General features: G+C 34.8%; 3 protein-coding genes and 1 pseudogene across 4 annotated transcripts; 2 read left to right on the forward strand and 2 right to left on the reverse strand.

Annotated features, from left to right (window-relative positions):
• Positions 1-1,188: 1,188 nt before the first annotated feature.
• Positions 1,189-9,623, reverse strand: LOC18443912 (uncharacterized protein At1g51745). The gene is made up of 4 exons (XM_006854092.4): positions 8,674-9,623; positions 4,218-4,414; positions 3,415-4,017; positions 1,189-2,790 (listed from the first exon to the last, which is right to left on the reverse strand). Exons 1-4 carry the CDS (start codon positions 8,985-8,987, stop codon positions 1,622-1,624), a joined length of 2,283 nt encoding a protein of 760 aa, XP_006854154.3. The 5' UTR covers positions 8,988-9,623; the 3' UTR covers positions 1,189-1,621.
• A 16,881-nt stretch (positions 9,624-26,504) lies between these two features.
• Positions 26,505-27,074, reverse strand: LOC148782902 (pentatricopeptide repeat-containing protein At4g21065-like). The gene has a single exon (XM_088860403.1). It carries the CDS (start codon positions 27,072-27,074, stop codon positions 26,505-26,507), a length of 570 nt encoding a protein of 189 aa, XP_088716529.1.
• Positions 27,075-57,001: 29,927 nt separating this feature from the next.
• On the forward strand, positions 57,002-61,908 carry LOC148782903 (histone acetyltransferase HAC1-like; annotated as a pseudogene). Its single transcript, XR_016051322.1, has 7 exons — positions 57,002-57,562; positions 58,808-59,100; positions 59,187-59,462; positions 60,197-60,325; positions 60,478-60,678; positions 61,366-61,507; positions 61,702-61,908. The product of XR_016051322.1 is annotated as a histone acetyltransferase HAC1-like (transcript).
• On the forward strand, positions 61,872-65,247 carry LOC18443911 (histone acetyltransferase HAC12). Its single transcript, XM_088860919.1, has 5 exons — positions 61,872-62,005; positions 62,292-62,431; positions 62,761-62,839; positions 63,242-63,472; positions 64,916-65,247. Exons 2-5 carry the CDS (start codon positions 62,340-62,342, stop codon positions 64,943-64,945), a joined length of 432 nt encoding a protein of 143 aa, XP_088717045.1. The 5' UTR covers positions 61,872-62,005; positions 62,292-62,339; the 3' UTR covers positions 64,946-65,247.
• Positions 65,248-72,089: the final 6,842 nt, after the last annotated feature.

Here is a 72,089-nt window from a genome sequence, read left to right on the forward strand (position 1 = left end):
ACAATATTTTTTTATTTACAAAAGATGGCCCCACATCTCTACAAGAAAGGCTGACACCCACTTGGTACAATGGGTGAAGATACATATGGTCTTTTATAGTTTCTTAGCTACTGGCTTTTATCTCATATCCTCGATATGGGGACAAATCTTTTAAAAGATTGCATACAACGAGAGCATTTATCTTTAATATAAGATGGTCACAATTACTTTTAGCCATCTGATGTGAAATCTGATAGTTTGAGTGTGTCACGAAGTTTGAAAAAAATTCATTTGAAATTTGAGCTTAGTCAATGGAATAAATGCAGCAACCTAATTTTACATCCAATGGTCAAGACTAATTGTGACCACCTTGTACTAAAAGTAAATGACCTTATTGTCTATTTTTCCATTATCAAGGTCGTAAAACTCTTTGTCCCACATCCTAGATCCACTTGCAATGGGGAAATACATTGATGATATAAATCATTTCAACCCTTCTTAGGTTCTCAACTTTGGTCCACTTTCTGTGTTAGTTTGAAAAAGAAGCCCTCGCCAGACCAAGACCTACCTCTATTAGGGCCAGATGCTTTGGCCCGGCCGTGATGCAGCCCTTGGGCTACATTTTGTAACCCAGGCGCTATGTTTTCATGGCCAGGCTGATCAGTCGGGCCAGGCCACCTAGCCCATTGCCACCCCCTATGCACATTACTATGGGGAGAGAGTGAGAGAATCAAGTACACGTAAATTCACAAGATAAAGGGCAATGCCTTTTCGTTGGGAACTCTATGGCAAAAATCATGAGTTCACCAATAACCTTTATTTTTTAAATCATTTATTTCTTCCCTCATGACATAAACCCCTTTTCCAAAGATTTAAATCAACTAAAAAAATCTCTCTCTCTCTCAGTATTTTTCATTTATTAAATCTAATATAAGATAATCCACTCGAGATAAATAAAAGTATCATCCAACAAGCATTAAGGTTGACGACAAAGTTTGGGGCTGATGTTTGTGCAGGATTCCCATGCTCCATATTTCTTCATATTACAATTGAAAACTGGTGAGCATCCTTTAAATTGTCTTGTAGACATTTCTTCATATTTTGTTTTTGTCATTCTTGCTCCATTTTGTCCTGTACTCTCAGCTATCGTTCCTTCTGATTTACGGAGATTCCCCAATCCCAACTAAAAAGAAAAAAAAAAAAAAAACATAAAAGGAAATACTATTATTTCATTCATGTTCAATTTGCTGTTACAATCAATATTCAGTGTCTTCTTTTAGGCGACAACTTGAACAACTGCAAACCATCTAAGATAAAATTACAAATTTATGCGAAAGTAGAATGGAACATCAGTTTTTATCAACTAAGAAGGGAAGGGAACATCAGTATACGGCCCATTCTCTCTTGAAGCAAAAAAATTAAGTTACATGATTTTCCTATTTGAAAATACAATTACATTGGATAGATGAGAGCATGAAACAAGCAAGTAGTACAATGGAGCCCTGTTTCCTGTCCACACCCAAAAACTCCTTATAGTGGGTGTGTGAGCAAATGGTCCCCCTCCAACTCGAAATTTAAAAGTGAGAAACAAGCTGACCAGGACCAATGGAGATTGAGACTATTATGTATACTCTTTTCTTCTCTATGATGGGTCCCGGTCAATAACCTTGGCGGGACCCCCCAGGGCTTCTTTTATCCTACTGAAAACAACTCTTACAGGAATACAACTAAGAGAAGGAGAGGCTCCAATATCTTTGATCAAGCCACTAGAATCACCATTCTCAATCTTGGGTTTCTTCTCAGTGCTAATAGAAGACAGGGTCCTTGTCTTTTGGCTAGCAAACCCTACTTTCTTTAATAACCTCTTTTGCGACTTCTTACCCATTGATGACCGGCACATATTAGAGAGGCTTCTTTTCATGAACCTCATCTTAAATTGGCTCGACGAAGCCTTCTTCAATGGAGATAGGGCTCGCACTTGAGGCCGTGGGACCCTGTGCATGGCTGTTCTCCTTCCTGTCCGCCAAACTGGGGGGAGAGCCCTACCTTCGTTTCTATCATGTTCAGAGGACCCATCTTCTAAAATCTCAATTTGAACTGGGTGCCCAACTATTGCCTTTCCATTTAATCTACTCATCAATGAAACGAGGGGGACTCTCTCGCCTTGGTAGCTTGCTTGAACCTTTATATCCACCTCGACAAGCATGGGCTCCAACATATCGGTTGTTTCATAAAGCTGGTCCGGTTTAAAACCAGGTAAATTGTAATTTTCAATGCCAATATCCTCAGTGGCCTCCTCCCAAGAACGTCTGTCTGATGATGCCCTAGAAGCCCAGTCAACGCTAAATCGGGAGCCCTTGTGAATAGGTGAGGAAATCGCTTGGGAGTCCTCATCAGAAAGGCTTTCCAGTGAGGTGGAAAGGTCCCTGAATTGCTCCTCATTCTCAAATGTATCACCTCGGTCATAAGAGTAGTTTGGCTCCTTTTCATCATTAGGGGGAAACCCATGTCCCGAAGGTACAGTACCATATAATCCATCTATAGATGGCCTTAAACCATTGCAATTATCGGTTGTTTCTATAGTGGCCCTTTCATCTGGCGCATCCATGTGCTTCTTTGGTAAGTTGCGCAGGTTTCGTTTCCCTTTCCATTGCCATTTGTACTCAGTTACATCAGGAGCAACATTTGCACCATTATCAAATGGGTGGGGCATGTAAATTCCAGTGTCGTCCAGTCCCCCATCCCTCCCAGGTTGACTGACACATTTATCTTTATTACGGGATCTTGGCAAGGCATATGTGTCATGATGATCTGAGAGAAGAAGAAAAGAAAACACAAGGAATCAGTTAGTAGCAAAATCAACAGTTCTTTTTTTCTTCTACGATTCAAAAAGAAATCAGGATCCTAGTATTGTTTCTGCTCAAGTATTACCATCTAAACAAAGATTCTATAATACAGAATCAGAAGAACTCATAAACGAACCAGTACGTATAAAAGTGGGAGCATTGATATACAGCAATAGGCCTACAAGGAGGTAAAATCTTAAGATAAAAAGAGAAAAACCAAAAACACAACAAATCCACCAAGGAGAATCCCACGACCACAATTTTCATAGTCCTATATACAACATATGGTCAAACAATGCTGAATTCAAGCATTCCAGATGGAGAAATATGACTGGCTTGAACAAAAAAATGAGTAAGAGAAAATGTTACAAAAACTTGCAAGCACGAGCACACTCAAACATGAAGCCCATAACCAGAGTCAAGTGAGAAGCATGGATACATGTATATTTAGGAACAGAAATATCCACAGTTGAATATGATCTTATCAAAGCATCCATGGATTACAGGCATTATTTCCTTTTTACTTCCGAATATAAAATTCTATTCACCCAAACAATGTTATATCTATCCAAGATGGTTAAAGAGCAACCTGAAAGTACGGCGGCATCTTCATCCATGTCAGGATTCAAGTAATCTCTTACACAAGAATCAGAGTCCTGCTCATCAATCAGTCTAGAGCATGCAAGATCATCTTCCAAGGATCTCGACTGCAAATAAGTGGGCTCTACCTGCCCTTTCACCCCCCTCAATGAAATTGGCCTATCATCTCCAGCACCTTCCAAATCTTCCCCCATTTGTAGCTTTGCACTACTCTGTAATACCTGAACAAGAGGCCGCCGTCTATCCCTTCGCTTGACAAGAGATTCTTCTGCCTGAGCTCCTGATATTCTCCTTCTTTTGGAGGTGGGAGAAGATTTACTGCTGCTAACATGATTCTCGGCCAAATTGGCGTTTCGGGTTCCCCCTAGACTTGGGGAAAGAGCAGGTTTCCTCTTTTTCGAAGCAATCTTAAGTCCAAAGTCTTGTAAACCTCTCATTCGAGGCATGGCTTCAGCATTGTCATCTTCCCAGTTACGCAGATCATCCTGTTTAAACTTGTTAACAGGCAAAGAACCTTTTTCCCCCTTCCCCAAGTTATATGCTTGACGAGAATTGCCCGCTGACTCTCTTTTCGACACACCAGGAATTCTCTCTGTAAGGATTCAGACAAGGGAATTCAATCATGAGTTCTTGAGCTTTTTGTAGTCTACCAAAAAGTTAAAATATCGATCTTAACAATAACCACAATATAAACTAAAGAACTGTATTAGGCATTATGGGATTCATGGCAGGTATATATGCTACAAGTATATGTGCCCTTTAAAATAACAACCACATAGTTTGCAATTATACCAGCACTCTGCTGATTCCTTTCAAGTAGCTGCTTCTCGAGCTCAAGAGCATGAAGAATAGCATCTTCTCTTCGTGCATATTTTTCTCGTTTCTTAGCAGGCATTCCCTGAGACGATTCAGCTCTTCCAATACAATCATCAAACTCCCCACACCTAAATGCCTTGACCCTCTTAGATTTCTCCAAATTGTACCAGTCCCTGAATAGTAAAGCACTCCTCAGTTTCAATACACAAAAACCACAAAAATTGCAAAAGAACAAAGAAAGAAAAGAAACCCAAAAACCAACACTTCCAGCTCATTAGGAAAACATAGTAGCGCATTTTGTATTTGAGAAATCATACTAGCACATGTTATTCTAATACAAATCAACATTTCTATAAACGGTTTAATGCATTCTGAAAAATTGCTAAAGAACATCACATGATCTTTAAACTACCAAAAAGAGAAATTTCGGCTGAATTTGGGTAGACTAGGTATAAGGACAAATCTGTAGGTACAAGTAACAATTGGTTGATACACGGCTGAAGATAGATAGATCAGGTATAGGGATAAATCTGTCAGTTCAACTAACAAGCGATTAAAACACACATGCACATGCGCGAGCACGCACAATCTATGCAAAATGATGACATATCAGGCTATCACAATGGAAAATCCGGACAACTGGACCACCTCACAGGATCACAGGACTCAGAGTAATTAATTCCTTGAGAGAGAAGCCAGGTAAAAGTGATAGGCAGAGAACTATTGCCAGAATTGGTAGTACCAGCTGTCTAAATGCAGGGTGTGTCCCTATAGTGCAGGATCGGAAATTTCTACATGAAATTGTTTCACATATCCTGGGCCATCGCTGGAACAATGGATTGTTGATGGCTCAATGTTCTCATGCTTGGTTTCCTGAAGATGAATGTTTTTGTTGGAACTTGTGTCTCTTTGCCAACTTTTTGGGCATTTGGAAGGAATAAAAAACTACAGGATATTAATAGGTCCATGGTACTGTAGGCCCTCAATAGCAAAGACTTGAATCCAGGGAGAAGAATTAATTTGTGAATGAGAATTACCCACCAGTGCTGCAGTAATAAGCCAAAAGTTAAGAAAGCCCTGCAGGTAAAATCTGCAGTAAGAGTTTCTTTAATTTCATGGGAGCTCTAGTGAAAATCCTAAGCCATTAGAATGATTCTGGCAGGAGCTAAGGGCTCCCAAGACCTTTGTCAGGCTTATTGGTTATTGTGATTGTTCAAATGGCCCCGGTGAAAGCCCTTCAGACAGAGTCAAGAAAGGGGACGCAGATCTCAGTAGTCTTATTCCATTCTTTCTTGGGACCCTCGATGGAGGAAGGATCACTAACTTAATGTCCTAAGTTGGGCTTGCAAAGAGATAGAAAGCCCTCGAGAGTCACAATTATAGAGGAGGCCTTCAAGGGGGGAAATGGCAGACTATGTTCTATTCCATCTCAACAAAAAAAAGAAACAAGAGATCCACTGATGCATCCTCTGACTTCAGAGGGACTTCAAGGGAGTAGCTTGTAATCATATAACTCCTTCCCAAAAGCCATCCTTGTTTGTCTCAAGCCCAATAGACTAATAGAGCAAAGAAAAGAATGGGTTACTGACATTAAAACTATTGTGCTGATGATTTCTCTTATTGCGTGTGTTGCTGACTTCTAAGTTTAGTGCTTTCTTACCCTGTTCCGCCTAATGATAACAAAATAGTATGATATAAATAACATAAAAAAAATGTAAACAACAATTATTAGGATAAGTAATCCCAGATATTCATGCCACTTTCTTAATTTTTGGGTAATGTCCTCTTTATTGCATTTATGTTATCTGACATAAACTATCAATTTGTCGAATAATCACAAAGGAATAAAGGAAAGGAAAAACTACAAATTGTAAGGCCATTCTTCTATGCCACAATAGACAGCATGCAGACCCAAGAATAACGTGTATCATCATTAACTAGATTCTGCATGGAAGGACTGCCCAGTGGCACTACCCCGACAGCTCTATAACTTTCATATGTATCTTGTCAACTATGGACACATAAGGACACTTGGACATGGGCCTATACATGAAGGCACTCTGGCACTTAAGTTCATGGCATTATATTCTATGGTGTTCTTGAAGAACTATAGTTTTGACATGCAACTCAAATACAGTAGTAATAAATAATACACATACCTTCTTTGAAATCAAAACTCAAAAACAGTGGTTCAGACTTAGAAAACTTATTGGATGATGGGATCATTGAGCCTCATAAATGCATTCTCAAAGAATCAGCATATCAGTAGATGGTGAGTCCATGTTGTTTCTTAGTTATTGTATGTGTGGATATAGTCCATTGACGAAAAAGAAATAACATCATTATATGTTGCCATCAATTTAAAGTATGTGGGGAGTGCAATGGGCCACTTATAATATGCGGTAAAGACACCGAGAAATGCCAGGCCAGGTTAGATGGCAGATGCAAGCAAGTTTAAGGTAACCTAAAGAATCAGGCCACAAGTGAGCAGCAACAAGGTCCAAGCACATGCTGAAAACTATACATCTCGAAAAAGACGGAAGTTATAACTTCAATGATTAAAAAATTCTAACAGCCCAGAATGCATATTTGGACAGAACTTCAGTTAATATAGGTGCTATTAAGACTAAAGAATGGAGCCTAGGGCATGCAACAAGTGAATCCTCCAGGGAAGAGGCCACAAAATAGATGAGAGTATAAGTGAATATATTTAAATAGCAACAATAAACTCCCAATTTTAAGGGATTTGCCTTATGGAAGGGGGAACACAAGTTAGATGCAGGAAGGCAACCTGCCAAAAGTACAACCATTGTGCTGCAGAGAAATTGGCAGAGAGGGAAAATTTTCAAATTTTTTAACTCAATGAGCTCCTCAAGGAGATTTAAGGATCTTTATCCACTCTTGAACTGAAAAGAGGATAGAGGATGTGAAGGGTAACAACAATGGGCAAAACTGGAAAAGGATGAGGGGAAGAGGAAGTAATTAGCCACACATAATTTGTGGCTAAGAGGACAAGGATGCCCAGATATGATGGGGAAAGGATGCAAGGTCCCACCTATCCTAGTTTGATATAAGTACCTTTTGTGGGACATAATCCAATCCACCAGTATGCTTGTCGAAAGAAGTACTCAATCAGAAATTGCTCCTTTTGGAAAGAATTTTCCTTGCAGAAGTCTCAGATGGTCACTTTATCTTGTACCACTTACATATAGCTTGCTGACAGATCAACGAATAACTATTATAAAGAAGATCAACTTAATTATGCTTTGAACATAGACTTGCATAAAAAACTCTATTTACTTCATTTTTCACATACGTACTTTGGAATAGGGTTCTTTTCATGTATGGCAACTGTTAAGAAAACATAACATCCTATGTTTTAACTGTTCATGTGACTAAGTTATGGAAAAACCATAACACATTGCAATAGATTGGTTGAAACACATTATAACCCATTTGAATTATTAAAATGGCGACAATGATATAAATTCCAATCAGGTAAATACATTAGCAAGTCTAAACTAGAATATTCTCTGCAAATGTGAAGAGATGACAGGAACATTTGTGTCAAAATCTAATCCTAATTGAATAAGTATTAGAAAAGTCAGTCAATTCAGTTTTAAAATCCCCAGTCCCAAGATGTAGAGGATCATGGCCCCTTTACTTCATGGTTAGGCTTTACGCACAGCATCTCTAATGCCAAGGTTCATCATCAATAAGATATTCAAAATTACTTATAAAAGATATGCAATTTAGAGAAACAGAATTTCTACCCTCTATATTGAGAATAACAGAAGCCCTCTATTAACATCGATATATAAATGTACTCTAACCAAACCAAATGTGAAAGGAAAAAGTATCCACAAAGTTGACCAGGACCCATCTGCCTGAATCACATTGGAGCCATAATAACTCACTTGAAGAAACGAAAAACAAAGATAATTATGTATAAACCTAGTTAGTTAAGTAAAAACACAATGCTAAACTAACAACATCATCCACACCCATACTAATCCCGATAAAAATTATCATGTTCAAAATTAAATGATCGCCACATCAACAAAATGATTATCCATAGAAAAACAAAGATTTCTTCTTCTGATACACGATCGCACCCAAACAAATTATCTAACTGCTATCAAATTAAGTCAACCAAAACATTGTTATAAACAAACAATATTTCAATGCGAACAAGAACAACAAACCCATGGAACGAAACATATTCCAATAAAAACTAGAAGCCAAAAAAGGCAGGAAATAAAGAAGAGGACCATAACTCAACAAGGAAAATAAATTTTATACTACCAAAAGTATAGAAACTACAAAAGAAATAGAAGAATTATAGTGATCATAAATCAATAATTGAGAAAATTCTAGAAATAAGTACAACTTAAAGCTAGAAATGGACATGCAAAATAGGATAAGTACTAACACGCTTGCATCTTCTCGGCCTAAAAGTTTTACAGGGGTTCCTGATCTCGGGGACATAAGATGAGTTGCAGATAACTCATTAAGGCCGAGAATTCGGCCAGGCCACCACGACCCATTTCTCCTTCTTACCCAAACTATTGAACCAACACTCGAATTTACAGGCTTCCCGTTCGAACCATCTGCAAGACCCATTTCTCCAAAAACCCTAAAATACCTAGTTTTCCATCTCCCCAAACAGCTCAAAAACCCTAAAAACCATTGAAAGTTCCAGAACCAATCTATGATCATGCCAGCCAAGTGCTCATCCTCCACCATAGACTAGCAAAAACACGCTTTTCCGCCATAATGTGAAAAAACCACCATTTTTTTGGAACCCTGTACTAGTTTTGCAGGTATATGAGACCTCTGAAAGATTTTTCATTAGGGTTTCCATGAAAGCATGAGATCATTCCATTTCTAGGGTTTCCGACTCATGAGTGATTCATTTATGAGAAGGGAATCCTTGGAGGGAGGAGTGCACATGGCAGCGAAGGTGCTTTTATGGTTTTTAGGGTTTTTTGAGAGAGCAACAGATGAGAGAGAGAGAGAGAGAGGACGAGGCGAGGATAGAGAAAGAGGTGAAAGAGAAGGAGATGGGATTTGCAGATGGTGATGGATCCGCGAGAGAGGAGAGCCCGGTTCCCCCCCGCTGCCTTTGCTCGGGTTAAGTTAACCAAGGGTTCGTACCTAGGGTTGGGTTAAAACACACATGCTCTACAGAGTTTTGCCTTTGCCCAAAGGGTTTCTCTCTAAAGAGTTTCTTGCCAGACCTATTCTCTCTCTACAGTTTTATTGCCTAATCCATGCCCAAACTATTCTCTCTCTAGGCTTCTATTGCTTAATTTATTCTTCCCGTCTTCTTTTAAGATTGGGCTCAAGTGTATATAGCTTAAGGATCCATCCCCTGGCAATGGGCTCGGCAAGCCGGATCGGCCCAAAAATAGGGCTTGGGCCGAACCTAGCTCAGTCAGGCTACCCTTCGACAAGGCCGGCCTTGTTCGGCCCAGCCCGGCCCTCAAAAGGTCAGGATATAAAGCCCCTTTGACCTAATTAGTGGTGGGCTTGGGCCGGCCTTTTGGGACTAGGGCCAAGCGGCTCAACCCATGCTCGGCTCTCTCTCTCTTATATCTATTCTCCCTCTCTCTCCTCTTCCTCCTCAACAGTTTGGGCTTGAGAAAGTGGGCCTCTCTCTCTCCCTACAGTTTTTGCTTCTTTCTTTTTTGGTGTAGTTTATATAAGGTTGCCATCTTAAACAATCCATTTAAAGCGTGTCTTCAAATTTTACCATAACATATAATTTTGATGCAAAATATTTTTAAAATTATCTCAAAATCTATTTTCAAATCTAATTATATAATTTTGAACTCCAAAAATTATTAAAATCAAGTAGATCTATAAACATATGAAAATCTTGAAAATTGACGGTTTAGATAATGTGTTGTAAGATGTATCATTTTTAGGACTCAAAATCTTTTTTTGTTTTATTTATAGTCATACATTTCAATGTCAAGATGATCAATTAGAGGGTTTTTCAGCATTAAAACAACCTTTACCGATGGTTTTTTTAGGTACATCGGTAGTTCTACAACCCTATATAAACATTTTCTTCTTTTTTTTTTTTTTCGTGTTTTTGCTTTATTCGCTCTTGCTCCCCATTTCAGTTCTTTGGCCACATTTTCTTTTTTGAGTAATTTAATGGGGAAACCAAGTTCCTATTCGCTTTTTCAATGTAGATTAGGAGTTGGCTTTTTTAAAGTATCATTGGACTAGCCAATTTTTCTTGTTTTGGCCAATTTCTCCTATTAGATAGTTTTGTGTATCCGTCTTTGTATCGTCAATATAAGTTTTAGCACTTAGTCCTTATAATAGGCACATCTCTGCCAAGTTTAGGAACGAAATTAAAATTAATCTAGAAGATATGTATCATTGACTAATGTTTACGTGTATAGCAACTTGATTTAGTCTTATATTACTAAAATAAGTACAGATGATTATGATGATGCATTAATAATGACAATATTATTGTCTTAATAATTGATGTCTACTGCTGCTCTTCCTTAAACTCCCCTATAGTTGTTACAAATGACTTTTTAGAAATATAAATATTGTGAAAATAAAAGTGGGGACTCCAAATAGTTCCAATAAGACTTGAATGATGATGATGATAATGATACCATGGGATCATCCTTTGTGGCCTGCAAATGGCACAAACATGGCAAGTTGCAAGATTTAAAATTGTGTGGCTAGTGTCTTCTTTATTCTCTCACACAATTTGAAGAAAATTTTCAAAATCGTCTGTGTAGTCGGATAAAGCCCGGTACCCGATTTTATATCTGATGGCTTGATGTAATTGTGACTTTTGTGGACAAAGAATAAACGTCTTTAGTAGCATATTTTCCCTTAAAATTATATGCTTGGCAATTTTTCTTTTACCAATCCATATATTTGTTTTTTACCGATGATTATTTTAAAATGTAACATTATACATTTGGCTAGTTGCTTGACTTTTTAATTCTCAAGAACATAGGTGACACTACTGAGTTCAATTAGTTCCACCACCCAAAAGCATTGGATAAGAAAATCACTTTTTTTTTTCCCTCAAAAGTATTCGATAAGAAAATTACAGTTTCTTTTTCTCACCTAGCAAAAATAAAGGAAGCTTACTCTAGGTCGGCTCCACTGCTACAATGTGGTCTAGATTTTCATTCCAACCAAGACTCAGGAAACTAAGCTTATGAAAACTTGAATAATAATAAGTGCTTCATTCCCACTCCATATGGTATTCAAAGACCTTAAGTTCTACCCTCCTTGATAGTAGTCTCAAATGTTCTTACAATTGGAGCTATTCTAGTTGAACCTAAGTCCATCAAGTCTGCTCTCTATATACTAATTTCACTTAAGAGCCAATTCTACATCTTCCAAATATGAATGTTGTTAGATGTTGTTGGGTCTATAAAACTAAACTAAAGTCTAATGGCAGTCAAGAGAGACTTAAAGTTTGCTAAAGATACAATCAAGTTATTAGAGTTGACATTTTTGAAACATTAAGTCATATTATTAAGTCTTTTATTATTTGAAATGTACGTACAATAACTATTATACGTTGTTGGCCTCTCGATCAACTTGATGTGAAAATTATAGCTTTAAGCAAACTCTTCGGGTCTGGTTTGATAGTTTAAAGACCATTTGTTTTCCTTGGATTTTTATTGCAATAGAATTGATCTATCCCTATTTATTTGTAGCTTTCCTTAAGGATATGTTCTAACTCTCTATGGCGATGATAGTATTAGGATAGGTAATAACCTAGATCTTTTGGATTATTTACTTAACTCCAAATAGAATTTACAATGAGCATGTTCATATGCACGAATAAGTAAGTAAATTTACATGCAAAACACTGCAATTGCCCATATTCAATGAACTAATTAGGAAACTTCAACTAAAATGTAAGATCGTATGGCCTATCCAGGCATCAAATCAGGCATCCTATGCCCAAAAATAGAAATAAAAGGAACATTTATTGTTCCAAATTGTTTTGAAATATCTTGGATTCACATGACAAATAACAAACAAAAGTATAAGTAAAGAAAAAGATATGCTTTCAATCTCTTAAACCCTAGATAAATCTTTCCTCAAATGGAGGGCCTCAAGCTCTAAAAACTCTATATATATCTTCCCCCAATAAGGGAAATCGATTTTGGAGTACTTTTTTAATGAATTGCTAGTGGTGTATAGATAGAGCTTTCATCCATGCGAACAAAGTGCTATTAGTAATCTTAAATTTCAATAGCTAGAATCTTCTTATCCCAAGGTCTCATATATGCATTGGTCTAAACAGCCCTTGGATTTTTTTCAAGCTAAACATTGATGGTGCTTGTTTGGGTTATCCAGTAAGGGGTGGCAGTAGAGGTATAATTCGGCTTTTGTTTCTCCAATCGGTAATGATACCTATAATCCAGTGGAATTTAAAGCTTTGGAAAGAGAAATGCAATAAATTAGAGTTAAATTGCGTTAACATCGACATTGAAAGTGATTCTATGGTGTTGGTGGGTTCTATGTTTGGAATAATGCTTTGTCGATGATTTCACACACTTATTATACATAATTGTCGATCAGTTGCTTCGGGATTATGGCTGGTCCTTAAAATTCGTGCTTTGAGAAGCTAATCAAGTTGCAGACTTACTAGCCAAACATGGGGCAAGGACTTCAGAGGCTACATTATGGGGCACTCAACGTCGGGCTTTATTGCTTTAGCTTTAATTTCTGATGCAACCAACATCCCTCGTCATAGGGAGTCTCTTTGTATCGAATGTAACAATTTTTTAATTATTAATGAAAATGGGAAAGGGACCTTTTCTCCTCCCCTCCAAAAAAAGGTATACAATAAGATTATTTACCTTTGGCATAAACATGTCATATCAAACACAACCGTTGGATGTGAAATCAAGTGGCTGGAGGTGTCTCAAACATTGTTTTAATGATTGTGAGGGGTATGCTCCAGTCAGAACATGTTAAATCATTGGTTAAGTAATAGTTTAAATGTATGAAGACATCTAGAAAGGTTGCTCCACTTTGTTCGGCCTATATAATTGGTCGAAACCAGCCAAAATTAGTCAAATAATGGTTTGACCTTTTCTTTCTTTTTTTTCTTTTACTAAATTCTATTTTTACTTTGGATCACAGACCAGCCAAACCATCAATAGGTAGTCCAACCGATTAGACCACTGGTTTGATATGGTCTTGATAACTCTAGTCTCAATTTCCAAAAGGAAAATTCTTGAGGATTGTGAAACACCCCAAGATACATTTTATGAATACTAAATTTGGATAACCTTTGTGCTTAAGTATTTGACCAAGAACACCTTTTTACATAGGTAGAAAGACAAATACTCCCTCCTATGTTTGAGTTGGTAATACCAAAAACATTGATGCGGCTACCAAAATGTAGATGGGAATGCCAATTCTTCACATTTTCATCGATAAGAAATGCATGATTTTAAGCAATAGGAATGACATACTAGTATACAATATTGACTTGTATAGGGAGTGCTTGTTATTTTGAGATTTAAGGGGTTTATTTTATATGGGATGGTTTATAAAGAGACCATTTACTTTTCATACAAGGAGGTCACAACTATTCCCATTCATTAGATATCAAATTGGATGGCATGGGGTGAGTCACGAAGTCCGAGATTTTTTTTTGAACTTTATGTCTAAGCAATGACACTCTTACAACCACCTATTTTAAAATCTAAGGGACAAGAATCATCGTGACCTCCTTATACAAAAAGTAAATGGTCTCTTTATAGAAAATCCTTTTTTATAATATGCAAATGTTTTGGACACTGCATATAGCTTATTCTAGCCACTTCTATGTTTTTGTAGCCACTGCTATGAAGGAAAAGTTTATAAAGGTGGTAACCTTGCTTGTATAATCTTATATAAGGTTGTATTGATTTATACTATTTATTTTAGATAAATGGTGTAGACTTGAAAATTATCATATCTTGTTAGTATAAGTTTATATAAGGTTGCGCCCATGTCTACCTTTTGATTTATTTGAATGGTGTAGATTTAGAGTTATCATTAAAGATAGGCCAAATTTTGACATTGACTTAAAAGACACATAAAGTCCATACTTTATAAGATTACTAAAGAAATATGGGCTAGCGGGAATGGGGTTGAGGTCGTGGTGATAGCGCCACGTAAATCTCAGCTACGGGTCTAGGTTTCCATTTCCAATGACGCATTCGAAAACCACTAACTATTTTTAAAAATGGATAGTGGCCTATAGTCCCCAAGGATCTACCAAAAAAAAAAAAAAAGGGGCAGAGAATATTCTGATCGAGAGGCATACATAAACTCTATGGTTGTGAGTGCAAACTGCCCAATAAATTACATGACGAATGGAGATGGATGGATGGTTCAATAAGAGACGACTCTTGTACACCCTCACTATCATTGTCCATCCACGGAGTAGATTATGACAAGCCTTATATTACCATGTGGTTTGATGGTACACTTTCCTGCAAAGGGCGTGGTTTGTATAAGGCCGTGGTCCTAAACAATCAAAGTAAGGCACACTTTCAAATAATGTTCGAAGATATTGTTTCAATACTGAAAATCTTTGTGATGGACTGAAATTTTATTTTCATATTTGATTATAAAATTTAAAGTTTAAATAGTGTAGATCGAGCATATCTATGAACACTTGGAAATCTTGAGAATTGACGTCCGAAAATACATTACAAGATACACTATTTTTAAGACTTGAAATCCATTTTTTCGCATGTCCATGCATCTTGAGATCGAGATGATTAATTTAAAGATTTTTGGGCATTAAAACAACCTCTTTTAGTGAAATTTTCGATATGCGCTTTAATTTGATTGTTTAAGAGCTCGCCCTTATATAAACCTTTCCCTCCTGTAAAATATATAAGATGAATCGTAGATTATGAGTTAAAGTCTTTGATATCTATGTTTCCTAGGGAAATTGATCAAAATGCACCTAGGTGATGAACTATTTAATGCTTTATTATATATTTGGATTTAATTTCAAAGATCCAACCAAAATACATGATCTATATGTTCGGTGTATTTTGATGATTTTTTTTTATTTTATTTATGCGAAATTATTATCTTATGTTTGCATCCAATGGGTTTTGAATGCAAAATGAACCATGTGCGGGCTTAATTTATGGGTTCGAGAATGATTTATATCTAAATAATATTATCGTAATTATGTTTGATGAGCCAATATGTGTGTTAAATGTATAACGAATCAAATCGTATGCGGTATTACTCATGGTAAAATCTAGTGTACTTTCTACTATTTAAATTCTTTTTGATAATATGTTTTATATGGTTATGGATTCCCTAGTATATTTCACAGGGTCCATTTTTCTGGACCACCCAAAAAAGAAAATGTAATATGATAATGGTATTATTTTATTGAGTGATTTACGTACGGTCCCCAAAATTTTAGGTCAAATATGAAATGCTCCATTTATATGAGTAAATTGCAAAGAAGGTCACTTAACCCTTTTTTTTTTTCCAAAACTACCCCTCGGTCAACCCAAAATTTGATTTTTTTTTTTTTAAATGTTTTTTTAGTTTTTTCATTAGTAGGGCAGTGCTTTGAAGCTTGAGCCACTGCCCTACTAATGAAAAAAATAAAAACTAAAAAAATTCCAAATTCAGGTGACCAAGGGACAATTTTGAAAAAAATAAAAAAAGACGGGTTGGCCAACTTTGTTTGTTATTTCCACATATAAGTGGAACATTTTGTATTTTACCTAAAATTTTAGGGTCCGTACATAAATCACTTAAAATAATATGCAGACGATTAATAGTTAAGTATGGCACATATGATCTTGAGAGATCAAATTGTACATTTGATCCCACAGATAAGTCATTTGGAGTGTTTGGGGTGGGATTTGGGAGGGGAGAGGAGGTTTAGTGGTTTATGACATAAAATTTTTCAAATAATAGGAAAAGAGCACGGGCTTAATTGGTTAGCACTTAACGAATTGCAATGCTACATCCTAAGCTCAATTCTTACCTAAGGTAGAGGCTTCTCCCCACTGATTCACCATAAAAAAAAAAAACTCTCCAATAATGTTGTGACTCATCATGTGTTCAATTTCGATGTGTGAATCCTGTGACCATAGAAATTAGCATAGCAGAGGATCGATGGGATCTCTATGTTGGTCCATGTCTCTTTGCTGCACTGCTCTCTATCTTTGACTAGTACCCAACTTGTGGGTGTGGGCTCGATATCTCTAATCCAGTTGGTGATGCTTAAATGCACAACTCAGTGTACCGAGACTAGGCCAAGTACTCTCGAGTTGTGTGACAACTCGGGTTATTTAAAACAATATAAAATATAAAGTTATGATATACGATATTTTTTTAGATTGATTTCGATGTATCTGGCAAAGTTTAATGAGTGTTTTTTGTCAATCATATTTTATATATATATTTTTAAGGCTTTTAAAATAGAGAAAAGTTTATATAGAGCCGAAGCTCTAAACAATCAAATTTGAGCCTACATAAAAAATTTCACTAGAAGAGGTTGTTTTGATACCCAAATATCCTCAAATTGATCATCTCGGCATCAAGATGCATAGACATGTAAACAAAATGGATTTCAAGTTTTGGAAACAGTGTATTTTGTAATGTATTTTTGGACCGTCAATTTTCAAGATTTTCAAGTTTTCATAGATCTATCGATCAACACTATTTTTGAAACTTTAAAATTTATAAATAAAGATGGAAATATATTTTAAAGTTATCACAAAGATTTTTAGTATTGAAACCACATTTCTCGACACTACTTGAAGGTAGGCTCTAATTTGATTGTTAGAGCCTAGGCTCTATGCAAACCGCACCCTTTAAAATATCTCAAAATATATATTGGTTTTTTTAAAATCCAAGTTTTCTCTACCCTTTTAACCTTTTTTTTTATTTTTTATTCTTTTTAACTTTTTTAAAGGTGTTTTAAGTTTGAATTTATTTTTAATACATGATTTTTATTTTTAAAATTTTTTTACAATTTTTTTATATTTTTTAGGGCCTTTTGGCTATGTAACTCGTCTCGACGGTTAGCAAACATGGGAAAGGAGATGGCCGGACCATGCCCTATAGAGAGAGAGAGAGAGAACGAGCTTGTACCATGAGAAGGTTAGGTAAACCCATTGTGATTTGGCCCAATGGCCAAAAATTGATTTGTTCATGCTTGACCATCATAATTATGCCTTGTTTTTTATGCCAAAAAAGAAAGATACGAATGATACGCTGACATGTACTTTGTCATCATCTACGTAATTAGTTGTAAGGTAATGGTAAAAATGTAGGAACGTACCATGAGTCGGTGAAATTCCATGTTGGGTTCCATTGCCCTCTAACGCCATTCAATCTACTTATGGGTATAGTGATTGTTGGATGTGTGGTTATGTGCGAATTTTTGATATAATAGAACATGAATTCAGTAGAAGTATGATTATATGTGGATCATATTAAGTAAACAATATTTGTTAATACCGGAGCGAATTTGACGTGTCAGGTCAGTTGGTTGGAGCTTGACTTGCTAGGTCAGTTGGTTCGAAAAAACACATGTTACATGGGCATACAGATTAAACTATAATAGGTCATCTATTGATGAGGTCGGAATATGCCTGGATGTATGAGTGAGGGACTATATGACTCTTGTATGATGAAAGGAGTTCTTGTTCCATTAGAGGGTTTGACATATTTGCTTTCCCATGTTTGAGATTTAAAGTTGACCATTGATCTCGCACCATTGCTAGGTGGTGACTCGGTGTGGGTATAATAAGCCCGGTTGAGATAACCTCCGGTACTCTCTTTCTTGTTTGTTGCCATATTTATTTATTATGTCATTTGTTATTTTCAAGCATATTATTGAGGTTTTCTTTTATTGATAAACGAGCGGTTTTAGTGGCATCAAGTTTTAGATCCTAGATTTGATTTTTTTTATTTCTTTTCAAGTCAAATTATTGTAATAGATTACTTGTGAGTGTTCTAAGCTGGAAAAAAAAAAAAAAAAAAAGAAGAAAAAAAGAAATATATACACCGACTAGATTACATAAGTCCAACTTTCAGTGATAGCCTCATGGTCATGGGATTATCATAAGTCCAACTTTCAGTGATAACGTCACATTCAAGCATAATAATCTACTGGGAAAGAGTTATGACCATATTTTTTTTTAAAAAAAAAGAAGAAGAAAGAAGTAGATCTCAAGACGGTCATGCTAGTCCAAGCCCGGATAAAGGACGAGGGTTGTGTTAGGTAGGACAACTAGCGTAAAACTTTGCCACATCTTTTCAAGAATTCTAAATTGATGGCAGAACATGATTCGTGTATATATATATATATATATATATATATATATATATATAAGAGAACCTACAATATCTGAATTGAAGAAAGAAGTAAATGAAATAAAGACAGAAATAGGACAACTAAAAACAAGAATCAAAATATTAGAATTACAAAATGACATATCCGGCACCATAACTGATACAGATGAAATTGAATTTGATCAACTAGCAGATCTTAATCATATAGAACTAGAAACTTCAGGAACAAAAGAAGTTGAAGAAAATATATCTATAAATCTAGTAGATAAAATTATTTCACAAAAATGGTTTATATTAGTAAAAATTGTTATCCAAGAATAATATAGTTTTCAAACATTAGCTTTAGTAGATTCTGGTGCAAATTTAAATTGTATTAATAAAGGTTTAGTCCCATCCAAATATTTTGATAAAACCACTCAAATACTTAATACTGCTGATGGTAGTAGATTATTTATTTAATACAAATTATCAAATGCCATGGTATGCAATAATGGACACTGTTTTCAAACACCTTTTATTATGGTAAAAAATTTAAGTCAGGCAGTCATACTTGGAATCTCATTTCTAACATTACTTTATCCTATCACAATTAATACTACAGGGATTGAAACATCTAGAGTAGGACAAACAATTAAGTTTGAATTTTTAGAAAAACCAAAACTCAAAGAAATAAATAGAGTTAAAGATAAAATAGACAATAAGGAAAAGTTTTTATGTTCCCTTAAAATAGAAATAAAATATAAACAAGTAGAAACAGATTTGGAAAAACCCGAAAAAATAACTAAAATAAATAATCTTCGAACCCAGATAGAAACCGAAATATGCAGTGATCTTCCCAATGCATTCTGTAAAAGAAAGAAACATATAGTAGGATTACCTTATGAAAAAGGATTTAAAGAAACTAAAATTCCTACAAAGGCTAGACTGGTCCAGATGAATTCAACCTTATTAGAATTTTGTAAAAAAGAAATTGATGAATTACAAAGAAAAACCTAATCAGGACAAGTGCATCTCCTTGGAGTTGTGCTGCTTTTTATGTAAATAAAAATGCTGAAAAAGAAAGAGGAGTACCAAGGTTAATAATAAATTATAAACTCTGAATAAAGTCTTACAATGGATTAGATATCCAATACCTAATAAAAAAGACTTACTAGATAGACTTGCTACTGCTACAATCTTTTCTAAAATTGATTTAAAATCTAGTTATTGGCAAATACAAATTAAAGAAGAGGATATATATAAAACTGCATTCAATGTTCCATTTGGACAATATGAATGGAACGTAATGCCATTTGGACTAAACAATGCTCCATCAGAATTTCAAAAAAATAATGAATGAAGTATTTAATCCATATTATAAATTTATGATAGTTTACATTGATCATGTTTTAGTCTTTTCTGATACTATAGATGAACATTTTAAACATATTCATACATTTGTACATGCAATAAAAAATGCAAGCTTAATAAGATCTGCTAAAAAGATAAATCTTTTTCAAACAAAAGTAAGATTTTTAGGTCATCATATTCATTATGGAACAATCACACCAATTGAAAGATCTATTCAATTTGCTCATAAATTTCCTGATATTATTTTAGACAAAACAGAACTACAAAGATTTTTAGGATGTTTAAATTACATAGTAGACTTTTATGAGAATTTAGCAATAGATGCTAAACCTTTATATGAAAGACTAAAAAAGAATCTTCCCAAGTGGACAGATGAACATACTCAGGCTGTAAAGAAAATAAAAATTAAAGCGAAAGAATTACCTTGTTTGAATTTAGCTAATCCTTGTGCTTTCAAAATTATAGAATGTGATGCTTCTGAATTAGGCTTAGGAGGTATTTTAAAACAACGAATCCATTCTAATGAACAATTAGTACGATATACTTCGAAAGCTTGAAACTCTACTCAACAAAATTATTCGACTGTGAACAAAGAAATACTTACCATTGTTCATTGTGTTACTAAATTCCAGAGTGATATTCTTAATACTCATTTTCTTATTAGAACATATTGCAAAGCCGCCACTGATATTCTCACTAAGGATGTGCAAAACCTTGTCTCTAAGCAAATCTTTGCTCGATGGCAGGCGATCTTATCATCTTTTGATTTTTCCATTGAACACCTGAAAGGTGCGACTAATCATCTCCCTGATTTTCTTACTCATGAATTTTTGTAGGGGGCACTACTGATCAATTTGATCCACCAGCTCTGTCTTTTCCACTAACCCTATTTTATACAAATATAAATAAGAATAATAATACTTCTGCTTCTGAACAAAGGGGAAAAGCCCCTATGGAAACTTCACTGGATATCATTCCAGCAAATATTACCCAATCACCAATAAGAATGGAACCTGCTTTATCACCCAGTAATAGTCTTATTTCCTATTCCCCAAATATCAACTACCCAGTCTATTCAAGCCAAGCTCCAGCTCCAGTTTTTTAGACATCTACACCAAAGAAACCAACTTTACCAGGCAAATCTCAATATCTTGAAACCTATTTTATTGCTGATGCAATCATTGAATCTAAACATGTGACTGACAACCCAAATATTGTTGCCAAGTACCACCTGTGCAATAACCTTTGCCCATCTGTTGGTACCAAAACAAAAGAATGGTATAAAATGATTCTGTTAGAAACGGAATCCATTTCCTTAGTACATTATAATCAAAAAAATTCCAAAATAATAGCTTATTCGAAATTGCAAATAAGAAAGGTATTATCTTTTGAAGATTAGGGATCAGACCCTTCCAAAGCCAAGAGATTATATTCCCCAAATTTCTCAAATAAATATTACAGACATGCTGATTATATTGATGCCTGGCATAAAATACTGACACTCCAAAACCCATATAATTCTCACACCTGGTTCTTACAGTTTAAAATGCATACTCTATTTCCAAACTGGTTTCGTAACTGGTTTGCAACATGGGGTTCTTTAACCCAAATACTATTTGAACCTCTGCAACTCTCTCAAAACCGTTTTATTGAATTCAATGGGAGTGATCTCAATATAGATTACTATTTATATTTTATTGCTATGTATCAGATATCATGGATCGTCAAATGGAATTTTGTGATATCCCCAAATAATGCGAATAATTTTGAATATATGACATGTTTAGGCAAACAAATTGCCATCAAATGGTGGGACGTCTTTGTCTACCATAATATTGAACCAGATAATATACAGTTCAAACAAATCCCTTTAGCATATGGCTCACATTCATACTCCAACCCAAATAGTCTGGCAGAATATATTACCATGATGAAAAAGCAAAATCTCAGAGCCACCAAGGAGGAATTAGAAAAACAATTACTGAAAATATTTGAAGAAGAGGCAGAAACTGCCCAAATTCATGACGCATATGGCACATCCAACACCCCCGAAGTAGAAGTACCACTCGACACACCAGACCAATCAGGACATGGAATGTCCTAAAAACATACCCTGTATTAACTTACCAAATCCCAGATGTACATACCAAAGATTCTCCTTCATCCTTTTCGATAGCATTTCAAAAAGCAGATGAGACAAAAAGTAGATGTGACAAAAAGAAGATGTGATGTGACAAAAAGCAGATGTGACAAAAAGAAGATGTGACAAAAGGCAAGACAGATGTGACTAAAGCAAAGCAGACGTGACTAAAGCAAAGCAGACATGACTAAAGCAAGGCAGACATGACTAAAGTAAATTGATGCGATCAAAGCAAATTGATGTGACAAACGAATACCACCTGTGTCTACTGAAGCTAAAAGACAAATGGCACCTGTAAAAGATTCCATAGACACCGACGAAGTTGAGTCCACCTGTCTCAGACATCTCATCAAGTCATCTTTCAGCTATAAAGAAAGATTCCCAAATAATCCAGACCAACCACTTGGCATCCATCCATGCCCTTCTTCCTCTATAAATAGAAGGCACCACTTCATTCGAAGGCATCGGGAGAAAAACTAGAGAGCAATTCCTTCATCTCTTGAGCAAATTCTTTTCTCATCTTTCTTTCTTCTCTTCTTCTTTGTAAAATTTTCTCTCTATGTGTGATTGTAACCACTCTCTATTACCAAGTCACTGTCCACCAGAGTGGAAAGATTTCTGCAGTTATTGTTTGTGTGTTCTGTAAGTACTCTCTCTTTTCTTTCATTTGTTAGTTAGTCCAGTTTGATTTTGAGTGCTTAGAAGTTTGTTTGTAACAGTTTGCTTGTAACGGTTTGCTTCAATATGCTTATAAGTTTGAAGTTTGCTGATGTAAACAGTTGGTTAGCTTGTGTGTAACAGTTTGTTCAAATTTGTAACAGTTTGAAGCTTATAGTAACAGAGTATTTGTTATGATAATACGTGCAGTAGTTAGCATAAAGGTATATAAGACTATTTATAATCCTTGGATTACGATTGATATTACTCCTGTATCCTTCTTAATCATTTTAATTCTAGGTCTATATTTTGGCTATTTACACATGTCATATCAGGTAGATTTAGATTTGGTAGATCTTGCGGTAAGTTGGTATCAGAGCCAAACCACATAGTCTTCTTTATATAGTATCCAAAAGAGTACTACTACTAAGAGTAACACTTTAGGAGATAGAAACCTAATTAAATTCCTTCATTAGAGACAGTTGGTCCAAGAGTTGAGGCCAGAAAGCATCCATTCGAGAGACCATTAAGGCCAGGAGAGCCGCTGAGGTCAAGAAGACGTAAGAGATAGCTCAGAGCACTCATCCGCAACCTAATAATGGAGAATTTCATTAGGAATCTGTCAAATAAAGCATTACCCCAAACTAGTAATACTCTTAGGATCAAAAATAAAGAAGAGATAGTGATTGATAATATCGAAAACAAATACAAAACTGGAATATACCTAGAGTCCATATGAGTGATATTTATAAGTAAGGATAGTTTAATTTCAAAGTAGGTTATGGTATAAAAATGTAGAACAAACTTTGTCTGTAACAAGTACCCAGGAAGACTTCTAGTTATTAACTAGTAAAATTATACAGTCTCATAACAATAAAAGTTACAATTATCTTCATATAGGTTTAATACAGGTAGCCATTAAACCATTAACCAGGTTAGGACTTAATAATTCAATACTAGTATGTTTAAGAGATACTAGACATAATAAGTTTAATGATTCCCTTTTAGGCATGGTAGAATCTAGTCTATGTAGTGGTCCAGTATACTTTAATTGTTTCCCTAATTATTCTATATCATTAAAAGATCCAAATATTATTAAGGTATTAACCTCAAACCTAAAAACCCAAGGTTTTGATATGATCCCAGGATCCCAAAATATAGCTATCGTTTATAGAATCTATTACAAAGTCATGACCACATTATGTTCCAATGTTTTACAACATGACACAAGAGGAAAGACAGTATTCTTCCAAACCAATATCGAGAAATCCAATACTATCATACCAAAAACTATAGAATGGCCAGAAATTACCCTACCTGAATCATGGTCAATTTATAATGAAAACCATCAATACCAAGCCCCAATAATAAATAATATTCCCAAAAGGATTATAGAAAATCCTAATGGTAAAATAGAAATTCAATTTACCAACAATAGAGGATATAATAGTAAAGATGATTATGAAATAAAACCATCTACTAAACCTATAATAAAATTACCAAGAAGTTCTACTTCCTCTATAAACCCAAAATTAGAAAGCTTATATAGAACAAGAGAAAATATTGTCATCCCACAATATAAGTCAGTACAAAAATCTGAACCAGATTTAACTGACTCATAAATGGATTTTCAAGTCTTAACTCTTCAAGAAGAAAAAAGACTTAGTAAACAATTTATTGAACAAGATTATTTGTCTGAAGAAAATAAGGTAATAAGAACGTGGTATAGAAAACATTTTCAACCCACATTAGTAGAATTATTCCATATAAAATATAATAAGGCACGAAAAGAGAACGATATAATAAAGGATTTTTTGTATGGTTAAGAGAAATATGTACGGAAAGCAAAATTCATATTCCTAATTTTGAAGTAAATACAATACAAAGTCAATATACTATATATATATATATATATATATATAAACACCTATAGACGAAGTGGTACAATGTTTCGCCTCCATCATGGACTTGCTATGTTCATGGCGATTCATTGAAAGGACCCGCAACGGATGACACATCGCCCATTACGGGTTCGCGTGAATTTTTTATCGTCACAGACCTAACATGTCCATAGCGGTTGAAAAATACACGTTGTCTGATCTTTTCAGATGGTGATAAGCATATGGGCGAAAACAATATTCATTTTCACCCTTAGGCCTTGTGTAGTGTCCTCCTATTTTGAAAGGTCTTCACAACGCCACCATCTGTTTCAATTTAATGAAATGCACGGGTGTGATCGAACAAAACCCACGTGCTCGCTAAGCCCAAAAGCTTTAAGCCCAAATTTATTTCAGCCCATACCCCTCTCTTTCGTTGGTTCTCCTATCTACTTCAAATTTATTTCAACCGATACCCCTCTCTTTAGTTGGTTCTCTTCTCTGCCACAGATGAACCTATACTCCTTTCTTCCTCTCGCTTTCTTCTCTGTCGCAAATGCCCCTTTTCTCTAATGTTGCCAAAGGTGGCCCCAAAACCCTCTTGATCTTCTTGGCTATCAAAGACGGCACCAAAGCCCTCTTAATTTTCTTGGTTGCCACAGAAGTTGGAGCTCCGGCACAAAAAGTTCTTCGGCATCAATTCAGGTGAGTGCACTGCAAATCTTATCCTCATTTGTGTGTTTCTTTTTTTTGCTTGAATCCAACTAACAATTTATGAAGAAACTCCAACCCTAAATTAAGAATAAAACCCAATTTGTTTTCCAAAAACCAACCCAATTTTTTTGCGTAGATCCCAAAATGATATATTCCGATACCAAGTCTGAATGACTGCAAGCCCTCAGAACACTGATGAAAGTGCTTTCATTTGGCTTCACTCCTAAAGAAAGCATCTCTGAGAAGAGAGAGAGTGCTTTTCCTCCATAACCATGAAGCCCGTAAGCCCCAATCATTGCATTCCAACACACGATGCTTCTCTCTCTAACATCTTTGAATATCTGAATTGCTTCTTCTAACTTTCCACATTTGTTGTACATATCTATGAGGGCAGTGCATATGAAAGCATTTTGTTCAAACCCATTTTGAGTAATATAATCATGTATGTGCTACCCTAGTTTCAAGTCTCCTAGTTGTGCACATGCGGATAAAATGGCCAAGGTATCTTATTTGGCTCGAAATTCATTTGATAAAAGAGTTCTCTGGCTTTATGAGGTTGTTTGTTATGTGAATAACTAGATATCATTGAATTCCATGAGTATAGATTTCTTTGATTAGGGATACTGCCAAATATAAGATTTGCACTTTTGACATCCTTGCATTTGTAGTACATAGATAGTAATGCATTGATTAGATGGAGATTGAATTCCAGTCCAGTTTTGAGTACATATACATGAACCCATATGCCTCAGTTTAGAAGTTTGAGCTCACCACAAGCACTAGAAACACTCATAAGGGTAATAGGGACAGGATTTACAGGTATAAAAAGCATTTGGTCAGAGGACTCCAAGGCTTCTTTGCAAATCCATTTTGCGCACATCCAACTATAACTGTGCTCGATGAAACCACATCTCGCACAGATATGTCCTCGAACACTGACAACCCAGATTCTAAATTTCCACAGTTTATGTAAATAAAGACGGTGCCATTTTGGGCAGCTACATTTTGTGGAAAACCCGATTTGATTTCCCAGGAGTGGATTAATCTCCCAAATGCAAGTGACTCTAAACAATCACAAGAGGCAAAAGCAGCTATTAGAGTAGAGTAGCTAGGTTACATCTCTGACTAGAATTCAGCAAATCTCGAAAAAGAATCACGACAACTCTTGAAAAGCCTTTATCTGAATACCCCGCAATTATGGTGTTCCATGTGATCAAATCTCTCATCCATCTTTTCAAGAAGCAACCTTACTGATCTTATATTAGAGCATTTTGTGTACATGTCTATCAAACTGTTAATCACATTCAAATCCAAACCCAATTCTCTTCGAATCACAAATTCGTGTATAAACTGACCATGCTCCAACAATTTTGATTTTGAGCAAGCTGAAATTAGGGTCACCACAGTAACCGAATCAAGCTTGAAACCATCTGTTTCCATCTCTTCTAAAAAGCCAAACACTACTAAAACTCTTTCATTCTCTACAAAAGCATTGATCATTGAATTCCAAGAGACCAAGTCCCTAGAAACCAGTCCTTCAAAGACCTTACAAGCATATTCAATATCATTGATTTTTGAGTAAAATGAAATGAGCGAATTATAGATAGAAATATGAGCATCCCCAAACCCTCTTTTGAATCTCCAACAATAAACAGACTTTCCAATGTTTGGGTTCCCTACATCATGCCAGGCTGAAATTATGACTGATAGAGTTATTGAATCTGGCATGGCATTGGATAATACCATTTTTCTGAAATACCCAATAGAATTTTCAGACTTTTGGCAATGCAAACACCCTCAAATCATCGTATTCCAAGCTACAGTTTCTCTAAAATGCATTGATGTTGAACATTTTTATTCTAAGTTGATGTTGTTATTACTATCATTAGTACTCTATCATTAGTACTATTTTGTTCCTCTCTCTCTCTCTCTCTCTCTCTCTCTCTCTCTCTCTCTCTCTCTCAAATAGTACTCCCTTTGTTGGTTCTTCAAAAAAAAAAAACACCCTTTGTTGGACTGCATATAATACTTTTTTGTCTCCCTAAATTTAGAAATTTTGACTTCAAGAAATAGTTTCTAGGTTTTCATTGTCATAATTAGTTTCATTTGTAAGATTTTAGCTACTCTTTGTTGCTATGTATATGGTACTTTAGTATTCATTGTTGTGTTATTTTTTGCCAATTAACATTCGGTTTTATAATGTAGTGGCACAGAGCTATTGAGAGATGGTATCAGATCCAAGGACTGGGATTCTTGGCTACCTATCAAAGTATTGTCCAATCCCATTAGAGGAGCCCCAGGATGCCAATGCGAATGATGATGTACTTGGGGACATTGGAGAGAGTAGCTCCCGATCGGAGGATTAGATCCCGACACAACCCATTCTTATGCCAGTGCTAACGGAGGAGATTGGATGGGTGTTGCGCCATCGAAGATGCCTAGATCGTGGAGTTGAGAGCAGTGATCCTGATGGTGGCCGGAGCAATGTAGACAGTCCCCTTGGGAAAGGCAAGGGGATATTATGAAGCAAGGTGCAAAAACTTAAGCCAATACATAAGGGCCACAATTAGGGGAGCATTGTACATGTCGAGCAGTGTTATTGATCTTTTGAAGTCGTCTTTGTGTAAATTTGAAACTAGTAGTAAATTTGGCAAGTTTTTATGAACTAGTAACTGTATTTTTACAGCAATCTGATGTATATATAGTGTTTGCTGGTTCTTTTGATAATGAAAAAGTGGCCATGTTTGTATTACTTTTGACCTTTTATTTGTTTGCGAAGGCAATGAATACTAGATCTTTAGGTTCGACATTTGCTTATTTCTGGTGGTTACATTGATACTGCATTATATTTTGGTGTTGCTCACGTTCATGTCTTGATATGGATATGGCCCTAGGAAGGTAGAGAGTTCTCGATGAGGCTTTTTTTTTTGCTTTATTGTGAGATGCATTGTGCTCACAGCCTATCTCTCTAGCAGAGCCGTGGCACACTGTCACGAATCTGCTGTCAAACACTCAACATACCAAATAAAGTAAAGTGAGAATTATCTGGATATAAATGTATTTCACTATCCACATAAAGCCACATTGCATACATAAATGTCATACATGAATAAATAAGGCCTTTACAACAAGTACTTTACATGCCGCATCAATAGGTCACTTCCTAGTAAATCTACATTTCATTATAAATGGATTCCACTATCCATAAATAGGTCCTTTATATGACCTAAAAAATAGGTCATTTACATGACCCCAAAATAGGTCCTTTACATGCCCCCATAATTAGGTCCTTTACATACCCCTATAAATATACATGCCCCTATAATTAGGCCCTTTACATGCCCTTATAAATAGGTCTTTTCCATGTCCCATAAATAGGTCCTTTACATGGCCCCAAAATTATATGACAATTCAATAGTCACATAACCTCAAAAGTCAATTACAAAAAAGGGTATTTACATATCTCGAAAATTTCAAAAATTAGTCAATGCAAAAACTCCCTTATGCATATGTGTAAATGAAGCCCTGCAAGTTGCCATATCCTCCATGCGAATGCAATCTCACAATTTGTCATATCCTCCATGCAATTGCCTCCCTTTCGTTTGTCATGGCCTCAACTCGATTCGAGGTCCTTAGTGGCTCTGTAAGAGAAAGATGTATTGTCAGTCCAATACATAAAGCAGAATAGAAATGAGGTGTCCATGACACACTTATAGTATACATGTTCGGTTTATATAGTCAACAATGAGAAGCAAGTAGGAGAACATATAAATATGACGAAATAATCATACTTCAAAAAAAAAAAAAAAAAAACTGATACCAAGAATACCCACAAAAAATTGCCTTCTAATGTACATTGAAATCATAATTACAAGTTCAAAGGCAAAAAGGACAACATTAAGAAGATTTTCAACAAAGAGTATGAAAATGAACAATGTCATACCCTTAAAATAAAAAAAGGTAAAAATCTTAAAGAAACAAAAATGAATTCCACTGGAAGAGGAACATAATAGTATTAATGATAGTAATAACAACATCAACCTAAAAAATTTAGCTTAATTAACAACTTCATGATGGATGGATAGTTTACCCCAAAAACAAATTCCTTCATGGATTCTATAAATTAAAAATATCAAATATAAATACTCCAAAAAATACAAAGAATAAACGAGAACCATTGTTCATTCTCGAAATCCAAAAATTTTGGATCAACCATGTGTGAGAAGCGATTATTAACTTCAAAAGAAGACATAGCACAACCACTTTACTTTTTCATATCATATCCAGACTCAAGGTTCAAAGTTCATTTAAATGGAACATGCAAAACAAAGAGAACTAGCAACAAACAGTGCAAAGCAAATATGATTCTCAACATCTTGATGCAACTAACAAATAGGATTAAGTTAATACTTCCAAATTTAAAAAAACATAGAATTTCAAATATTCAGGGGAAAATAAAAAATAGAAATAAGTAATCATTTTTTTGGTTATTATCATAGTTCTCCATTTTGGTATCTGATTTTGTCATAGTTTTTTATTTGCAAATTTTTTCATTTATTCACAAAAAAAAAAAACCATATATGAACTGAAATTTCAACAGGGATATTTTTTTAGTTTTACTCATAAAATAAAATTTCAAACTCAAAGTTAGGATTTCTACGGTAATTTATAGACTATAAATCAAACATTTCAACAACATAGAAATTCAAATTTAGGGGGAAAATAAGTAATTGTAAATAAGTGATATGGGGATCCTTTTTTTCTGGTTATTATCATCTTTGTCCATTTTGGTGTGTGATTTTGTCATAGTTTTTTATTTGTAAATTTATTTGTTGATTTACATTTAAAAAAAAAAAAAAACCATATAAGCTGAGTGAAAAATGAACTGAAAAAACCAACAAGCAATGTTTTTTTTTTCAAGAACCAACAAATAGAGTACTATATATGAGAGAGAGAGGAACAAAATAGTACTAATGATAGTAGTAACAACATCAACTCATAATCACAAACGTTCCACATCGATGCTCCACGGTAAATTAAAAAACATGATTTTTTTGAATATTCATTTCACAATAAATATTTTTTGCTCATTAATTCCAAGTATTATTAGCAAACGTTACTAAAACAAACAAAAAAAAGCAATCGATCTGCAAAAGAAAAAAAAAAAACCACTCCAAAATTTTGCTCTACAAATCACTTCAAGACTATATCAAAAATGAAAAAAAAACAACAACAAAAGAGAAAGGAACTAAAACCACCCATTTGACCCAATGAACAATCAGTAAAAAAATCCACAAATCAAACCAAAATTAACAAAATAACACCATGAGAAAAAAAAATCAATTTCTATCAACAAGAAGGAAGAACAAAAGACATGGCTTTATTCACAAATTTCATTTTTGGATATGATCACAAGCTTTGGCTTTGTTTTAGACATCAAAGAACAATATTGGTGTTTATTGGTGATAAAGATATGATTTAAACTATGATAAACTGAAATCACCTAAATGTTTTTTAACCAAATCCAAAATTTTCTATCCCATATATAGTTTTGTCTTCCTTTTTCATTTTCTGTGACTGTGATTTCTTCTCCCATTTTTAGTGATTTATTTTAAAAAAAACTTAGGGTTTTATTGGAATATATCATTTTGGGATCAACCAAAAAAATTTGGGCTGGTTTTTGGAAAACAAATTGGGTTTTTTTCTTGATTTAGGGTTGGAGTTTATTCAGAAATTGTGGATTGAATTCAAGCAAAACAAAAAAAAACGAATAAGGATAAGATTTTAGGTGCACTCTCCTGAATTGACGTCGAAGAACCTTTCGTGGTAGAGCTCCAACCTCTGTGGTAGCCAGGAAGGTCGAGACGGCTTTGATGTCAATCTTGGCAGCCACGAAGATCAAGAGGGTTTTGGGGGTGCCTTTGGTAATAGGAGAGAAGAGGGGCGTATGTGGCAGAGAAGTGAGCGAGCAGAGGGGTATGGGTTCGTATGTGGCAGAGAAGAGAGGGAGCGGAAGAGAGCACAATGAGTGTTTGAAGCTTTTGGGCCAATCATTTTTCACGCGTAGGTGGGGTTTTGTTGGATCACAACCCTACAAATTAAAACAGATGGTGGATAATAGAGAGGCGAAATCACTGTTCCCTATGGCCGATATGCGTGGGGAAGACTTTTCCTATATATATATATATATATATATATATATATATATATATATATATATATATATATATATATATATATATAAGTATAGGAAGATACTACAAAATGCTTATAGGCAAAATTGAACAGTGATTTCGTCTATCCTCATCACCGTCTAAAGTTCATCACATGGTCATGATTGCTCGCTATTATTTCATATTTCATTTTTTTTTTTACAAATCGGAATGATCTGAAATTTAGATCGTGCGTTTATAAAAAATAGGAAAATCTACAAAAAATATCAAAAAAATATTTTACATGAAAGAAATTGTCTTAAATACCACCGAAAAGTTTTTGGGGTATTTAGATCATTTTTTTTTGCAGAATATTTTTTTATATTTTTATTAAGTGGGCATCACTAAGATGTACACACGCTCCAAATTTTAGATCATTCCAATTCGTAGAAAAAAAAATGAAAGATGTAATACTACCAGACAATCGTGACCGTGCAATGAACTTTGGACACTGATGATGATAGATGAAATCACTGTTCATTTTCGCCTATAGGCGTTGGGAAGACTTTTCAAGATATATATATATATATATATATATATATATATATATATATATATATATATATATATATATATATATATATATATATATGTGAAGATCTTAGGGTGAGCCTATGGGTTCAGTGTAAGCCCAATGGGCCAAATTGAGTCTGGGCTGATTTGACGGTCAGGACTGTATATTGGTAATATAATTTTAATATTTTTTTATATAAATCTAAATAGCATGAAATTAGGATCATAAACTCTTCTCACCAAGGAGCACCTAATAAAAATATTAAAAACATAATTCACATAAATAAATTTACCAAAATACCCCTATAACTTTTTAGGAGTATTTTGGGCAATTTAATTTATGCAAATTATTATTTTTTGATATTTTTATTAGATTCAACTATTCTTGAAGAATAGACGCTTCAAATTTCAAGTAATTTAGATTTGTTGAAAAAATTAAAATTCAATTATGAAATAAAAATGTGATAATTTGACCGGTCCAGAATCAATCTAGGCCGTTGGGCTTACACTGTTCCATGAGCCCATGGGCTGATAGGAGTATATGTATATATATATATATATATATATATATATATATATATATATATATATATATTACAATCAGACCATTTACCATGGTAGTCACAATTACTTTTAACCATCTGATGTGAAATTTGATAGATTAGGTGTATTACAAAGTTGGAGAAAATTTCTTTTGAAGTTTGTGCTTGGTCAAAGGAATAATTGCAGCCACCTAGTTCCACATCCAATGGTCGAGATTTATTGTGACCACTTTGTACTAAAGGTAAATGATATCATTATGTACTTTTCTATATATATATATATATATATATATATATATATATATATATATATATATATAGAAAAACTTTATATAGAACCGAGGCTCTAAACAATCAAATAGGAGCATACCTAAAAAATGTTACTAGAAGAGGTTATTTTGTTGCTAAATATCTTCATATATATATATATATATATATATGGGTGCAGTTTGTATAGTCTAGGCTTTAAACAATCCAATTAGAGCCTACTTTCAAATAGTGTCATGAAATGCAGTTGCAATACTGAAAATCTTTGTGATATCCTTAAAATATATTTTCATCTTTATTTATAAGTAGATCGACATATCTATGAAAACTTGAAAATCTTGAAAATTGACAGTCCAAAAATGTGTTACAAAATACACTGTTTCCGAAACTTGAAATCCATTTTTTTCTCGTGCCCATACATCTTGATGTCGAGATGATCAATTTGAGGATATTTGGGCATCAAAACAATATATTCAAGTGAAAGTTTTGAAGTAAGCTCAAATTTGATTGTTTAGAGTTCGGTTCTATATAAACTTTTCCCTATATATATATATGGGAGTGGATTCTATCTGCCCACGGGTTGATTGCTACAGTGTCAACCAATGGCCCAGATTCAATTTGGGCTGATCTGACTGTTACAATCTCATTATATATTTGAATTTTTTTTTTTTTGTATAAATTCAAATCACTTGAAATTTTAGGTGTTCATTCTTATCATTAAGGCACACCTAATAAAAATATAAATAAAATAATTTGAAAAAATATAAATTGATCAAAATACCCCCGAAATGTTTTAGGGGTATTTTGATCAATTAACATTTTATGAATTATTTTTTATATATTTTTATAAGATTCATATATTTTTGAAGAATTGACGCTCCAAATTTCAAGTGATTTGGATTTGTAGAAACATAATGAAAATTCAAATACGAAATGAAGTTGTGGCCGTCAGATTGGCCTAGATTCAATTTGGGCCATTAGCTGACACTGTATGTAACAATCCAAAAAAAAAAAAAAAGGGGAGAAAAGATGCTTTTAAATAGGTGATGGTCTGTTTGAATATGATGGTCCTTGGGGACCATCACTATTTTCAAAAACTTTTACTTCGTTTAACTTTTGCTTGCCTGTTTTGCTTGCCTGCTTTTGCCTCCTGCTACTTGCAGCTGGCAACGCCCTTTAGCGGACGTGGTTTTCGTACAATAAAAGTCTGCTTTTAGCGCGACACCTCAGGTATGAGGTAGAGCGTAAGAAAACAATATAATAATACGTTATAAGAATTTAAATAGGGGATGTGAGCACTCCCACCCTAAAACAAAATTTTGAGATCTCTCTCTCTGGTCGAAACACAGTGAACTTCTCTCTCGAACCGAATTTTTAATCGGAAGCTCCCTCTCAAATAATTGTGGGTAAGTGACATCGTCTTTCTGAAAAATAGTCTATTTTTAATAAATAGTGATATTTCCGTTTAGGATCTTTATTTTATCAGTTTTATGTGTAAGTGACCTCATTGTCTCGAAAAATAATCCATTCTTTTTAAAAATAAAATGAAATAATTATTTCTGCTTATTATCATGAATTTTAGGCGCGATAAATTTTATGCGCACATGACCTCATTATCTTGAAAAATAATCTTTTTAATAAAAATTGTGATATTTTATCTATGTTAGAAATTTTGAATGCTGTAAATTAGAAAAATAAATTTATTTATTTTTCTTGTCTATTGTTAGAAATAAATGTGATATTTCTGCTTTTAGTAAAATTGTGATATTTCTTTCTACTGTTTTGAATATTTAGACATTGTAAAATTCATGTGCAAATGACTGCCTTATTATTTAAAAATTGACATTTTTGCAATTGATTATAGTATTGTTGTGAAATGTTTATTTGTGAATTGATATTCCATAAATTGTGATAATTCCGTATTCTTGAATTTTTATAAGAGGTTTTCTATACATATTAAATTGGCAATTATGCTAGAATGCCTTTACAAACCGCTACTTTTCTAAATTTGAACCCAAAATATTTGATTGGTTTTTTTTGAAATGTTATAGAGAGTGACTGTTATTAATAGTTTTAGTGAAATTCATATTAATGGTTTCAGTGATATGTTGAGTACATGATCTTGCTGCTTTCGAATGTTTAAAGAAATTTAGAAATAATTTAAGTATGCAAGTGGACTCATCCGGTTCGCGGGTGAGGTATAAGTGGACCTATCTGGGACGCCGGTAGGGTTTAAGTGGACTCATCAGGTACGCCGGTGAGGTATAAGTGGACCTATCTGAGACGCCGATAGGGATTAAGTGGACCCATCAGGACGCTGATGGGGTATATAGGTGACCTACTTGGGACGCCAGTAGGGTATTTTGTGAAATCCTTTGAATTATGTACTGCCGTTAAAAGTGTTATAAGCATTTCAATTACTCGGATTATACTTAAATTATGCATTTATTGAAAGTGAAACTGTTGATGCATTTCTGTTAATAGATCTCATTTTGGAAACTATGGATATCTTTCAATCATGATTACTTTTAGGATTATGATGATCACTTACTGAGTAGCCAAACTCATCAAACTATGGTAAACATTTTTTTCAGGATAACTACGGATTCCTTTTGAGTGCTAGTCAAGATTAACCTTGGAAGATACTGTTGTTGTGCTAGCTTTCTTTATTTACTATGTAAGACCTCGCCACTGTAAATTTGTCCTATCAATAGATGTATTTATGTTTTGTCCGTCACATCTCATGAATAATAGTATTGTAAATTCTTGGGGTGTGACAATTATGGTATCAGAGCAATAGGTTTAAGATCCTTAGGAAATTTAAAAAGAATGTACTTAAAATCACATTTATTGTGTGTACAGACCGGGATAAAGTCAAGATCCAGAATGGCTGAAGCCAATATGGAAGGAATTCACAAAGCCTTGGAAAATATGGTTGCTCTAATGCAACATCAGATGGAAAACAACAATCCACCCAGGTAGTCAGTTACAGGAAATGGTGGGAGTAATATCGAACAATTTAAGAAATTAAACCGACCTTCTTTTAAGGGTGCTGTAAACCCACTGGAAGCCAAGGGATGGATTATGCAATTGGAAAAAATATTCGAGGTTATGGAATGTCCTGATGATAGGAAGGTGGCCTTGGCAGTTTTTATGTTAGAAGGTGAGGCACAACACTAGTGGCGAATGGCAAAAGGAGTATTGGTCAAAGAAAATAAAACCTTGACTTGGGAAGTATTTCTAGAGGCATTTAATGAAAAGTATTTCCCAGATTTTATTCGAGACCAAAAAGAAATGGAATTTCTAGAATTAATCCAAGGAAATAGGACAGTAGCACAGTACGAGGCCAAGTTTACTGAATTGGCCAGGTTTGCACCACATATGATTAACAATGAGGCAAGAAATGTGAAGAAATTCGAAAGGGTTCTCAGGCCAGCTATTAGAAGCAGAATATCAGTCTTGAAATTAAGAACTTATGCTGAAATAGTGGATCGTGCCCAAATTGTCAAAAAAGATTTTGAAGATTACCAAAAGACGAAAATCAGAACAGTCATGTTAGACCTACATCATCTAATCGACAACAGTTTGAAAGGCCAAACAAGAAGCCAAGGCCCTCGCCATTTCAAAGCTCAATAGAAACATGTAGAAAATGTGGGAAAAATCATGGATCAAGCCCTTGTTATTGGAATACCGGAGCCTGTTTTAAATGTGGAAAATTGGAACACCAGATTAAACAATGTCCTAGCTTACAGACACAACCGCTTCCAAAGCAGGGAGAGATAGCTCCAAAGCCTCAGATGAAGGGAAGAGTATTTGCGATTACCGAGCAAGACGCTCAGGCCTCAAAATCAGTGATCCAAGGTACTCTTACTATCTTCCAAAAAGTAGCTCATGTTTTGATTGATCTTGGATCTACTCATTCATTTGTGTCACAACACTTTGCATGCCACTTAAAGGTAGAACCAGAACAATTAGAATACATTCTAAAGGTAGCCACATCGATGGGAGATTCAATTAACACCAATATAGTGTACAAATCATGTGTAATAAAGATAGAAGAAAAAGAACTGTTGGTTGATTTAATACTCCTGGAAATTCAAGATTTTGATGTAATCTTAGGCATGGATTGGCTTTCTGCATACCGTATAAGTATTGATTGTTATAAGAAAATTGTTACCTTTAGAATTCCGAATCAACCAGTATTTTACTTCAATGGTGTCAAAGAAGACTCCCCATCATATTTAATCTCTTGTATTCGAGCTAATCGCCTTCTTAGAAAAGGGTGTCAAGACTTTCTTGCCTATATCAAAGAAGATAGGAAGGAAGAAATAAATTTGGATACCACTTCGGTTATCCGAGAATTTCCCGACGTTTTTCCTGAAGAATTGCCAGGATTACCGCCTGACAGGGAAATTGAATTCTTCATTGAATTATTGCCAGGGGTAGCACCAATTTCTAAGGCACCTTACAGAATGGCTCCTGCAGAACTTAAATAACTGAAACAACAATTGGAAGAATTATTAGATAAAGGTTTTATCAGGCCCAGTGTGTCACCTTGGGGTGCTCCAGTACTGTTTGTCAAAAAGAGAGATGGGATTATGAGATTGTGTATTGATTATAGACAGTTGAACCAAGTGACAGTGAAAAATAAGTATCCATTACCTAGAATTGATGATTTATTTGATCAATTACAAGGATTACAAGTGTTTTCAAAAATTGATCTTAGATCTGGATACCATCAGCTTAAGATTAAAGGTGAAGATATACTCAAGACAGCTTTCAAAACAAGGTATGGCCATTATGAATTTTTAGTTATGCCTTTTGGATTAACTAATGCACCGGCTGCATTTATGGATTTGATGAATCGAATCTTTAGGCCCTTTTTGGATAAATTTATTGTGGTATTCATCGATGATATTTTAATTTATTCCAAGAATCAGAAGGAACATGAGCAGCATGTAAGAATGGTATTGCAAATATTAAGAGAAAATAAATTGTATGCCAAACTTAGTAAATGTGAATTTTGGCTTGAACAAGTGACATTTTTAGGACATGTCATATCAAAAGAAGGTCTATCAGTTGATCCTTCAAAGGTTGAAGCCGTTGTTAATTGGAAACAACCAAGTAATGTGACTGAAGTTCGAAGCTTTTTGGGATTGGCAGGATATTACAGAAAATTTGTAGAAGGATTTTCTGGAATCGCAATCCCATTGACTCGATTGACATAGAAAAATGTCAAATTTGAGTGGACAAGTGAATGTGAGGAGAGTTTTCAAGAACTAAAAGTTCGATTAACTTCAGCACCTATCTTAACTATTCCTGAGGGGAGTGGGGGATTTGTGATTTATAGTGATGCTTCACATAAAGGTTTGGGCTGTGTATTAATGCAATATGGGAAAGTAGTGGCATATGCATCCAGACAATTGAAAGAATATGAGAAAAAATATCCAATTCATGATTTGGAGCTAGCTGCAATAGTATTCGCTTTGAAAATATGGAGGCATTATCTATATGGTGAGCAATTCGTAATATACACGGATCATAAGAGTTTGAAATACCTTTTCTCTCAGAAAGATTTAAATATGCGACAGATAAGATGGATGGATTTCTTAAAAGATTATGATTGTACAATCCATTATCATTCAGGAAAAGCTAACGTTGTGGCCGACGCTCTAAGTAGAAAATCTACGGGAGTCTTAGCTCATCTAATGATCCAAGAAATGCGATTATTAGAGGAAATAGTGGATTGGCATCCAACTCCGTCCATTAATGCTGTGGTAAGTATGATTGTCAACATTAAGGCGGAACCCCAATTAATCCAACAGATTCGATTGGCACAAAAGAAAGACCCTCAGCTTATAACAATTATAGAAGAAGTGAAGCAAGGAAAGAGAGATGAATTCTCTATATGTAGTGAGGATTTGCTAAGATTCAAAGGTCGGGTTTGTGTCCCAAATGATGAGAGTGTAAAGAAAGCTATCTTAGAAGAAGTACATCATTCTCGTTATACGATACATCCCGAAAGTATTAAAATGTATCAGGACCTGAAGAAAACCTTTTGGTGGAATAATATGAAAAAAGAGGTAGCACTATTTGTGTCTACATGCCTAACATGCCAGCAAGTAAAAGCTGAACATCAAAGGCCCGCTAGGTCGTTGCAGCCTTTACCGGTGCCAGAATGGAAATGGGAGCACATCTCTATGGATTTTGTCTCTGGCTTGCCTAGAACAAATTCAGGACATGATAGCATTTGGGTCATTGTGGACCGGTTAACCAAAGCTGCCCACTTTCTACCGATTCGCACGACGTACACTTTGGATCGACTGGCTGAGTTGTACATTAAGGAAATAGTGCGGTTGCATGGAGTTCCTGTCAGTATTGTATCGGACAGGGATACTCGGTTTACTTCTAAATTTTGGGCTAGACTACAGTAAGCCATGGGGACGAGACTCACCTTTAGTACTGCCTTTCACCCCCAAACTGATGGACAATCGGAGAGGACCATCCAAACCTTGGAAGATATGCTGAAGGCTTGTGTTATTGACCTTACAGGAAGCTGGGATGACCATTTATGCTTATAATAATAGCTTCCAAGCCAATATTCAGATGGCACCATATGAAGCCCTGTATGGAAGGAAATGCAGGTCACCCATATGTTGGGATGAGGTTGGTGAAAGAAAGCTTTTGGGGCCCAAAATTGTCCAGGTAACCACAGATAAAATAACATTAATTCGTGAAAGGCTCAAGACAGCTCAGTGTCGGCAAAAGAGTTATGCCGATAACCGAAGGAGAGATCTTGAATTTGAAGAAGGTGATCGAGTTTTCCTAAAAATCTCACCAATAAAAGGTATTATGAGATTCGGCAAGAAAGGAAAGTTGAGCCCACGTTACATCGGACCATTTGAAATCCTGGAAAGAATTGGAGGTGTCGCTTACAGACTTGCCTTACCACCCGAATTGGCAAATGTCCATAATGTCTTTCATGTATCTTCACTACGAAAATATCAGCCCGATCCATCCCATATCTTAAAATATGAACCTTTACCGATCAGGAAGGACCTATCCTTCATTGAGCAGCCAATTTTGATACTGGATAGAAGGGTGCAAGTGTTGCGTAACAAAGAGATTCCTTTAGTCCGTATATTATGGCAGTACCATTCAAGAGAAGAGTCGACTTGGGAACGAGAAGACGAAATCAGAAAAAAATACCCCTATCTTTTTTCAGTAATCAGGTACACAAATTTAGAGGACTAAATTTCTTTAAGGGGAGAAGAATGTAACAATCCAAAAAAAAAAAAAAAGGGGAGAAAAGATGCTTTTAAATAGGTGATGGTCTGTTTGAATATGATGGTCCTTGAGGACCATCACTATTTTCAAAAACTTTTACTTCGTTTAACTTTTGCTTGCCCGTTTTGCTTGCCTGCTTTTGCCTCCTGCTGCTTGCAGCTGGCAACGTCCTTTAGCGGACGTGGTTTTCGTACGATAAAAGTCTGCTTTTAACGCGACACCTCAGGTATGAGGTAGAGCGTAAGAAAACAATATAATAATACATTATAAGAATTTAAATAGGGGATGTGAGCACTCCCACCCTAAAACAAAATTTTGAGATCTCTCTCTCTGGTCGAAACACAGTGAACTTCTCTCTCGAACCGAATTTTTAATCGGAAGCTCCCTCTCAAATAATTGTGGGTAAGTGACATCGTCTTTCTGAAAAATAGTCTATTTTTAATAAATAGTGATATTTCCGTCTAGGATCTTTATTTTATCAGTTTTATGTGTAAGTGACCTCATTGTCTCGAAAAATAATCCATTCTTTTTAAAAATAAAATGAAATAATTATTTCTGCTTATTATCATGAATTTTAGGTGCGATAAATTTTATGCGCACGTGACCTCATTATCTTGAAAAATAATCTTTTTAATAAAAATTGTGATATTTTATCTACGTTAGACATTTTGAATGCTGTAAATTAGAAAAATAAATTTATTTATTTTTCTTGTCTATTGTTAGAAATAAATGTGATATTTCTGCTTTTAGTAAAATTGTGATATTTCTTTCTACTGTTTTGAATATTTAGACATTGTAAAATTCATGTGCAAATGACTGCCTTATTATTTAAAAATTGACATTTTTGCAATTGATTATAGTATTGTTGTGAAATGTTTATTTGTGAATTGATATTCCATAAATATTGATAATTCCGTATTCTTGAATTTTTATAAGAGTTTTTCTATACATATTAAATTGGCAATTATGCTAGAATGCCTTTACAAACCGCTACCTTTCTAAATTTGAGCCCAAAATATTTGATTGGTTATTTTTGAAATGTTATAGAGAGTGACTGTTATTAATGGTTTAAGTGAAATTCATATTAATGGTTTCAGTGATATGTTGAGTAAATGATATTGCTGCTTTCGAATGTTTAAAGAGATTTAAAAATAATTTAAGTATGCAAGTGGACTCATCCGGTTCGCCGGTGAGGTATAAGTGGACCTATCTGGGACGCCGGTAGGGTTTAAGTGGACTCATCCGGTACGCCGGTGAGGTATAAGTGGACCTATCTGAGACGCCGATAGGGATTAAGTGGACCCATCAGGACGCTGATGGGGTATATAGGTGACCTACTTGGGACGCCAGTAGGGTATTTTGTGAAATCCTTTGAATTATGTACTGCAGTTAAAAGTGTTATAAGCATTTCAATTACTCGGATTATACTTAAATTATGCATTTATTGAAAGTGAAACTGTTGATGCATTTCTGTTAATAGATCTCATTTTGAAAAATATTGATATCTTTCAATCATGATTATTTTTAGGATTATGATGATCACTTACTGAGTAGCCAAACTCATCAAACTATGGTAAACATTTTTTTCAGGATAACTACGGATTCCTTTTGAGTGTTAGTCAAGATCAACCTTGGAAGATACTGTTGTTGTGCTAGCTTTCTTTATTTACTATGTAAGACCTCGCCACTGTAAATTTGTCCTATCAATAGATGTATATATGTTTTGTCCGTCACATCTCAAAAATAATAGTATTGTAAATTCTTGGGGTGTGACACTGTAGCTATCAACCCATAGGCTCACAGAATCTTTTCCCTATATATATATATATATAGGAAGATATTACAAAACTCCTATAGGCAAAAACGAATAGTGATTTTGCCTACCCTCATCACTATTCAAAGTTCATCGCACGATCATGATTGTTCGGTAATATTTTATTTTTTCATTTTTTTTCTACAAATCAGAATGATCTGAAATTTAGAACGTGTGTTTATAAAAAATAGGCGAATCTACAAAAAATATCAAAAAATTAATTTACATGAAATAAATTGTCCAAAAGACCACCGAAAAGATTCTGGGGTATTTTGATCAATTTGTTTTTACGGATTATTATTTTTTTATATTTTTATTAGGTGGGCCTCACTAAGATGTACACACGCTCTAAATTTTAGCTCATTCCAATTCGTAAAAAAAAACTGAAAGAATAAACACTACCAGACAATCGTGACCGTGCAATGAACTTTGGAAAGTGATGAGGATAGGCGAAATCACTGTTCATTTTCGCCTATAGGCGTTGGGAAGACTTTTCCATATATATATATATGTGTGTGTGTGTGTGTGTGTGTGTGTGTGTGTGTGTATGTGTGTGTATGCGTGAAGATCTTAGGGTGAGCCTATGGGTTCAGTGTAAGCCTAGATTGAGTCTGGGCCGATTTGAAGGTCATGACTGTATATTGGTAATATAATTTTAATATTTTTTATATAAATTTAAATAGCATGAAATTAGGATCATAAACTCTTCTCACCAAGGAGCACCTAATAAAAATATTAAAAATATAATTCACATAAATAAATTTACCAAAATACCCCTATAACTTTTCAGGAGTATTTTGAGCAATTTAATTTATGCAAATTATTATGTTTTGATATTGTTATTAGATTCGACTATTCTTGAAGAATAGATGCTCCAAATTTCAAGTAATTTAAATTTATAAAAAAAAATTAAAATTCAATTATGAAATACAATTGTGATAATTTGACCGGTCCAGAATCAATCTGGGCCATTGGGCTTACACTGTTCCATGAGCCCATGGGCTGCTAGGAGCTTTTTCTATATATATATATATATATATATATATATATATTACAATGAGACCATTTACCATGGTAGTCATAATTACTTTTAACCATCTGATGTGAAATTTGATAGATTGGATGTATTACATAGTTGGAAAAAATTTCTTTTGAAGTTTGAGCTTGGTCAAAGGAATACTTGCAGCCACCCAGTTCCACATCCAATGGTCAAGATTTATTGTGACCACCTTGTATCAAAGGTAAAAGATATCATCATGTACTTTCCCATATATATATATATATGGAAAAACTTTATATAGAGCCGAGGCTCTAAACAATCAAATAGGGGCATACCTCAAAAATGTTACTAAAAGAGGTTATTTTGTTGCCAAATATCTTCAAATTGATCATCTAGATATCAAGATACATGGACATGAGAAAAAAACAGATTTCAAATTTTAGGAATAGTGTATTTGTCGATTTGTCGATATACATTATTTATAAAGCTTTAAACTTTATAAATAAAGTTGAAAATATATTTTAAGGCTATCACAAATATATATATATATATATATATATATATATATATATATGGGGGCGGTTTGTATAGAGCCTAGGCTTTAAACAATCCAATTAGAGTCTACTTTCAAATAGTATCGAGAAATGTGCTTTTAATAATGGAAATCTTTGTTATAGCCTTAAAATATATTTTCAACTTTATTTATAAGTAGATAGGCATATCTATGAAAACTTGAAAATCTTAAAAATTGACAAAATACACTATTTCCCAAACTTGAAATCTATTTTTTTCTCGTGCCCATGTATCTTGATGTCAAAATGATCAATTTGAGGATATTTGTGCATCGAAACAATATCTTCTAGTGAAAGTTTTGAAGTAAGCTTAAATTTGATTATTTAGAGCTCGGCTCTATATAAACTTTTCCCTATATATATATGGGAGTGGATTCTGTCAGCCCATGGTTTGATTGCTATAGCATCAGCCAATGGCCCAGATTCAATTTGGGCTGATCTGACGGTTACAATCTCATTCAATATTTGAATTTTATTTTATTTTTGTATAAATTCAAATCACTTAAATTTTTAGGTGTTCATTCTTATCATCAAGACACACCTAATAAAAATATAAATAAAATAATTTGAAAAAATATAAATTGATCAAAATACCCCCGAAATGTTTCAAAGGTATTTTGGTTAATTTATATTTTACGAATTATTTTTTATATATTTTTATTAGATTCATATTTTTTTAAAGAATGGACGCTCCAAATTTCAAGTGATTTAGATTTGTAGAAACATAATGAAAATTTAAACACGAAATGAAGTCGTGGCCGTTAGATCGGCCTATATTCAATCTGGGCCATTGGCTGACACTGTAGCTATCAACCCATGGGCTGACAGGATCTTTTCCCTATATATATATATATATATATATATATATATATATATAAACTCTTCCCAATGCCTATAGGCGAAAATGAACAGTGATTTTGCCTACCCTCATCACCATCCAAACTTTATCGCATGGTCACAGTTGTCCGGTAGTATTTTAATTTCCATTTATTTTTTATAAATCCAAATTATTTAAAATTTTGGCCGTATGTACATCTTAGTGAGGCACACTTAATAAAAATATGAAAAAAAATAATTCACAAAATATAAATATACCAAAATAGGCTCGTAAAATTTATAGGATATTTTGGTCAATTTATATTTTACAAATTATTTTTTTCATATTTTTATTAGGTGTGAATCATTAATATGTGCATACGCTCCAAATTTTAGATCATTCCGATTAGTGAAACAAAAATAAAAATTAAAACATTACTAGACAACTGTGGTTGTACAATGAAGTGTGCATGGTGATGAGAGTAGACAAAATCACTGTTCATTTTCTCCTATAAGCATTTTGTAGTATCTCTCATATATATACATATATGAGATTATATACAATGAGATCTGATGTGAAATTTGATAGCTTGGGTGTGTCACAAAATTCGAGAAAATTTCTTTTGAAGTTTGAGCTTGGTCAAAGGAATAATTGCAGCAACCCAGTTCCATATCCAATTGTCAAGATTTATTGTAATGACCTTGTACCAAAGGTAAATGGTCTCATTATATACTTTCACACACACACACACACATATATATATATATATGGAAGCCACTACGCAACACTTATGGGCAAAAATAAATAGTGTTTTTGCCCATAAGCTTGGCACCATCCTATTTTTGGACGGTGTGGATTAAAAGGCCACAACGGACATAGTCGGTTTGTTGTGGTAAGAAACACTCAGAAACTGCCATGAAATACACACCGTCCATTGCAGCTTCGTTCAATAAACTGCCACAGACATGGAGGGGTGAATCACTATTCAAAATTGCCTGTAAACGTTTTTAAGAGTTTTATAAATGGGAAAGTATATAATGAGACCATTTACCTATGGTACAAGATGGTCATAATGAGTCTTGACCATTGGATGTGGAACTAGGTTACTGCAAGTATTCATTTGACCAAGCTCAAGCTTCAAATAAATTTTCTTGAACTTTGTAACACAACCAAGATATTTCATATCAAACGGTTGTAAAGAATTGTGGCCTCCTTATACCAAAGATAAATGGTCTCATTGTCCTATCAGCCCACGGGTTGATAGCTATAGTGTCAGCCAATTGCCCAGATAGATACTGGGCCGATCTGACGGTAACGACCTCATTTCTTGTTTAAATTTTCAGATTTTTTTCTACAAATCCAAATTAATTGAAATTTAGAGCATCTATTTTTAAAAAATAGAATAATTTAAAAAAATATAAAAAAAATAATTCATAAAATATAAATTGACCAAAATACCCCCAAAACATTTCAAATGTATTTTGGTCAAATTATATTTACGAATTATTTTTTTTATATTTTTATTAGGTGCGCCTTGATGAGAGAAATGAATGCCTAAATTTTCAAGTGATTTGGATTTGTAAAAAAAAAAAAAAAAATTCAAATATAAAATGAGATTGTAACCATCAGATTAACCTCGATTGAATTCCGACCATTGGCTGACATTGTAGCAGTCAGCCCATGTGTTGACAGAATCCACTCCATATATGCTACAGCCCATGTGTTGATAGAATTCACTCCATATATATATATATATATATATAATCTTCTTTTGTTCGCTCTGATACCATAAAGCGGAATTAAAGCAAAACATGGAGACATACAATAGAAAAGAATACACAGTAAACATTAACATCAAAACTTAATAATTATAGTACTCACATTTGACAAATACAGAAGCTGGTGAATAGCTTTAACTGCTCCGGGATGTAGTCAGGAACTTCTTCCCAAAAACACTCATACATAACACTCAATCTCACACTTTTACAAGAAAGAAACTAAATAAGAAGAAAATTGAATGGCTTGATACGCCACCAGATATACAGAGGGGAAACAGTAGAGAGAGAGGACTGTAGAGAGTTGCAGAGAAAGAGGACTGTAGAGAGCAGAGAGAGCTTCAGAGAGAGAACAGGAAAAACTGTAGAGAAAGGACAGAGAACAGAGAGAGTTTCAGAGAGTTACAGAGAGAACTGTAGAGAGAGGGCTGCAAAGAGCAGAGAGAGCTTCAGAGAGTTATAGAGAGAACTGTAGAGAGAGGGTTGCAGGGAGCAGAGAGTGCTTCAGAGAGTTATAGAGAGAACTGTAGAGAGAGGGCTGCAAAGAGCAAAGAGAGCTTCAGAGAGTTATAAAAAGAACTGTAGAGAGAGAACAGAGCGCTTAGGAAAAATCAGGATAACTCCGGATGTTCCAAATGAGCGGAGTCCTTCCTCTTTTATAGCCTCTGAAGTCAAGCGGATTTGAAGATGTTTGAAGTCCGCACTGACACAACAGTAAGATTCCTTTGGTTGGTGGCTATGGTGGACCGTCGGCTGGTGGCTACAGTAAGATGTTGTCGGCTGGTGGCTACAGTAAGATGTTGTCGGCTGGTGGCTACAGTAAGATGTTGTCGGCTGGTGGCTGCAGTAAGATGCTGTTGGCTGGTGGCTACAGTAAGATGTTGTCGGCACTTTTGTCGGTAGTGGTGGCTTTTGTTTGTAGTGGTGGCTACAGTGGCTGGGACATGTGTCCTAGATAGATTGGAGTCGTACTGGTCCCTCCTGAATTTGCTTTAATTTGAAGAAAATTCGATGCCGGCACAATAGTCACCGTTCATTGGAGTATAATCTTCATGGTCTTAACTTTGAGTAGAGGTGGACATTTTGTCTTCATTATTTCTATGGCATTCCAGAGCTGTATTTTAAGCTCTTCTTTGGTCATTTTGGGGTTTTGTTGCTGAAATATTGCAACATATTCTGATATTTCCATTTTTTTTGGGTGAAGTTGAAGGTATAAACTTCATTTTGATTTTATCTGGATTTAAGGAGTCATTTTTATAACTATCCCACCATTTGATATAGATTTGTCTTTGTAATTCAAAGATATAATCTCATCTATCCATATATATATATATATATAAAGGATAGGGTATGCCAATTCGCATACTCCTTAGTTGTGCACCCAACGACATTGATAATAGGCGGTAGAATGGATGGCCAGGATGAGTTTTCCCAAACCCAAACGTTCCCCATTCAAAAAAATGTATGTCATTAATGTAATGGGTGTCAGTCATTAATAAAAGAGAGAGATTTCTGTTGAGATAACATGGAGAAGAGAGAGAGAAGGGAAAACCTTATGCAGTAGTTGTTAGTTATTAATATATTGGTGTCAGGGGAATGGGTTTAAAAAACACTTTTTTGAATAGGGAATGTTTGGGTTTGGGAAAACGCATCCTAGTCGTTCATTCTACTACATATTATCAATGTTGTTGGGCCCACAGCCAAGAGGTATGCTAGTGGGCATAATTTATCATTTTTCAATATTTATATATCTCAAGGAAGATGAAACACACACACATATAAAGTATGGATAGAAGATCATAGTATACTAACACAACAATACAGACTTTATATAAACCTCGTAAAACAATCACAAGCTTCACACATAAACAAATATATGCATAAAACATACTTACATAGCACAAGCTCCTTCTGGGGGCAGACCGTAGAGAAGGAAACTGACACAACACTAGATATATAGAGAGAGAACGAGAGAGAGAGAGAGAGAGAGAACACTATGAAAGACTCAAGCTCATATCTCTAGGCTAAACTTCCCGTCTCCTTCCAAGGTAAGACACCCCCTTTTATAGACAGAGAGAGGATTTCAAAGCCTCATAAATCTGTAATAGTATGTTGGTAGACTTCAAACTCTTTCCAACTCATTTACCAGTTTCTGGTTCTCTTCTTTTTTCTTCATTCCTTGCAGGCTAAATTTTCCCGCATCAATGATGGGTGGATGTTTGAACAACAAAACTTCCCTAGGTTTTTCTTTCTTTTTCTCTATTAGGGTGTTTTTAAAGCTATTTAGGGTATTTTCAATCCTAGTGGTTTGATGGCCTAAAGATTGTAAGAACAAGTTTGTATAATTGTTCTGTTCAATAATGTGAGGTATACCATCTAATTTGGTCTTTTGGTCATCACGTTCTTTAGGTCCTAATTTAAAGGGTGCAGGTTTAGTTTCAACCTTTCCTCCTCTGAGCTGCAAAGCGGTTTCAGAATGATTTACGGCCTCAATAGTTCCTCCATTACTAGTATGAAAAGTCCGAAAAGTTTTTTTAGCCATATTTATTTCAAGCCTTGGAAAAGTTGGAATAGATATTCTCCTTTGCTTGAGGACATAGGTTCCAAACTCAAAGTCTGAGAAAGTAGGTTTTTCTTGCTCAATCTTTTGTTTGGATGAGATATCAGGAGTATCAACTCTATACATTGGTTGTTGAACCTAATATGAGGTTTTCCTTTACCGCCAAGAACAATCATTTCATTATGAAATTGTTTGTAATCTGTTTGAGGAATAGAGAAGGTAGAGACCCTAGAAGGTACCTTAGGAGGAGGATTAGCTATACTTATCATCGTCCTCCAAGATGATGAAAATTGTATTTCAATTTCACCATCAGGGTACTCAACAATTTGTTCAGGTTCTCTGTTTTCAAGAACTCTTGGCTGATTTTCAAATTGGAGAAACCACCTTTCTGGCAAAGTAATCTGGCTCCAGGATACCGTCTTAAGTATCACAAGATTAGACTTTCAACATTTGTTTGAAAAAATACAACTTGACCCTTAGTGTCCATCTACCTAGCGTTAGGGCATTAGGTATTCAATACCTTGTAATAGATTCTATAAACAAGGCAAGTTTTGAGATCTTGGATCCATATCAAACCCTTGGGTTTTCATATTTAAAGTTCACACCTTTAAAAGGTTTGGGTCGGAAAGAGGTACCGAAAAGTTCGGAAAACAGTTAAAATAAATTGGGTTATTGCATAGACTTGATTCTACAATCCCTAACAGAGAATCAATGAACTACCTATACCTGTTATCTTTAAGGCAATGTAAGACATAGTTATTTAGGCCAGTTTTGGTAAAGGGTTTTATTGCCACTTGGACCAACCCAATATGCAAATAATTGAAATTTTTTCTTTTATGTTCATCTATCATCCTATTTGATAGGAGCTGGAAACTATCTTGGGTTTCCATAACAGAAATTATTTTATCAATTGTTTTAATTGAAAAATCTCTTTTGAAATCAAAAGTTCCTTTCTTGTAAACATCATGAACTGAGATCTTATGGATGTTCCAGTTCTGTATTTGTTTTTCTATGTTATCGGTAATTATTTCTTCTTTATTATTTGCACGTAAAACATTACTACTAAGACTAGAACTGGTAGTAGCCGATCTATTTGATAAGGTTCCGAGGAAATTTAGCATTTGAATTAATATCGCAACTTAGTTATGAGTCAACAAGAAATAGTCCCTACCCCTTATCACGCCTTCCTAGCTTTATAGGGATTATCGGGTCTGTGTGACATTGGAATGTTAATGTAATATTAGTTCTTCAAACAATTTTCGACAGTTAACCATTGTTTATCTCTGGCTCTGATACGACAAGGAAGATAAAACACACACACAAATAAAGTATGGATAGAAGATCAGAGTATACAAACACAAAAAAGATACAAAGAATTTCATGTTCTGCATAATGGCAAGGTTAACATATTCTACCTCATAAATCAGAGTAGAAGATTAGATAATAAACTATGGATAGAAGATCAGAGTATAAAAACAGGCAATTTTATATATATATATATATATATATATGAAAAAAAAATTAGGCCATATCTTGTTTTCTAATTTGTTAGCAACTAGGGCAAAAAAGAAAGATAAATATAATCATGGGAATTTTTGGTTGAGATGTTGCGGGAATGGTGATTGCAGGTGATTATTGAATGCCCCAAGTCACAGGAATAGAGTACTTTAGTTTTTTTTCCATTATAAATTCAAAGTATATTATTAATTTTGAATTTCTCCCCACACAATTATTTTGACCCTTTTATACCGTTCAAACATTGGGTTTCGTGGGTTTTAGTTAGGACTACCCCTTTAAGTGCAATTTCCATTCTAATGTCACCAGGATAAAGCCTAGAACTAGCAATGAGCATTTCCAGTACTTGTTGTCTAAACCAGCAATGATTTTCCTTGAACTTTTCGTGTTGCTAATTATTATCAAACATAGAAGCAGCTACAATATCATTTATTGTCATATATTGAATCAACCATGAGGTCTTATTCTCCATTATAGACAAAAAAATTCATAGGATTTTCATCAATGATAGGACCATCCATGGAATCTAAGATGAGTAATTCAAACTGAAAATATAGAAAAACACCCATAAACAAAGCTTCCTCGTTCTTCCCCTGATTATAAAGCAGATCTTCATCCTTTCTCTATTTATGGAAAGGGTATGTGAAATAGGATTTCTCATTGCTATGAATGCCCGAGAACACAGGGGATTGGGTACACCTTGTGTACCTTTTCCTCTGATCGCTTTTGATCATAATGGGTTTGATGCACCTCTCATGCCAATTCCTTGAATCGGCTCATTGTATCATTGAAATCCTCTCATCTAGATCCGAATCCACCATCATGCCCATCGCCTTCTCGAGCTCCTCCATATCATTGCAAAAATTTGTAGCATACACGACGCTTTGAGAGACCGAGATGCTCTAATACCAGATGATGTAAAATGCAAATCACAAAGAAGAAATAAATGATACTTTAGATTAACTAGAAAATATGGAAGCTTTTACGAGCCAAGCTTCTATAGCTCTTAGTGAAACCATGACACACAAAATAATATCAAAACTTTGTATCTAAATCCCTTTTACTTTTGTTGGTTTGATGACATTGTCATTAGACAGTGTTTCCTTTAACAAGGTTACCCCATGATAAAGCAATTTGGCCAGAGAGGAGCTATGAAATACAAGAAGTTAAGGAGGTTGATTTTTACTTAGGGCAGGATAAGGCACTAGGACCAGATGGGTTTCCAATGGTTTTTTTTTTTCCGTACTTTCTAGGATCTCTTTAAGGATACTTACTAATGATGTTGGGAGAATTCCACTCCAGAGGAAAGTTTAATATGGTAATGAACTCTACCTTTATTGCGTCAATCCCCAAGAAATCAATTATTGAAGAAATAATATATATTAGACCAATTAGCCTTTGGGGAGTTTGTATAAAATGATTGCCAAAGTTTTGTCAAACAGGCTACATCAAGTACGACATTTGATAATAATGGGACCTCAATCAACACTTTTGAAGGATAAGCAGATCATGGACAGTATTTTGGTGGCGCAAGAATGTACTCATAGCATATTAAGGAATCAAGAACAAGGTTTGACGTGCAAAAATCGACTGGTTACTTCAATGCTCCTAGAGGTTTGAGGCAAGGAGTTCTTCTATCCCCATTTTTATAAACTATTGTTGTTTAGAGCTTTAGTGTAATGCTAAAATGAGCAATAAATAGAGGTTTAATATCAGATTTTACTGTTGGTAATGGTGGCTCAGGGTGTCATGTTCGCAGTATGCAGATGATATCTTTATTTTTCGTAACCTAGTAGAGAGAAGTGAAGAATTTATGAATCTTCGTGAAGTGTATAGAATTAATACTGGGCTGAAGATTAATTTGGGGAAAACTAATCTAATTGGGATTGTCTGTCGTGAGGAGAGAATACTTTCTCTAGCTGAGTTGATGGGTTGTGGAGTGGACTACTTGCCATGTAAGTATTCGGGGATCCTATTAGTGGCTAATCATCCTCCTAGATCCAGATGGGATCCGGTTGAGAGATTCAATAAAAAGTATTTCTTGCAGGTATAGGAGAACGTCAAATATATTTATTGCTGAATTTTAAAGACTTATGGAGTTACTCCAAACTTCTTATTATTGCCTTGACAAAGATGATAGCCTAATCTGAGATCTCACTACTTCCTTGGACTTCACAGTCAAGTCGGTGTATAAGCTCCTTAGACTTCACAGTCAAGTCGGTGTATAAGCTCCTTCATGGGGAGTGTGGTAGATCTTCATAATCAAATTTGGCAAAACTATGGAGTTTGCATGTTCCTCTCAAAGCAAGTTTTACTTTGGATAGCTTATAGCCATAGTTGACAATCTACGAAAGGGGTTTTATCTCAATTAATATTCATATGTGCTGTAAAGCAGATAATGAATAGGTGCATCATTTATTCTTCTATCGCCTTTACTATAGGGCTGTAGGATTGGGGATCAGAACATTTGAACCCGCATATTCAGGTACCTTGTACTATGGAGGTGTTTCCCCCACAATGGAGTTCACCAGGGATATCTAAGCTGGCTACCATTTTGTGGAGGTCCTTATGGGTGAGTATCATATGGAATGTGTGGAAAGAAAGGAATAGAAAGATCTTTAGTTGATTAAAACATTTCGTGCTCTTGTCAAAAAAAAAAAATAGAAAATCTTTGAAGGAGCAAGCTTGGAGGTCTCGATACTCAGGTTCATATAATTTAGCTACTGTAAATGAAGCTGAGGCAAGGGCGATGTTACGAGGCTTAAAGTTGATATCTAGATTGGCAAGCCACAAGAGCATTGAGGGTGATTTAAGTAAAGAAAAAGTTTATATAAGGTTGCAACCTTAAAATATAGAAATACGGATGCACCACAAAAATCTATTGGAGAACGTTGTTTTAATGTTGAAAAACCTTCTAGTTGATCATCTCGACATAGAAATGTATGAATATGACAAAAATATATATTTTTTGAGTCCCGAAAATAGTACATCTTATAACACATTATCTAGACCATCCATTTTTAAGATTTTCATATGATTATAGATCTACTTGATTTTAACCATTGGAGCTTAAAATTTTATAATTATATATAAAAATAGATTTTCAGATAATCCTAATAATTTCTTACACCAAAATTTGATGTTATGACAAAATTTGGAGGTGCACCTTAATTGAATTGTTTAACGTTGCATCCTTATAGAAACCACACCCATTAAGTAATATTATAGGATGGAGTAAGGGAGAAGCTAGGCCGTGCCCATTATGGATGAGATCAAAGATATTTTATCTTCTCTTTCGATTGAGCTTTACCATTACTTTAAGGAGGCCAATATGGATGCATATTTTCTTATGAATGGAGGTGTTCATAATCACCAATTTCTCTCAAGTGCCTCCTTTCTTTTTTGTGTGTACATAGTATTTAATTTTAACGACAGCTCATGGTTAACATTAAATTTGATACTTGTTCCAAATTAATCATGTTTAAGCCCCATATGAAAGCCCTAATCAATTTATTGGATGGAAACCTAAAATAAGAGAAATTGATATTCCAGCTTTGTGATTTTTTTTAACCTGAAATAAAAAAAAAAAACGTTTGATCTCTATCATTCTTTCACCAAAATTATTTAAATTTTTCTAAACTGTTCATATTACATTGATCTTAAAAATTCCTAACAAATTTTTTTGGATAAAAAGGGAAAATCTTGAAAATTGATGTTTGGTTAATTTTCAATATTTTTTTCTATCATTTTCTTTCAAAATGCTTTTTTTATTTATATTTTTTTATTTTGATTTGTGCCTCCTATAGTATGCTTTTCAATTAATTATTTTATATATCTTTTTCATACTTTTTGGCTTTTTTTCTCTGTTTTTATTTTTCTTATAATATTGACCAAGTCAACCAATCCAACTTGCGGAGTTAAATGGGCGACTTGGACCCTACATGGACCTGGTTGGGTCCCCAAGCTGGTTTTTAAAACATTGCTTTAGATTATTTTTGGAAGAAAGAATTTGAGTTTTGAGTTTAACCTAAAAAAATGTTCAATTTTCAGACTTTTTTTTTTGGAAAACGTTCATAAATGGTTGCAATCATAAAATGTAGAATTATATATGCATCTCAAAAATCCATAGAAAGAGTTATTTTAATTTTGAAAAACCCTCTAAATGATCACCTCGATATCGAGATGTATGAATACGAAATAAAATATGATTTTGAGTCTCCAAAATAGTGTATCTTGCAACACAATATCTAGACCATCCGTTTTCAAGATTTTCATATGTTATAGATCTACTTGATTTTAACCATTTTTAAAGTTTAAAATTTTATAATTAGAAAAAAAAATAGATTTTAAGATAATCCTAAAGAATCTTTACATCAAAATTATAGAATTTGAAGGTGTGCCCTGATTGGGTTGTTTAAGATTGCATCCTTGTAGAAACCGCATCCCTTTTTTGTTTTTTTAGTGCATAAAGCGTGGAGTTTCGAAATATTTCTTTTAGTTACATTTTCAAAAACTCAGATTCGAAATTTGCCGTTAGGCAATAAATGAAGTGTAATCCCGCAAGAGCATGGGAGTTTAGTTCTTTACTAATGCACCATAAAGGGTAGTTTCGTCTAATTTGTTTAATTTAAACAAATGGAAAAAAAAAAAAAAAAAGCGTAGGTGAGGTTTTGAAAAGTTGAAGTTTTTTTTTAATTATCTCAAAATATAGGTATGTTAGCGATATTTTCCCTTTTTTTTTTTTAAGTGCATGAAGCGCGGAGTTTAGAAATATTTCTTTTAGTTACATTTTCGAAAACTCGGATCCTAAATTTACCGTTAGGAAGCTAATGAAGTGTAATCCCGCACGAGCATGGGAGTTTAGCTCTTTACTAATGCACCGTGTACTCCCGCGGGAACATCCTTACTTAAATTAATTAACTTCCGTGAATTCTATCCCGCCTTTTTAGCGACGAAAAGTATATAAAGCTCAGATGAGAGGGGAGCATGGGATAGAGAGTTTGGAGAGCGAGGTTATGCCATTACAGGGAGAGAATATTTGTGCTGCTTCTTCTTCTGCTGCTGCTCAGAAGAAAGAGAAGGAAATTGAAAAGGAATCTATCCCTTCGTGTAAGCCTCATTCCTTCATTCCTGGTTTGCTTGTTTGTTATTTTTCTCGATTTCTCAAAGAAACCCTAATTCTAGGGCTTCAAAAATATCATTTGGACTCTAGGGTTTTATTTCATTTTCTTGAATTTTTCTCGCTTTCTCAAAGAAACCCTAATTCTAGGGTTTCAGAAATATGATTTGGATTATAGGGTTTATTTCATTTTCTTGAATTTGCTTTTTTTGTCTGATATATTTAGAGAATATCCCATTGCAAAGTTATGCATGTCTCTCTAATGCTTCTTGTATGGTTCCCTAGGTTATTTTGTTATTTCTCGAATTTTCTTTGACTCAAAACTATGATACCCATTTTCTGTTTTTTATGTGTTTAATTTTATGTAATATTCTTAAAGAATCCTCCACTGTAGGGTTACTTAAAGGCATGTACAGAGACGTCATTACATGGTTCCCTTGGTTATTTTGATCTTCATTTAAACATTTGCTTTTACCTGACATCTCTAAAGGGCCAGCCCCCCATTGTACCTTAAAGTATATTTCAAAACATTTATTTGATGGCTTCCTTGGGTCTTTTCATCTTTATTAATTTTTTCTCATCTGAGATTTTTGAGGTAGCCCTTGTTACAGGCTTATTTGATCTACCCTTATGTTATGATCAGTGTTCGACTAATCGGGTTGAGTTCCGAGTACTTGGGCTGGCCAGGGTGGCAAGCCCGACTATCCCTGAGTTGGGTATCCCACTTGGGGATGTTAAGAAAAATTCAAAAAAAAAAAAAAAGTTTAAATTATTTGTGATATATATATATATATATATATATATATATATATATATATATATATATATATATAATTTTATGTTTTCTATCATTTTGGCAAAGATTGGAAAGTGCTTTGGCCATGAATAGTTATTTTTACATTATCCCTTGTTTTTTTAGATTATTTCTAAAGTACCCCTTCACAAATTGATTGTTTCAAATTTCACTACTGTTTTAACTTGATTTAGATGTTCTTTGTTTAATTTTTCTTTAAACATATTTTCCTATTTTTTGGATTTTTTTTTAACACTTTTTAGCTTGGCCGGAACTCGACCTTACTTGGGCCGAGTTATTGGGACTCGGGCCGAGTCCGAGTACTCGGCTTAAGCATTGGCTGGGTAACCAGCCCGAGTCATTGTTTCGGACACTGGTAATGATGGAGAATTGATAGGTTATATGGTACAATGCAGAGTTTTTGGCATACTTCAAAGCTGGTGGCTTCTCCAATTATGGCGAAATCATGTGAATCGTCAATGCTTTCTTGCCGTACCGGGAGGTTGAAATTACGGGATGCAAAAATACATTCGTCACATTCAAGATGTAGACCTGTCTCTAAAGATTGCATTGGCTCAGACCAGTCACGACCTCAAACCCAAGCGATTGAAAATCTTACTAATCAAGATTGGATACATATTGAATGGTCAGTTATTTTGCACCATGGCAGCAAATGTTCAGCTCTGGAAAACCAACGCGCATATTATGACTGTGTAAATGTACGAAGGATTTGGATGCACATTTCTAGTTGTCAAAGTGTTCATTGTCACGTTACCCTTTGCCAGCCGCTGAGGAAATTATGGGGCCACTATTGTCATTGTAGCGAGGATGCTTCATTTGTTTGTTTTGGGACTCACGTGATTACATTTGAACAGAAGCCATCTTTGAACCAGCCATCAAATTCAGGGAAGGCAGATTTGATAAGGAGCAGGGCAGAGGCTATGAGCTCAGAGCTTTTGGGGGATGTGCAACACCCACTGAAAAGAATGAGGGTTGAACAACCTGAAAGTGCAATGCCCACTTTCATCAATGAAGATTGCACCAATGAAGTGCAATACCCAATATCAGAGGTTTGTGTTCTTGGGAAAGCAAAAACAGGTGTTCAAATCAAAGAGCCTGGTTTTGTTGATGTTGGGATGTTCCCTACCTTTTTGTCATGCGAGTCAAGGGAACAAACTGGAAAATGGTATGGAGCACACTTCTCAGGTGAAAGGTGATATTTCTTTCACTTCCTCAGATGGGTTGTCATCCCAAGCCACCAATGAAGATTGCACTGAGATAAACGAATGCCGAATGGAAATAAACCAGGAATCTGTTGTCTTACTAGCCGATTCTGGAGCAGGAACTATGCATGGGACGTAGAAGCTAAGAGGTGCTTCTTTGCTTGAGTATTTCACTCCAGAGCAAATTAGAACTCACATCAACTCTCTAAGGCAGTTTGTGGGTCCGGTTAGTACTCTACTTTCTCGAGGCATACCATTCTAATTTCATGCTTCTTGATGTCTTTGCTATGGGGGGAATGCAGGCATTATGTTTTCTTTGGGATTTACATTCTGAAATATATTAGCCTTGGGGTAACTAAATGCAATCGTCTTAGTTTAGGCTTATTGTTACGATAAGATTAACATGTTTCTCTCTGGGATTGCAAAATTTTAATTTAATAGATATAACTGTCTCGTCCTATGAAATTTACAACCAATGGTCTACTTTCTTTTCTCACTGTGAATGCGGTATTCTGCCTTATTTTTATGGTGCATCTGATTAAATGGATAAGACTGTCGAGGTAATTACATTTTCAAATGGTTATTTGACTTAGTATTCGAAGAGAATTGATTTCCAGTATATTTGCGGTATTGTGCTTTTTTTTTTCTTTTTTTTCTTTTTGGGATTATTCAGTCTCGAACATGATATATAAAATATTGGCTTGATCGTCTTGTTGGCACCAATTTTTCACTGTACGCTGGTCTACCTTTGAGTTCTTTGAACTTTGTGTAGCCTAGTTTTGTTAATGATAATGTTAAAAGAAAATCTTGCACAATCTTCACGAAAATTTCATAATATTACTGTTTAAGTGCATTCTTCTACATGCATGAACTGGGACAGCGCATCTGTGGGCGTCTAGAATAGTTGGACTTTTAATATGCAGTCATCGTTCTTTCTTGTTTTCTTAGTTGGCCTTTTTCGTTTTTGATTGGTAACTTAATTTCATTAACTTTTGGAGAACTTTCATGTACAGAAACATACATGTAAAAGGATATGCATATTTCTTTATATCAAAATTTAATCTGATTAGTGGGGAATGTGTTAGTTGTTCTGTTGGCCTTGAACCCTCCCTTCATAGATTCTGGGTAATAGAGGACCATGTTAGTATATTGAGATGTGAGGAAGGTTTGATTGTATTTATTATGCCAGTCCACAAGGTTGATGGTTCGTTTTGGCAGATAGTGGTGTCTCGGGATTAGTGTACTGATTCTTTGGTGTTTTTCATTATAGTCATTCTAAGATACCATAACATTATAGCCACTCTAAGATGCTTTAGATAGTTTTATCTTGTGACCTCTGCAAGCATAAATGTGTTAATTTCAAAAAAAAAATTGTAATATTAGTTATTTGATCCCAGTTTTCCTTGAATATGGTTAAATGCGAGTAATAATTTTCAGATTCTCTAACTTTTTTTGTTTTCAATGTATCTAGACTAAATCAAAGGCAGAACAATGTCAAGCAATGCAGAATTCTTCGAATCAGAGTCGTTGTCAGTTGTGCTGTATGGAGAACCTTTCTTTGCACTTGCGGTATATTGTAATTTATGTGATCTCCATGTCAAGAGAGATGCTATATATTATACCGCAAGCAATGGGGGCAAACAATCTTATATTTGTCCTAGATGCTTCCGTGGAGCACGCGGTGAGAGCATTGAAGTTGAAGGATTTCAGGTTTTCAAGTCTAATTTTGTTGAGAAAAAGAACATTGATGAACTTAATGAAGAGGTACGTATCCATCTTGTTGAAGCTAGATCTTCCAGTTCTCATCTTTGTCGATATTTCCCCCTTATTTGTGTAATGCTTCTGTACAGTGGGTTCAATGCAGTGGATGTGGATCTTGGAACCATCAGATATGTGCGCTATTTAATAAAAGAAGTTATTCTGGCAAGACTGAATATGTTTGTCCCTATTGTTTTTTAACGGAGGTTGAGGGAGTAAAACGAAACCCTCTACCTCAAAGTGACCTTTGCAGTGCAAAAGATCTGCCAACGACAATCCTTAGTGATCACTTGGAGCAAAGGCTGCTTAGGCGGCTAAATTGGGAGAGAGAAGAAAGGGCAAAAGTATCAGGGAAGAATTTTGATGAGGTAACCTGTCAACTCTATAAATGGTGCATTTTCTGGATCACCTTTAAAGTTTATTGTTTTTTATTTTTATTCTCTCTCTCTCTCTCTCTCTCTCTCTCTCTCTCTCTCTCTCCCACACACACACTCACATGCAATATGAGTCGCGTATGTAAACGTGTAGTGGAAAATTGGAAATAAACCAGGTCTGTTTTACATTTTTTTTGGCATTGAATAGCTTCCTGTTTTTATCTTGTTACTTGATTTTATAATACAGATTTTGGCATGAATATTTTATATCTCAAGGTATTTAAGTTATGCCATTATAGAGTACATAAAGTTCGCTGAATGTGGATTTATTCTCACATGCATGCATTTTGTTTTCATTTTTTATATTATCGCTCATTCACAATGTGAGACAACATCTCTATCATAGTTAGGGAGAAGAAGATTTAAATAACAACGGAGTTCTGTTTTGTTTTCAAGTTGTTGCTTTGATTCAAGTTGATCCTTTTGGTCATTTGGCTGTTGTTATCTAAAGATTTTGTACTGTGGGAGAACAAAGGCTTGTCCTTTTGTTATAATTTGAATTGCATGTTAACATCTTAATATTTTAATTTTAATTTTAATTTCTTTTTTTGATACCATTATAATGATGATGTCTGGACAATTTAGTATTGTGAATCTTGGTTCATCAATGAATGGAGTGTTCAACTTGCAAGTTATATTCATTTTAATGATGACAACATTGGTTCCAGGTGCCGGGGGCCAAAGATCTTGTCATTAGAGTTTTCTTATCTGTTGACAAGAAACTGCAAGTGAACCAACGTTTTCTGGAGATTGTTAACGATGACAGTTACTCTTCAGAGTTTCCATACAAATCAAAGGTTAGTTAACATTTCCAAAAAATTAGTAAGCCAATCATGATACTTGTGTTGTCATTTTTTAGGCCGTTGATGTTGAAAGGAGTCTTGAATTTGATGGTTTTTGCTAGCTCTACTGTGTTTTTTACTTGGATTTATTTGATGATTTTTTGCAGGCCATATTGCTGTTTCAAAAAATTGAAGGCATACACGTTTGTCTTTTTTGCATGTACGTCCAAGAATATGGTTCGGAATGTCCATATCCAAACAATCGTCGTGTCTGTCTTTCATATGTTGATTCTGTCAAGTACTTCCAGCCTGCAATTAAGTCTATTACTGGGGAGGCTCTCCGTAGTTTTGTATATCGTGAAATTTTGGTGAGAATCTCATAATTCTTCATGCTTTTCCTTTTTATCCATTCTCTTTTGTTCATTTGTCTCACTCTTAATCTGACAGCATAAGATTAAGGTTAGATATTAATATGATATTTTCCAATCCAGAATTATGGATTGCATGCATGGTTCAAAAATTGTATGGCTGATTTAAAAATATAGAATCTGATGTTTCGGTTCATTGCCTGTTACGATATGGGATAGTTATGATGTCTAGGTTAAGACTGGCAAAAATGATCGTACATTGCTGGTTTTTTCAATTTATTAGGTAATTTATATAAGTGGGTTTCTACCATTTTAGAAAACTTGCAATCTGTCTGGTATAAATTCTGCTACTTCCTGTACTTTTTGGGATATCACTCAAATATCTTCTATTTATCTGATGATATTTTTTGAAATTACATTGAATATTTAGTAATGAGAATAACATAACTTTTGTTCTACTTCCTTCTTGATATCTGATATAATGGCTGTTAGTAGTGTATATCGGTGTCAGCCCCTACCCAATATGGTTGTTTATCCCATTGTATTGAACTCTGATCGCACACCATGCCTTTATAAAACCTAAGTGAATGATGCAGTCTTGTTAAAATATTTTAGTTGTGGCACTTATTTTTCTGTGATGAACAATTATGTGAGTGATCTGTGGAATGATTGATTTTCTTTTTTCAGGTTGGATATCTTGAGTATTGCAAAAGAAGAGGGTTTATGAGCTGTCATATATGGGTCTGTCCTCCTACGAAAGGAGATGATTATATTTTGTATTGCCACCCAGAGATACAAAAGACCCAAAGTTGGATAGACTACGTCAGTGGTGAGCTCTCTCTTTCTTGCAGTGTGTGCATATGTGCGTGTGTGAGCCCATGTATTCTTATTTTCATCTACATCCAGTCATTACTATATATGCCAATTTGCTAACAAGAAATGCCAATTTTTGAGGTTTAAAGTACTCTGTCTTAGAGGGGAATTTATAATGAGCTGGAGTAGAACTAGTTGTTTGTTTCTTAGGTATCTTGATACGATACAAAAGGCTACAGATGAAGATATTGTAGTGGAGCATACTAATATGTATGAACAATTCTTTGTCTGTACTGGTGAAAAGAAGGCAAAGGTGACCTTGACTTCTGTGCCATATTTTGATGGGGATTACTTTTCTAGAAGGGCATAGTATATTATTGCTAATATTGATAAAGAAGACGGTGAAAAATGACAAAAGAGTAGAAAAAGACCAGCTTCAAAAGTGGCTCCGGAATATTCAACCCAAGCTATTGTTGCAAATGATACTGCAAAGGAAGCACTCTTGACACAGAAAGTACGAACCAATTTTCTTTTAGCTATATCTTTCAAAATCATTGTCTTTTTTTTTTTGCTACTTGAACTGTTATATATTAAACATTCTTGACCACTTATCAAAAAACCACATTTGTCCTCAGATGCCACTCTTTTACAAAGATAACATCATTAATTAGTGAACTTGCCATTTTCTTGGGATCTTTAACATTCTTTCTATCCTTTTAAGGGTTTATGTGGTTCTTTCTTTGTTAGTTTGTTCATCTTAATGAATGTAATGCTAATTTACACTGTATTTCCTTTGCCAGCTTGGAGATTGCATTCGTAACAAGAGGGAGGATTTTATTGTGGTTCACATGCAGCATGCATGCAAGTACTGTGGTGAATTTGAATTATCTGGGAAGCTTCGGGTTTGCATGTTGTGTGAAAAATTTTATCTTTGTGAGAAGTAAGTGCTTATTTTTAAGTGGATGAATTTTTACAATTTACCCTTCTAAGTGACTGTTGTCTTTCAAATGTTGGTCTTAAGATAAACTCGCATGATTCTTGAAAATCATATCATCTTTGTTTTATTAAGAACATAAAAGAAAAGCTTTCGTAAACTGAATGAATGCCATAGAATTTAATTGCAAAAACGCACTAAAGTGGATATTTTAAAGAACTTATAATTTCACCTTTTAATTCGGTCAGTATGCGATGCAATATCTATTTGCATCAAAAGTAGTTTTTAACTTTTAAATGATGAAAATGTTAACTAATTTTTTGTTTATCTTGAAGTTGTTATGAGGCCGAACAAAATGCTGATTGCAAGAATCGAATTCCCTGTAACAGAAGGGGAAAGCATTCCTTTTCTCCTGTAAGTAGAGCAATTAGACATGAAGTCTCTCATCTAAATTTCAGCATACATGGATTATCTTCTGTGCATTTCAACTGTTAATATTTATAGCTTTCTTAAATATGACTGTATAGTATGGTGGACTATATAAAAATCATGGTCCATTGGGTCATTGCAAACCATTTTGAAAGATGGGCCGTGATGGAGTGTGTGTTGGGTTCACTTGAATTGACATGGAAACCTTACTCCTCTCCATCACTCTCCATCCCAGCATTGGAGGTTGATGAACCAATGGACATTGCTTTACCCATTTCCATTTTATTAGGTTATATTTACCCTTACTAAATTCTATTTACAGCTTCATTTAGCTTTTTGATCGCTGTGCTTTTGGCTATATTAACACCACATATTAACTCCTTGCAGGTTGAGATGAATGATCCTCCTTCAAGCACCCAGGACAAGGATGGTATTTTGCAAAGTGCAATGTTTTATACACCACAAGCCTTCTTAGGCTTCTGTATAGATAATCATTTACAGTTTGATACCTTACGTTGTGCAAAGCATTCCTCTTTTGTGATCATTGATACTCTTCATGACAATTTCCGCAAGAGCTTACATTGTCAACCACTGAAGGGTCAAGCGGAAAATAACGAGGTGAGCAGAAAAGGGGTTTGTTGAACATTCCTGTTAAAATATGTTGCTAAGTTGAATCACTAAGAAGTTGTGAAAGAACACATTATGGGGTTTCTATGGATTGATAAATATGTAGTTAGCTACATTTGTTTTAGCATGGACAAAGTATATTCTAATCCACTGCACTATGGTAAAACCCCGGTCATGTTGGATCTTCCTTATACATTGAAGTGATGGACAGTGATAGAGATTGACATGGAGCCACTCACCCGAGGGTTGTTGCCACTGTTCCTCCATCACTATCCATGGCTTTAGTAGAGGGTGAATGGGGATTTCTACAATGTATTGGGTTACGTCATAATTTCTCTTGAGCATGTATATATCATTGTTTTCCCATGATGAATATTCCTTCGAAGATTGTATGATTTTTGTGTAACATGAATCATGAGAGTGCATTGCATGTTACATCATGAAGTAGGAAAATGACAGAAGGAAATAAAACATAAAAAAATCTTTTATGGGACCCAAAATTCAGTATTTCTATTTCTATTTTCCTTCTCACATATTTATAAAAGTAACCTTAAGTCACTTTCCCCATAAGAAACCCTAGTCACTATTAAATCTTAGCCCTTCATCTTCTCAAATTAAATTCCAACTCTATCCCTCAATTCTCTATAACAAAAAAAGACTTAATTACCGAAGATAACTAAAAAAATTTAATGATCAAATGAACCCAATCTCTTCTCTGAAGAAAAAAGCAAAATAAACTAATCTACCTGTTACCTTTCATGCACACACATGGGAAGGGGGTTCTAATAGTTATTTTACAGCCTTGGATTGCATGATCTCTTTACTCACCTTCAAATAGAGTAGGATCTTGTTCTTTGACTTGGGTGAGCAATGCCAATATCCCAATTGTTTTGAACTTGAAGAACTTTTCAATGGTTGTGCTAACTCTAGTGGTGCAATGTCTGACCAATGGAGAAATGGCATTTGAATGATGTGATCCAGACATGATAGGGAGCTATCCTTACTAGATCACTTTCAAATGCTAATCCAGTTGAGAGCACTGAAGAACAAGGGATGGTCGCTTTCCCCCACTCTCTCGCACCCCACCGTATTAATCTGAAGTTTTATATCTCTCCCCACCCCCCACCCCCCACCCCCCCACCCCAGTATTAATCTAACGTTTTAAATATCTCTCCCCACCCCCCCACCCCAATATTAATCTAAAGTTTTAAATATCTCTCCCCACCCCCCACCCCTCACCTCATCGGTGTCCAATATCATATGCATCATCAAACTTAATGCTCTCTTGTGGTTTAATCTGAGTCCTAAACATCTCTCTCTCTCTCTCTCTCTCTCTCAAATCCATCTCAACAATGTCATTTTTCCTTTGTTTACTTGATTAAAAGGTTTTCATTTGTACTAATTAACACTGTAAATTTGCCTATGTATTGTCAGCTTGAAGGATCAAAAGTCAAATTCCAATAAGAGATTGGTGTAAAAGAAGAAGAACCGGCCTTTCAGTGCCTTAGGAGTTGCAGAGGCAGGAGGAAAGAAACAGAACTAAAAGAGGTTGCTGATTCATTCAATATTTGCTCTGATCTTCCTTTGAGGATGCTGTGTATAACAATTAATTTGCAATACTCTCTTTTTCTCCCTCTATCTATCTATCTATTTATCTGTCTATCAATCCATCCATCTATCCATTTCCTTCTATTTATTTGTCTCTTCATGTATTAGCCATGACATTGTATATTATAATTTAATCTGATAATTATTTTTTGAATTCATTTTTTGATCTTACCTTAAAGATGGAGCAATTGTACAATACTCAAAAGGAAAATATCCACACCCATTGCATGATACTTGAAAGAAGGTATTCCATACTGAAACTTGTCTCAGGACAAGGGTTTTTTGAGCTTTTCAACAGGTTCTTGGAATGTGATGGGCATCGGGGATTGAATTTTAGTAATTGTATGCATGTGAAACCATAAATGACGGTCCCCCGACTCATCTATTTATATAAGTCCTCCTTCCAAAATCCATCTCGAAGTCCTCCCTCCAAAATCCATCTCTTCTTTGAGATGGATTCTAGATCCAAAAGTTTAGGGGTTGAGAATCTCCATCACGGTGAATATGAATCTAAAAAAAGAATAACTTTTTAAAACAAAATATGATATTTTTGAGATGGATGTTTGATGCATCATGGGGACGCATATGGCATGCGTCCCTTGATGCACGAAACACTTTTCCTACCGTAAATCCACCGTTTTTGGTAACTAAAAGCTTCTTAATGAATGTTATATTTTTAACAGGTGGTTTTTTGTGAACTCAAGAGTTTGAACATGTACTTGCAAAACTACTATATTTTCAAGGGAAAGTATACAATGAGACTATTTACTTTTGGTACATGGTGGTCACAAATAATCTTGACCATTAGATGTAAAATTCGGTGGTATATTTATTTCATTGATCAAGCTCAAGATTCATAAATTTTTTTGAACTTTGTGCTATCAGATTTTACATCGGATGGTTATAAGTAATTGTGACCTCAGTATACTAAAGTTTAATGGTTTCATTGTATAGAATCCCTATTTTTAAAGGTCCTTTGTGGCGAGCGGTTAACTAAGAGGGTTGGCAATGGGTCACACAGTCCGGCCTGATTCCAAAGGAGGTAGGCTGTGGGCCACAAAATATGGCCTAAGGACCAGGCCACTGCGGCTCAAGGGCCGAGTCTACCGGGGACGAACCATACCAGGCCTGATGTTTCTCCTTAAAGACTTCTTTTTTTTTTTTGTTAAATAGTCTATGTGACCCAGCTTGGCTTGAGCCAATATCCCTTTGACCCAGTCTTGGCAATGCAGGGCGGGGCTGGCCCGATCCATTGCCAGCCCTAGACATCTCTCACTGACCGGCCTTGACTATCATGACATCACAAACTCCAATCATTTTTCCCTTGATTTTTGTGCAAATCTAATTATCACAATTGTAACTAGTGCTTTTTCTGCGTCGATAGAGGTTAAATGTTGATGATTATTTCCAGTAATGTAATGTAGTAACTACTATTTAAAGGCCCACATGCCAACACACATACTCTCTCTCTCTCCTTGCATTGTGCATGTTCAGGAGCATACTATACATTTACTCCATCGGATGAAACATTTATTTTAAAGAATTTTTTTTGCATTTTTTGAAAGTTTGTGTTCTATCTAATTATAACTAGATGATTATTTTCAAATAAAAAATTGTAGATTTTGAGTTCTTGAACATCTAGATCATATCCTCCAAAAATTGGATGGTTCCAGTGCAATCTTGGGATTCTATTCTTTTTAGGCATATAGAGAGTGTATTTTTTTTTTTTGGGGATAATATCCTCTTATCTTCTATTTTTAACTTCTATATCTCATTAGACCCAAAAGTTAAAAATATTACTTGTAAGAAAGATGACTCCATCTTTTTTATATTCCAATCCCCTAAACCCTTTTGACCATGTATTATTGACTTCAATAACTTATGAATTGACTTTATCTCTTTCTCTCTCTAAAACTCCATCTCTCTCACATCATTGACTCTCTCCCTCTCAAAACTTCATTTCTCTCTAAAACCCAAACTCCGTTTCTCTCTCTCACCTCATCGTCTCTCTCTCTTTTTCACTCAAAACTCCATCTCTCTTCCTAAAACTCAAACTTCATCTTTTTCTCTCTAAAACTCTATCTCTTTCTAAAACCCAAACTCCATCTCTCTCTCTCTAAAACTCCATCTCTCTCTCACACATAAGAAGTGTGCTCATGTTCGAGCTCAAGCTCCCTTGGCTGGTAAACTCACCGAGAAGCGAAGAGATAGAGATTGAGTTTTAGAGAAAGAGATATGTATTTTGAATAGAGTGTCATTTTAGTGTTTGTTTGGGTCAAAATTTTATGGTTAAAGAGGTACAGGTGATTGTAAAATAAAAGGATGAATACATTTTGCTTCCAAGCAATATTTTCATTTTTTGGATCTCATGAGATATGAAAGTTAAAAATAAGAGATAAGGAGATATTTTTCTCTTTTTTTTTCTTTTCTTTAGTATTAATTTCTTTGTTTTAGAGATCACATCTCCAAAAATTGCGATCTAAAAGATATTTCTAGTGTAAGTTTTGCCTGCGGTAGTAGATGGATAGTATACTCCCGCAAAAGTCAAAAATCTTTTAGCTGTTTTGAAACAGGAAAAAAAATCCATCAGAAATACTTTATTTCAAACTGTCGATTTCAAAGTAATCCAAATATATATTATAACATGTTTGAAAAATATTATAGAGTTTTGCCCATTTTATGTGACTTTACTTTAGAGCGTGATTTCAAAGTTTGATGAGTTTAATGACTCATGAATACTTTTGGTCCTTCCGTGTAAAAAAACGGTATAGCGTGTCGGGCTAGGGCCAGTTTGGAAGGACCACTTATTTTGAGAAATTCCCATTTCTCGTGAACTTGAAATAATAAAAAGACTGGTTTTTATATGGCCAAGCCCGCATAGGTAGAAATGCGGGCCTCTTAATAAATCTATTTTTTAGATAGATTTTAATATTTAATTTTAAGAACATGGAATCTCTAACATGGAGATCATGAATATGAAGCAAATTAAGTCTCTCTCTAGCTTTTTGAAACAAATTAACTCTCTCGCTAGCTTTTGTACCTCTACCCATTACAGAAAGTACCTCTCCCTCTCCTCTCCCCTCTCCCTCTTGAGCGGGAAAACAAGCACACGACAGGGCCACTATCACAAATCGGACAACTAAAAATGCATATAAAAAAATATAATAAAAAAGAAGAAGAGAGGAGTGGTAGAAGAAGCAGAAACACAGGGAGTGGGTGTGCTGCGGTAAGGTGGGTCTAAAGCGAGGGCCATAGACCCATAGGAGGACGAGGTGCTCGCCTAGGGGGGGCCGACTTAAATGAAAGAAAGACTAATGCGATTTTATTGGGGAATATATTTTTTTATTTTTCTTCTTTTCACTTGTTTTTTTTTTGGAAAAGATCACCTACAAATAGTCTTATTCCAATAATTTTTGCTTCAAATAAAATAAAACTAACAAATCTAATATCTTTAAAAACTTTGATGCCACTAAACCAATTTTCTTTTAATCAAAGAAAATATCATCAATTATTATGCTTGGAAATATAAAGACAATATAATTAAATATGACAAGAAACAAAATGAGAGTGCCGAAGACTACCTCAGCTGGGCTTACTACACCCCACACCAAGTCACTACCATCCGATAGCGCGGGATCAATGATCTTTTAATCTCAACTAAAAAAGCAAGTTTAGGCCAAGCCACAACAACCCATTTGATGACAAACTCAAATCCTAAGTGAATTCCCTTAGCAACCTAGTTTAAAAGAGATAGATTATCTTTTTACTATACCCTAAAACCCTCAGCCATAAATCCTAGTTGAGGTATGGGAGAGAAAAAAACCTCATAGCCTAAACCCTTAGGTTCTTTCACAATGTAGGAGAGAGAGATCAAAGATGAGAGTGGGGCATGCCCCCTTTGGGCTTTCATGAGAGAGAAAAACTTCATTAGGAGAGATAGAAAGATAACGTGCCGAGATTTTGGGTAGAGACAATCTATTTTTATAGGCTTTCAATAATATTATGGTTTCTTATGGTTTTTCTTGCTTGCCTCTTTTTATGAGATTGAATATAAACCATTGATTTTGGGTGACTTGTGGGGTGAAAGATTTGAGTCATCTATTTCATAGATGAGCCATCAACATTATGGAAGGTGCTAGAACCTTTATCCCCCTTTCCTAAACCATTTTTCCATCAATAGAAATAAAACAAAATAATTTCAAATATAATACTGAGCATATCAAAATAATGCACAAACCTTCTTATGCTTTCCAAAAATTCATTCAAAGCTTCTTCAAGCCAATACATTTCCAAAATAAGCAACTTAATCTACAAGTCAAATCACTTATCACAAAAATAGAAAGCTTCTAAATAGGTAGGGTGTACCACTCATGAGAGGATCTCATGGGCCCCACCATCTAGGCCATGGTGGGCCCATGTGCACAATGGGCCCCCATACAATTTTAAATATTTTTAAAACTCAATAAAATAATTTTAAATTTTATTTGAATATTTAAATCAATTTAAAATCAATATTTCTGATTTTCTAAATCCAAATTTGATGAATAAAATATCCAGAGATCTAAAGAAATTCAAATAATAATTTTAAAATCACATATATCATAAAAAAAACATAATTAAATTCATTAGATGCAAAAATGATCCATATGGTCTAGGAATTAAATCAATCAAATACTGGGGCATTCCACCTTCAACTGTGGAATACGGACCACACTTATTTTATCAAACGGACCTAGTGTTTCTCATGACCTACAGTCCATGTAGAGCTCATTAGTGGGTCACCAAAATCTGACTGATGAGCCAAGAGGTCACAATCTCAGTCTGTGGATTTCAGGTTCTCCCCTAGGGATGGGCTAAGGTCACCTAGACCTGATGCACCCGCAGCTTCTATAGTGCATAAGGGTATCTCTTACATATGCATACATTTCACCCTGAAAGTGGTTTGCTTTCCCGAAAAGGTCTATCAATATGCATGTCGTGTGATGGTACATGGATGAGGCTTTGGCCCCATCCCTGAAGACCTTCATCACACACAAATGTCACACAGTCCATCGGTTCAGTCATCTGGGCATACTCCGACCTTATCAAGGAATGATCCATTAGAACCCTTATCGGTTTATACTCTATGCCCAGGTAACATGGGTTTTTCCCAACCGACTAGCCTAGACCGTCAAGCATAGTCCGGTATCAACAAACATTATCTGCTTAATATGGTCCACGAGTGACCACACTCCCACTGAGTTCATGTTCCACTATATCACTTCATTTTACAAGCATTTATAAAGCCTTTAATAGCCACACTCACCCAATATCTTCCACTTGGCCTTTGAAGGCCTTACATTCTCTTTTCCTCACTTTCTCTCATCCTCATCTCTCTCTCTCAATTACAATCTCTCTCTCAAGCAATTTTCACTTATTCTCTCTTAATACATTAATCATGGCTTTCGTCATCAATCGTTTCACAAAAGGATTTATAGAGGCAAAACCTTTTTCTCTTTGTTGCTCAGATCTCATCCCAAAATTGGTCATAGCCCATATTTCATATCGCATCGCGAATCATGGACATGTTGTAGAAAACCGTCACATACCCTCGTCGCATGGTGTCGTATGTTTATGGGCTCAAAGGAGTTTTTCAAATAAGCTGCTCCGTTTTGTAGCCTACAACCCGCGCCACACATTCGAGTTCCATGAGGTAAACAACACTATAGTTCGTTGTTTCAGTTCAAATACTAGCAGGTGCTCCCACTGGAATATTTAGTTATCTGGATCTCGATCTTTCTCAATCTCACCTCATTCCTCAGGTGATAGAAACGTGATTTTATATGCTTGAAGTTATTATTGAATCGTGACTCTTTTGATACACATATCGCTGTTGTGTTGTCGCAGAAAATCCTTACTGCCTTACAATGTTACGGGATGAAAATCAAGATAATTAAGAAGTCTATTAACCCATACGATATCCTTGACCTCCAAACAACACACCATGTACTCTGTCTCTATGGTGGATGATTCCACCACATCTTGTTTCTTTGATTTTTAAAAAACTGTACTCCCTCCAAACATGAACACATATCCAAATGTAGACTTTGCATTATCTGGATCTGTGAGATAGCTTGCACCTGTATATATTGAATATCAAAGCAGCTAAAAAAACATGAGGCAATAGCAGCTCCCACTCAATTATTGCACATACAAAATATACATTATTAGCATTCTTATGCAATAAGTAATCCAATACTTGTTGGTTTCACAATATGCAAAACCTACATGAACCACAAAACTTCAACCACACTAGTCATCTTGGTAATAAATCTATACAAACCACGTTATCTAATTAACACAATATGTGTCAAGGAAACCTAGCATGATGACCTTCCTTCAAGATTCCCTATGATTCAAAGTCTTAAGTAATCGAGGATTTTAAATAACTAAAAACATGAGTCAAGATATATGGGTATTTTTTTAAAAAAAAAGTGCATGATAGTTTTTCTCTCACTTTTATAAATACCTTCAAGAATTAATTTTTTTCTCTTTAATAAAAAAAATTGACTTGGTATATATATATGCATTCACAAGCTATAGTTATATAATAGTATGACAGTTTAAAATGATTTTCATAAAGTCTTAGTAGATCTTGCAATACTATGTGATTTTCTCAAAACCATATTTATAGACTTAGGTTTTTTTCAAATCATCCAATTTTAATTTTAAAATACATGTTTAACATTTATAAATCATTTTACCGCATTCACTTTTAATTTCCTACCAAGTCACGTTCATGGCCACGAAAACAAATTATATATATGATCTTATAATTTTATCCAAAATAAAGCATTACTAAAGAATAGTTATTAAAGCCTTGACAAAATACTTCTTTTTTGGCAAATATGGAGAATTTATCAAGATATCATCATCACGTGCAACACATCATATTATATACATTATTTGGAGGATGGTCACTAAGACCGAGTTCCATCAGAATACTCTCTTCATGCTTACA

This window comes from Amborella trichopoda, chromosome 3 (assembly GCF_054954075.1).
Source record: "Amborella trichopoda isolate Santa Cruz 75 chromosome 3, AtrichopodaSantaCruz75HAP2 v2.0, whole genome shotgun sequence".
Taxonomy (NCBI): domain Eukaryota; kingdom Viridiplantae; phylum Streptophyta; class Magnoliopsida; order Amborellales; family Amborellaceae; genus Amborella; species Amborella trichopoda.

Bases quoted from the DNA above. Each gene is read 5' to 3' on its own strand.
- LOC18443911 (XM_088860919.1), top strand. From the start codon at position 62,340: ATGCAGCATGCATGCAAGTACTGTGGTGAATTTGAATTATCTGGGAAG. The intron at 62,432-62,760 runs GTAAGTGCTTAT...TTTATCTTGAAG, and splicing joins AAATTTTATCTTTGTGAGAA to TTGTTATGAGGCCGAACAAA. The intron at 62,840-63,241 runs GTAAGTAGAGCA...AACTCCTTGCAG, and splicing joins GAAAGCATTCCTTTTCTCCT to GTTGAGATGAATGATCCTCC.
- LOC148782902 (XM_088860403.1), bottom strand. From the start codon at position 27,074: ATGGTATTATCCAATGCCATGCCAGATTCAATAACTCTATCAGTCATA.
- LOC18443912 (XM_006854092.4), bottom strand. From the start codon at position 8,987: ATGGTGGAGGATGAGCACTTGGCTGGCATGATCATAGATTGGTTCTGG. The intron at 4,018-4,217 runs GTATAATTGCAA...GAATCCTTACAG, and splicing joins AAGGAATCAGCAGAGTGCTG to AGAGAATTCCTGGTGTGTCG. The intron at 2,791-3,414 runs GTTGCTCTTTAA...TTCTTCTCTCAG, and splicing joins AGATGCCGCCGTACTTTCAG to ATCATCATGACACATATGCC.